The sequence below is a fragment of the Myodes glareolus genome, chromosome 4, assembly GCF_982192425.1.
Source record: "Myodes glareolus chromosome 4, mMyoGla1.1, whole genome shotgun sequence".
Taxonomy (NCBI): Eukaryota; Metazoa; Chordata; class Mammalia; order Rodentia; family Cricetidae; genus Myodes; species Myodes glareolus.
Window position 1 is genome coordinate 73,835,642 of NC_142029.1, and position 52,743 is coordinate 73,888,384.

Genomic DNA, 52,743 nt, shown 5'->3' on the forward strand with positions numbered 1-52,743 from the left:
AGGACCTGCAGTATGCTTGGCTCTGTTCACTTCTTTGCTTAGGGCCACTTCTACCCCAAGTTCTTCTACTTGTGCAAAGCCTATACTTTTCCCCTCCTCTGAAACAAGTTTCAAACATACAGCGAAGCCAAAAGAATGTACCTCCGACATCACCAAACATGTTTCCCCCTCTGGTGATGCCCAGGCCTGTTCTCTCATCTGTGTTCTTCATGGAATGTTTAAGAGTCTGTTCCAGCCATTGTCTCATTTCACCTGTAACTGTATCTCTTAACAGTTTGAAAGGGGAGAAGGGGTTCAAGACAAGGTTTATCTGTGTAGCCTGGAACTCACTCTATAGACCAGGCTGGCCTCAAACTCAGAGATCCACCTGCCTCTGCCTCCTGAGTGTTGGGATTAAAGACATACACCACCACTGCCCAGCAAAACCACGATACTGCAATTTTTATGATACCTGACAGCATTAGAAGTTATTTGTTGGGCTGGAGAGATGGCCTAGTGGTTAAGAGCACTGGCTGCTCTTCCAGAGGTCCTGAGTTCAATTCTTATGCAACCTCATGGTGGCTCACAACCATCTATAGTGGGATCTGATGCCCTCTTCTGTCATAAAGGTGTGCATGCAGATAGATAACAAATTTTTTAAAAAAGAAATTATTTTTTGTTGATATAGTCAACGTGCAATTTATATTTACTGCCCTTGTTGTCTCAAAAATATCCCTTTCCCATCGATTAGTTTGAGTCAAGGTCCCTCAAGGGTTCATGTCCTATTTCCTTGTCAAGTCTCTTAGGTGTCTGTGCACGAACCTTCTTTGATATGTTCTGTTTGCTGCTGAAATGCTAGAGCAACGAGAAAGTTCTACTTCTGGAGGGCCTCCTGCTCGCTTCCCTGAACCTTGCCCAAATAACACAAAACAATTCTTCCCTAGAGTGTGTACATGTGTGTACATGTGTGTGTACACGTGTGTGTGTGAGAGAGACAGAGAGACAGAGAGACATACAGACACACACACACACACACACACACACACACAGAGAGAGAGAGAGAGAGAGAGAGCATGTGAACACATAGGTGCCACTGCAGGTGTGTTGAGGTCAGAGGGCGACTTGCAGCTCTCTCCTTCCACCAGGTGCATTCCAGAGATCCATTTCGGGTCATTAGGCTTGGCCTGGCTGCAAGCACCTTCAGCCTCTGAATCATCTCCCTGGCCTTGGGGTGTTTCTAAGTGATAAAAAGGACTTCCTTACAACCCTTTGAAATAGGTGGATGGTTCCAACAGTCTTCCTTCCTTTCATTTTATTTTCTTCCCCACCTCCTTCCTTCGGTCCCTCCCTCCCCCTCTTCTCTTGAAAGAGTCTTGCTATGAAGCCTAGGCTAGGTTAGAACTCATGGCAACCCTGCCTCTGCTTCCCTGCTGCTAGGATTACAGGCATGTACCTCTCACAAATTTCAAAATCTAAAAATCATTTCAAGTGCAGTAGAAGGGCAAGATTTGATTTAGTTCTGAGTTTAGAGGGTAAAAATTTCTGGCAACTGAATTTCTTCCAGGAATATCTTTTTATGCCCTCCCACCTGCGTTTTGAAATCCACCAACCACAATATTTACTCCAGTCCCCTTTTTTCTCCCTTTCCCTTACACACCACCCCCCTCTCTTTTTAGCAGCCACACACAAGTCGGCCATATTAGAGAGATGGAAATAAAGCTTCCTTAATGTTGTATATGTCTTTGAAGTACATCCGTGCATTTTCTTTCTTAGCTTCTAACCATTCCTCCCTTGTGGTCCTTGGTCCCTCAATCACCCTCTCCCATAGCCCACCCGCCTAACATCACTGTCTCTGAAAATGCACAGGGATGCCTGGCTACCTCGCCCTGCCTTCAGTCTCACGGGGCTCAGTCTGTTTTTCACTTTGGGTAAGTTAGAACCACATCTGCATGCTCCTAAGGGTCAGAAGTGCAGCTGCAGCTGAAAGAGGAGGGGGCAGGGGGCAGGAGGGAAGGAGGAGTGTGAGCGGTTCCCTCTGTGTCCTTGGGACCGGGCGTGCTGGGGACCTGGGACTTAGCTGGGATTCAGGATGCTGGGCTACTCGGTCACGGAAATGTTGACTAGCGGATGAGTGTTGCTTGGGATGGAAATGGTCAAAATAATCAGGAGGTGTTTTTTCCTTCGGATTTCCCCCTAAGTGGACCTGTGTGGGGGTGGGGCAGAGCTGGGCTGCTCTGCATTCTCTTCGGGAATTTTCCTCTTCGTTTTGTTGTTATTATTCATTATTAGTGTAATTTTCATTTTCAGCTACTTCTGATGAGAGCTCTTAGGAGTTGCTGGTTTATTTAAAACGTCTCTTGTGTGAGTCTTGTTCCCTGGAATCCGGTGGATTTAAAGGGTTAGGAGAGTGTCTTCTGGAGAGTTGGGGGCAGAAAGTTGAGTCTGTCCCACCAGTTTGCTGGGATATGTGTGGGAGGAATTGAGGATGAGGTGTGAGGATGGGTTCCAGGATGGGGGAGACACCAGAAAAGCTGCTGTTGGGCCAGGTACCCCGGGCATGAACCGGATGGAATGGAAGAGAGGTCAGGTATCCAGGATTCAGGAAAAAGAAGAATAATAGAAATGGAATCTATGGATGAACAAGGTGTGGTACTTCAACACCAGTCTCAGAACAGAGATCCCTTGTCTTATGGTCTTAAAGTCAGTTTCATATTTGAACACCCAGAGGCTTCATACTAGGCAGGTAGGTGGGCTAGGCTATTTGGACCCCCCCCCATGAGAAAAGGTCTCACTATGTAGCCCTGGCGGTCCTCCACTCAATCTTTGGGTGATTCTCCTGCTTCTGTCTCCTCCTGGGAGTATAGACAAGTGCACCATGCTGGGCTCTAAACCTGCTTCTTTTTTTTTTTTTTTTTTTTTAGTTTTTCAAGACAGGGTTTCTCTGTGCAGCCCTGGCCGTTCTGAAACTTGCTCTGTAGACCAGGCTGTGGCCTTGTACTCACAAAGATCCACCTGCCTCTGCCTCCCGAGTGCTGGGATTAAAGGCATGCATCACTACCACCTGACTTAAACCTGCCTTATAGACAGTTTTATTCTTATTCTTTTATTCTTATTCTTAAAATTCCCTCAGCAGGAGCTGGAGAGATGGCTCAGAGGTTAAGAGCACTGACTGCTCTTTCAGAGGTCCGGAGTTCAATTCCCAGCAACCATATGGTGGTTACATACAACCATCTGTAATTCGATTAGGTTCCCTCTTCTGGCATTCAGACAGAACTCTGTATACATAATAAATAAATAAATTAAAAAGAAAAAAGAAACAACACCTATAAAATTTCCTCAGCAGTACCTGAGGGTCCAGTCCAAGGATTGTAGGTGGACATCCTCCCCATCACAAATGTCTCCCTCTGGTAGCCTGCAAGATAAGGATCTAGCATCTTCCTTCTTGTGAAACTGGACCTAAGTTTAAAGTTATCTTTGTTCTTTGCCTCACAACCATGGGCAAGATGTTACCCACCCTGAGCATCACTATCCTGTGCAGACTGTTTCATGCTGAACTTGTGACCTGACACATAGCAGGGTCCCACAGCAACGGATCTTTCTAGATGTTTCCTCTGAGCCATGGCATGATGTGTCTTCCTTAGCTCTCAAGCAGTTATCTGAGGTAGACACTGATTCTATTCATATTTCAAGACGGAAACAGAGGCACGGAGAAGTTAAGTAACTCATCCAATCAGGTCATGTGACTGGCATAAGGGAGCTGAGATTTGAACTCCCACATGACTGACTTAGCACATTCTCTTTAACACTGAGTTCTACTGCCCCCAACATTCAGGAAACAATACTGCTCTGTTAGCATTAATTGGTGGGAGAATCTCATGTGCAGGCTAAAAGAGGTGGGGAAGTGAGTGATCTAAACACACACACATACACACACACACACACACAGCCACAGCTGGAGGCCAGAGTCTCCTCTCAGGAGTTAGCCACAGCCTGCTGCTGGATGGAGTCTGTCTACCACAGCCACATCTAAGTCAATGAGTCCAGGGGCCCTGGCAACAGGACCAGCTGACCTGGGCTGGAGGGAAATGCACGGATGGAGCGGTCTGTGCATCAAGGCTGTAAGGGGCAGTGGGAAGAAGTGGGTATTTCAACAGGCTTATGAGAGTGGAGACCTTGATCTTGAAGCTGTGGGGAGGCATGCCTCTGCCAGCTCGTGCTCTGGGCAAGGGACCCTGGGTGGCTGTGGTAGCACGGATTACTACCATCCATTACCGGGATGGAGGGATGTCACAGATGTTAGGAAAGGCGGTGCATCAGAGGAGAAACACGCAGGGATGACTTTAAAGGTGGCAAGCAGTGTTTCTCAAGACCGTCAGTTCACCAGTCACTGGCCTGGCCATCAAGAGTCTGGATTATATTAGAGCAGCTAAAGGTGAGACCTAGGTGTGGAGGCGAATGTCTCTTTCCTATCCGCCACCCCACAATAACACCTAACTGAGCACTATGTGTGCTATATGCCTTTCTGGATGCAGGGATGCCAACATGAGTCAGGGGTTCCTCAGGGCCTCTTGAGAGTCACAGGCACACAAACAACAGCAACTCAGCATTGCATGTGTTGGAAGAGTGTCAGGCCTAATAATAATGCTAGGAGTCACCTCTCGCTAACAGCTGTGTACCGGGCGCTGTGCCGAGCTTTGCACATAGAGCACGTCAGAACTGCCACAATAGCTTCAGTAGTGTTGGTGTCCCCCTGCATTACAGACGAGGACATTGCAGCACTGGAAGGTTGATGGTCTTGCCGAAGCTCCTATCAACATCTCTAGAGTCCCAGTCTTGATCACTCTACCGCTCGGCCTCCAAGTCACTGGGAGAAATAGGAACCTGGCTGGGGAGAGGACCAGACACCAGGGAGGATGTCACCCGAGCTGGGCCTTGTGAATAGGGCTTGGGGTTTATGTGGAAGAGCTCCAGGGAGGGGGATGAACGAACTTCCCAACCTAAAGCAAAAACGTGGACAGGGGCCTCGTGGCGGGGAAGGAAGAGTAAAGTCAGAGTGCTGGGGTCACTGGGTCACATGGAGGGATGGGATCTGGCAGGAGAGGTGCTGCCGTGTGCAGCTGGGGCCATCTGGGAGCTGCACCCCATGCCAGAACTCAGCCCTAAAAGCAGCAAGAGGTAGGGAACATGAGTACAGCTGATGCTGGCTGCCTGGGGAGGAGACCTGGGCAGGAGAGTAAGCACAAAGGCAGGAGAGGACGCGGGGCTCCATGTCACAGTTGTCTGGGAGGCAGGGCTGCCCCACAGGACAATTCATTCCTCCTCCTTTTCCTCTTTCTTCTTGGCTCCCTCCCTTCTCTCCTTCCCTCTCTTTTCCTTTTTTCCCCTCAAGAATAAAACTTATAGACTGCTTTAGAGCTAGAAGGAGGAGTAACGGGAGTTTACTTCCAGATTTTAGAAGTGACAGTGTTTGGCAGAAGAGCCCAGTTTCAGGGTCTCTGCAGGATGTGCCAGGGAGGACAGTTGATGGTCAGGGCCTGAAGGACCCAGTTGGGTCAGTCCTGGGTTGTCACACCCTTCCATGTCCCTTTTCCCATCACCCTCTTCCTGTGAGTTGGAAATCACAAGTCCTAGACCTCAGACCTGGTCCCTAATAGGAATCAGGAAAGTCGTGGATTCCCACTATGGAGTGAGTTCCTTAATCGAACACTGGCTGCTGGGGTCCAGCCTGGAGCTTAGGGCTGGAGCTTCCGTGTACACAGTAGAACGCCTTGGAATGATAATAACGTCCTTACCCAGCTCGACTCACCTCAGCCCTTTCTGGAACCAGGCAGCATGGATTCAGGTTCTAGTTTCATAACCTCCTGGCAGTGAACTAGGGCTAGCCACTTGATCTCTCTGTGCCCCATTTCTTCATCTGAAAGCGACCGGGGATAGATACCGCTTGCCAGTTGTGGCGTACTGGGCCAGGTAGCTATGGAAAGCCTAGCCGATGGCAGCGCTGCGGGCGCTTATGATGAAAGGGTCTTTCAGTGGACCTGGATCCGTCTACTTTCCAGAAGCACCGGGCTCTACTGAGCTCTGACCTTGCCCACAGCTTTCCTGAACATAGTGAGAGCCTTAACTGATGGGAGATGGGAACCCATGAGAGTCTTGTGAGGTCTTGGGCTGAATCTTGGACCAGCAGGTGAGAGACATCCTAGATTCAGCTTGTTCTTGTTCTCAGAGTGTCTCATAGACCCCTCTCCTCACAGTAAAAGATGGCAGTTGATCTACAATTCTGCAGATTCCCCTAGTTCTGACTTTCTTTAGTTTGGGGCCGGCTCCGGGGTTTCTTCTCTGCTGGTGGGACTTGGTAATTGACCTCTCCGGCCACTAGAGGGCACACGAATTCCATCTCGTGCCTCTTGCAGGGCACATACAGGGGGAATCCGCATTGCACCTTTCTCTGTCTCCTGGCACCAGCCTGGAAAACGCCTCTGACTCCCTGTAACTTTGCCGCCTGCCACAGTGGCATGGTGGCTCCTTCTAGAAGAGACGATGAAGGGAGATGTCAGTCAGACATCCAAGTTCAACTGCTGGGGCGGGACAGGTTGGAGAGGGCAGACATGGCCGAGCCAGATCGTTTCAGCGCCTTTGAGGGGGACGGGAAGCCCTTTTCGAGGGAGGGACTGGGAAGGTTGGGATGTCCAGCATGGGTCAACTCAGGACAAACCTCCATCAGTTCTTTCCCTCAGATTTCCCAGCCTCTGCAGAGTCGGGGCGGTGTTAATATTTTCTGCACACCTCCTCCTCGCCTGGCACTGAGCCAGGTACTTTTAGGCTGGATATGAAAGTGCAAGAGCCGCGGGAGCTGGGCTCCGTCCCTCCTGGGAGGGACCCCCATTAGCCTCCCCAACTGATGTTCCCCTTGTGAGCATTTCAATGCTCAGCTAGAGTCATTGGCCCTGCAGGTGAGGTCCATAGGTCTGCCCCTATCCGGGCTTCGGAGGAGCCTTCCCAGCCAGCAGTCCAGAACCTCCTGTCCTTAAGGTCTGAGCTTTGCAGGGTCAGCCTGAGTGAGCAGAAGAATGCTCTCGGCAGGCTTGGCTTCACAGCCTGAGGGCTGTGATACTTGTGTCTGGGAGTAAGGCCTGGTTCCTTTGCTAGATCTGAAGGAAATCCAAGGAGGTCTGTCTCCAAGTTACTCTCAGGTCTAGAGATCTCTCCCCCACCCCCATGCCCTGTCCTCTTTCTGTCCCCCAAGCAGAACTTGAGGAGAATGAGGTTAATAGCAGCCGCCATTTGCTGAGCCACCAGGCGACTGTCCTGTCCTGAGTTAGGTTTTCTGGAGGAGGGGGCTGAGGCATGGGGAGGTGAAGGAGTCTGCCTAAGTTTCTTACAGTTGGTTGAGGTTAGAGCTGGGATAGAATCCAAGTGGAATCAAGGTGTGTGTGGGGGGTGGTGGTGGGGGTATGCTTCTGTCAGAATCTGTAGCTGTAATTTTCACTCAGCTGGCCACACCCCACCCTTAAACTCCCCAGAATCATCCCAACTCCTGTGTTCTGGCCCCTTGGCCCGGTCTTCGCTCAACTCTGATGTCAGATCTTACCATGCCCTGGTTTGGTTTGTCTCAGATGTGTGAAGGTCCATCCCCACCATGAGTATGTGGCGCTTGATAGTCCTAAATGGCTCATCCCTTCTCTTGAGTTAGATGCTTCCTGAATGTCCCGCTCTCAGAACCTTGTTCCCTGACCTCCCTGAATAAAACAACTGCCCTCTGCCATACTTTAGTCCACGTCATGTAATGCTCCAGACAACCACATTCCTATTTTTGTTGTTGTTGCTATATGCTCCCTCACCAGAATACAAGTCCCACAGTGTAGTGCCTCTGCCTCCTACTAGCAACTCTCAGGGCCTGAGACTATACTCCTGGAACACAGTAGATTTGCCAGCACGAATGAGGGCTGGGAATGTGGCTCAGTCAGTAAAGTGCCTGCTGACCACACATGAAGTCTTGTATTTGATCTCCAGCAGGAAATAAACTGGGTGGGTCTTACAGGTCTGGCCCACCCCTGTAAGGCAAGCACTCAGGAACTGGAGGTAGGCAAGTCAGAAGTTCAAGGCCATCCTTAGCTACACAGTCAGTTCTAGGCCAGCCTGGACTACAGGAGCCAGACCCTGCAAACCCCACACACACAAAAAATCAATCAATCAATCAGTCAATAAAGCAACACAACAATAACAGCAAATCCAGAACAAACAAAGAGTAAAACAAAAACAAAAAAAATAACATTACAAATGACAATGATGGTGGTTGCCACTGCTGGGTCTGACCTGGGCAACTGCTCTACCTCTGAGCAACCCCCAGCCCTGTTAATACTAAATCAATTTTTCAGAGTGAAGTTTTAGCAGTCTTGGATGAGGATCTTGGAATTAAGGTCAGGGCTAATCTGAGGCAGTCTGAGTCCGCCTGAGGAGGTATTTTCAGCCCGTGAAAGTACAAGTCTCAGTGACTCCGGGGCCCTAGGCAGCTCACCTGTCTTCCTAAGCTCTGCTTTGCTCAGAGAACCCTACCTAGCGGCACTTTTCTGACTAGCAGCACCCACACAGGACCTCAAAGAAACTTCTGTTTCTACCCTGCCACCTGCCAACTTGAGCGGGCTTTTTGCTGTGGTGTTTCCAGGCCGACATTTTCCAAAGGCGAGCTCATCCCCTAGGCCAATCAATGGGCCCTTAGAGGAGTGACACCTCTTCTCCTGGGACTCCTCTTCCCTCCTGTATACCCTCTTTCTTGTCTGGGGATGATCAGATGCCTGCTGAGCTAGGTGAGAGGGAGGCTTTCATGGCCTTCACTAAGCTTTAGCTGACTGCCCCACGGGGACAATGATGCTTCCCCTGGCAGGGGTCTCTGACACAGTCAAGATGACCAGAAGTATCTGGAGAACAAGGGGAAACCAAGGCAGGGAAATGGCATGAGGATAGGTAGAGGCAAGTACGGAGTCTGCTCACAGTGCCTTAGAAAAGGTTGAGACCATTTGGCTGTCCATGGCCTGGCAGACAATTCGATGGCTCTCCTCTGCACCTGTTCTGCCCCCTCTCCTCCTGGTGACCACATCTGGTGTCCCTCATGGGCTTTGCCTTCCCAACAGCAGCTGTCTGCCCTGCCCGTGCCCCCTAACTCCACTGCTCTGCCCCCTCCATCTACCCCCCACTGATTACAGAGGGGTTGCGACCCTCCAGCCCCGTCTCCCAGCATCCTCATGAGATTATTTTGTCTGCAGTACCCCCAGGACGGAGCATGGAAGTCACAGTCCCCACCACTCTCAGTGTCCTCAATGGGTCTGACACCCGCCTGCCCTGTACCTTCAACTCCTGCTACACCGTGAACCACAAGCAGTTCTCTCTAAACTGGACTTACCAGGAATGTAGCAATTGCTCAGAGGAGATGGTAAGTCCCAGTGGAGGAGGAAGTAGGGGGAAGCAAGAGCCCTAAAGCATGAAGCCCAACACTCCCATCCCTACGTCTGCCCTAGACCAGGGCCCCGGAAGACTCTGGGTAGGACGTCTGACACAGAGGGTATGATGTCACCACAACTTTGAGGCTAAACCCCCTTTCTGCATGGGAGTCCCATGTGTCCCTATGATCCTCACAGCCTCTTGCTCAATCAGATGCCCATGCTATTCTCCCCCGCCCCCCGCAATACCCCAGTTCCTCCAGTTCCGAATGAAGATCATTAACCTGAAGCTGGAGCGGTTTGGAGACCGTGTGGAGTTCTCCGGAAACCCAAGTAAGTATGACGTGTCGGTGACACTGAAGAATGTGCAGCTGGAAGATGAAGGCATCTACAACTGCTACATCACCAACCCACCGGACCGCCACCGTGGCCATGGCAAGATCTACCTGCAGGTCCTTCTGGAAGGTAAGGGGGACCGGGCTACTGAAAGACACTGACCCTTCTCCTCAGCCTAGGCACTTCAGGGAGAGACTGGCAGCCCGTCTCATCTCCAGGTGCTTGTGCTGGTGAAAGATATCCATGCCTAGGCATCCACGCCTTCTCTCTGGCCCTGAGGGAACAAGCCAACCACAATCATAACCCTTAGTAACAACAGCAGCTTTCATAGGCTTTACCTCTTTTCCTCCACAGAACCCATGGAGAGAGGAGCTATTATGCCCATTGTATGAGTGAGAAAACTGGGGTTCAAGCATATCATATAACCCCTAACTCCTACAATCAAATTTGGGTCTGATCTGAAAGTCCATGATCCTAAATACTCCATTCTGGGGATGGAGGTGCTTATTGGGGAAGCTTGGTGGGGATGCTTAGCGGTCAGTGGTCTAGGTTGCTTTGATTTTGACTAATGCCCTGTCCATGAAGATGAGTCAAATCAGAGTCCCTCATATTTTGGAGAGCAGGGGAGACATCTTCTCCCCAGCTCTATGGCTCTGCTTCTTTTCCCCAGTGCCCCCAGAGCGAGACTCCACAGTGGCAGTCATCGTGGGTGCCTCAGTGGGGGGCTTCTTGGCTGTGGTCATTTTGGTGCTGATGGTAGTCAAGTGCGTGAGGAGGAAAAAAGAACAGAAGCTGAGCACGGATGACCTGAAGACCGAGGAGGAGGGCAAGACTGACGGCGAGGGCAACGCAGAAGACGGTGCCAAGTAACCGCAGCCCGCCCCGACGCCCCTCCCTGTGTCCTGTCTCCTCTCACTCTCTGCCCTGTACAGTGTAACCCTGCCTGCTCTCTCTTGGTGTGCTTCTCTCAAATAGGACCCCAGATTGACCTGGGGCCTCACTTCCCATCCCCCTACCCACCCATACCAAGGGTGACCTCCCTCCCTTCATCCAAAAACTGCCTTGGTATCTGAGATATGCGAACCCTGGGGGGAGCAGAGAAGGGCTCTAGCCTGTTCTGTTAGTCTTTGAGGAAGAAAGAGCATGTGTGTGGTCCCAAAGATGGGATGGGGCAGGAAGGCAGTGGGAGAAGAGGCTGGTTGCCCATCTTGTCTAGGGTTTGGTCTGGTGGTGGTTTAAACTGTGGGGGTAGCAGTGTGTGTGTATACGGGGAGGGTGTCCTGTGCTGACCAGAGGCACCATGGGAATGACTGTGCCCCCATGGCTACTCCCAGCACAGAACAACCATCAGGCTGGGGATGAAGGTGGGGTCCTGCCATTTGTGGGGGCACTTTTAAAAATGCATTTAAAGTCAAGTGCATTTCGAGGGCGCTCAAGGAAAGCTGGGGCTGAGGCATTCCTGGACACGAGCCTTGGCCCAGAGAACTCTGTTCTGGCCTCATTTCCATCACTAGCTGCTCCCAGGGAGCCTCTGGTTCGCTGTTGACTACTGTTCTCTTGGGGATGCCGGCAGAAGCGGTGCTGAAAAAGCAGCATCAGGCAAGATCATGGCCCACCCTAGGGACCCCCAGCAGGATCATTCCCCACCTTAGGGACACCCCCAGTAGGATCATGGCCCACCCTAAGGACCTCCCCAGTAGGATCATGCCCCACCCTAGGGACTCAGAGCAGGATCATTCACCACCTTAGGAACCCCCAAGCAGGATCATGCCCTACCCTAGGGACCCCCAGCAGGATAATACCCACCCTATTGATCCCCCAGCAGAGTCACGCCCCACCCTAGGGACCCTCAGCAGGAGACCTGTGTTGGAATCTGCTAGGGGACCAAGGGGTGCTGACTTCATTACAAACACGTTTAGCTGCCTTCTCTAACAAGATGATCACCTAGATCTCAGCCACTAGCAGCCAAGGCTCAGAACTCGTGTGTGTGTGTGTGTGTGCGTGTGTGCATGTGTGCGTGTGTGTATGTGTGTGTGTGTGCAGTGTGTGTGTGTGCGTGTGTGTGCGCGCGTGTGTATGTGTAGTGTGCGCGTGTGTGCGTGTGTGCGTGTGTGTGTGCGTGTGTGCGTGTGTGTGTGTGTGTAGTGTGTGTGTGCGCGCGTGTGTGTGTGTGTGTGTGTGTGTGTGTAGTGTGTGTATAGAGGACAACTTCCTGCAGGACTTCAGTTGGGGGTTTCTAGTTGCCTTTGGCAGGGTTTCCATCTGGCTTTTGGCAAAAGAAAGAGAAGGCTGGAGGGCAATGTGAGAGGACTCCATAGAGCCTCTGAGCACTCACTGCCCCAGAACTCCCTTTGCAGGGGAGAGAGCTGCTCTCTTGTGGGAAGCCAACTTTCACTGCCGTTTTAATATCATTATAAGGAACTTGTCTAAGTCTAGAGCCGGGGAGAAAGGCGGGGTAGAAACCGCTCACTGGAGAGCATGGTGTTGGGAGATGCCCAGAGCCTCCTACAGATCAGGAGACTGAAGTGACCAACAGAAGCTGAAGGAAGGTCTTGCCCAATTCTGGCTCCCTGGTCCCCACTTAGAACAAATAGAGCTTCCTGGTGGGAGGACCTGAAGTCTAGAAGGTGTTTGTGTGTGGTGGTGGTGGGGTTCACCTAGCCCTGCTCCCCTCCCAGAAACTCAGCCCTTATACGCTCAGGGAGTTAGCTGTCCAGGGTAAGGAGTGAGTGTGGTGGAGACAGGACCACGACAGTCTCAGGGACCAATCCTTGCCTCTGCTTATCAGATAGCCATCTAGAAGAGACAATGAGAGCAGATGGGCGGTTCCGTTTAATTCACTTCCATTCAACAACCATTTCTTGAGCGTCTGCTCTATGCCAGGCACTGTGCTGGGTGCCAGGAGAATTACAAAGCCATAACAGGGTTAGGGACTGCCAGATCTGCACTGTAGGACCAAGATTAATATTTTGGTGCATCTACTTCCACCTCTGTAGCCGCTGCTTCCACAAGAGAGTCAGGGGAGAAGGAAGAAGGCTTTGGAATGTGGAGCTTGGGAAAGCAAGAGGGCAAGGGAAGAGGGAAGGTACCACTGGGAGGGGTCAGGGAGGTTGGGCATGGAGTAGGGGATGGATAACCAGCCAGAGAACTCTCCCGGTAAGATGAGTCTAGCCCTTCTGAAAGTTCTACACTCTTTGGCTCAGTACCTAACTGCCAGGCAACACACCGCCAAAGGGAGTAGGCTAAGCCACCAGAATGTCTGGAACAGGTAGGCACTGCGTATCCTTCAAGCCAGCCAGCTAAGGGTGGAGAGATGAGTGGTGGGCACCTCAAAGCAGCCAGAACCAGATGTGGTGGTATATACTTTGGCGGCTTGGAATAGTGGGTTCTCATCGCCTTGCAAAGGCCCTCTTCTCTCAGGATGCACTGACTTTGTTCACATTATGTGGGCTACTTGTGAGCCCCCCTGAGGGTTGTTTTTAAGAAGGTCTGTCTCTTTAAGAAGTTGGAATCTCTTGGGGTCTTTTTCTTTTCTGCCCTGATGGAGTGGGGTCCAGGAAGAGCAAGGGAAAACAATGCTGTCTCTGGACCCCACCGGCTGGGCCAGGAGCTGTTTCTGCCCCAGGTGCTTGCCCTCATATTTGCTTTCTTCTGGAGCGGCTTTAGACCCTCCTCCAGGGCTTCTGGGCTGTGAGGTTGGGAACAAAGCCAGGCTTCTGTGAGGTGAGGTGGGAAACCGTGAGATGTTTCCACCGGAGACTTGCTCAACCTTGCTTCCCAGCTTATGCCTGCAGACTGCTCTCTCGCTGCCGCGTGGGCTCCGGCCTCCACTTCTGGCTGCATGCTCCCACCACTGTGCTCTCAATCACTCCCGCCTTTCCTGCCCTCCCAGAACCCCCACCACACATCCCATCTGCCTCTTCCTCCTAATTAAGGGCCACTGCAAAGAAAGATGGACTGGCTAACCCATGGGATTTAGCTTATGAGAACAAAGCACAATTTTTCAGGACTGAAAATGCCTTGAGGTGCCTTGGAACTGGCTTTGGAAATAGCTTTCTGCCCCTCCAGCGATGAATTCATCAGTTATTCCCAGTTTATAAAAAGGAAAAGCTGATTGGGTCCACGTTTGCCTGCGAGTCTCCTTGGGAAAGTTGGGCTGCTAAATATTTACAAGATCAGGTTAAGGAGGCAGACGGGTGGATATACTGGCCAGGTCCAAAGAAGTTAGTCCCAGGTCATAGGAATGGCTTGGTGCAGTTGGAACGGGTGATAAACCAAGAAAACTTTCTTCCTACATATGTCTTAAGGATAGACGGCCTTGTTGTGCCTCTTGCTGATGTCTTCCTCTATTGACGCTTGCTGATGCGATTGTACATAGCCTTTCTATATAGGTATAGATATATTATATATGCATAGATAAAACATCTCACTATGCCCACCCCAACAGTTATGCTATTGGGGCAAGGGCATAACCATGTCTCAGTGTTTCCTAGTAGATTCACCAAAGGTTCCTTATGGAATGTTCTTTATGCTTTTTGGGGAGAGCTGCATAGCAAGCGCTTATGCACATCTAGGTTCTACGTGCTGTTTGGTGGTTGAAAGGAGTGGTTGGGAGGGGAGAGAAGCTTAAACAAATGGTCTTCTGAGACCCGACTGCTGGGAGCAGGCTGAGTTTCTTTAGCAGTTTGTCTGGTTGCTTGGATCTGTTGGCTGCAATAAACACACTGTCTCCCCTGAATATCTCTCCAGTGTGGCGTTTTTTGTTTTGTTTTGTTTGTTTATTTGTTTGTTTGTTTTCCAGGGTAGGGGAAGGAGAAGACTGGGGGAGGAGGAGGTTTTTCTGGGAGTCTGATGAGAAACCCTGATGCTCTTTCACAGCCCGGACACCATGCATCCTGCTGAATCTGAGGGCCTCAAATCACTCACCTTGCAAGAAAAAAAATGAAGTCTACCTGCCCCACTCTTGTTTTTTCAACCTGCTTGCTTTCCTGGACCCCAGAGGACTCTGTGGAGGGCCGCAACCACATTCTCCATTACAAAATGGCGCTGGCATCGAGCGCAGTGAGAGGTTGGGTGCGCGCAAGAAAAGGACAGTCCCTGATAAGAAAAAAGGACCCCCCGGTGGTTCTAAGAAAATAAAAACGGGGGAGAAGACTGACCTACAAGGTCAAAAGCTTTCTGACACCTCCTGCTTAAAACCCAAAAGGTCAGAAGGATCGTGAGGCCCCGCTTTCACGGTAATTTGCAGAGCTTCGAGCTCCTGCAGAGGATATAAACTGCTGTTCTTTCCTTTTTTCTTGTTGTTGGTATCAGAAAGCTTTTGGCCCTCCACAGGACTCCATCCTCCACAGTGCTTACTTTGAGACAGGAGACTGAGTATCCACTTCTGGGTTACTTCTGGGATGGAGATGACCCTTATGCACCCAAAGCTGGCTGCTCTGCCGATGCCGCCTGCTCTTCCCATAGACAGATGGACCATCCTTCCCGCTCCCGGTTTCTTAGCAGTGTCTGACGAGGTAGTCAGCTCTCGGGCTTGCTCTGGAATCCAGGAAGAGAGGATGGAAGCTGGTCAGAGAGCCCCAGTGCAGCTTCAGTGGAGAGGGTGGCTGCTGGGAAGTCTCTGTCTGGCAGCCTATGGCTCATCTGCATTTGTAACATTGTATCCTATTTACATAGTGCTGACTCAGCCTTCAGATATTCAAGGACCAGAGAGATGGCTCAATGACTAAAGGTACAAGTATCTTCCATGCCTGGGACTCACATAACAGAAGGAGAGAACCAACTCCTGCATATAAACACACACACACACACACACACACACACACACACACATGCTAAAAGTGTAAACAATAACAATGTTCAAGACAAAGATCATCCTTCTGTCTAGGGACTTAAACTTTCTGAATGTCAAGAAAAGTCTGTAAGTAATAGGTCATTTTTCTCTAACATTTCTGCCTGTTCTCTGGCTACCTGGAGACCCTCCTTAGTGGTTAGTGGTCAGGAATACTCTAGGAAGATCTCAGGACTAGTAGCCCTAATACTTGTAATGGCCACAGATGTGACCTGAGTGAGACATCAGGAAGGAAGCAGTGTTAAGCAAAGGTGGCTGGTGTGGCTGGCATTAGGAGAATCAGAGGATCTTGGTTTAGGAAGGTGCTTATTCCCTGGAACCCTTGAGTCCTCCTGAAAGCAGTATGTCAGACAGGGTGTCTTTGTACTCAACAGAAAGAGAAACTGAGGCAAGAGACTAAGTAGAAGGGACACTAGGGAGTGTGTCTGGTTCCTTCAGGGTGAACATAGGCACCTGATGCTTGGCCAAGTCACCATCAGTCATTCTCTCTCTCTCTCTCTCTCTCTCTCTCTCTCTCTCTCTCTCATAACATTTGGAAGGTTTGAACTGGGCCTGACTTCCAGGAGGTGGGGATTCAGGCATTAGCCTTAGTTTGATATCTTTGACCTGCTTGAGCTCAGATGGGTTAGTTTTGATTGCAGTTCCTTGCCTTGGGGGAGCAGACTTCCCCTCATCCCACCTCCTTCTCTAATTGGTCAGGTCACTGGCTTCCTGAGTTCCTCAGCCTGCTGAGAGAACCAAGCCAAGCTATTCCTTCACTATCCTGATGGGAAGCCACTTGTGGGATAGGAATCTGGACCATAGGAATGGAGCAAGCAAAAAGATATTTCCAATCCTCAGGGGCTGGAGGGCCCCCACAGAATTCACAGCCAAGTCTTCTCAGTGTCCTAAAGGGGAAACTGAGACCTGGAATTTGCTTAAGGCTACATGTTGAATCAAGAACAGAGAGTGTCTTGTAGTGGGTTCAAAAATTACCACTCTCCCTTCCTACAAGCCCTATCTAGTGTGGGGCCTAGCTCAGCACAGCAACCCATGACCGCCCAGCTCCTGCTCTGTCCCTTTCTAGCGACTTGGATGGGTATAGGAGAGGCTCATGCTTCCTGAAAGGCTCAGTTTTCAAAGCTGAAGTTCAGAGATGAGAAGTCACAGGGTTGGCTGACAGCAGAAGCGGGACTAGAGCCCAGGTCTTTCTTCCCCAAGCTGACCTGATACGCACGGACAAGAAGACCACTTTCCCTTAGTTCTAAGTCTGAGTCCCCTTTCACACTCATTGCCTGGCTTGCTTTACATTGGTTTGCACGCCTGCTCTTTTTAGGTTACGGGTCTCCCACCCATCTTGCAGGGGAAGGGTGGCACCCATACACACAGTTAGCTGAGAGGAGAGTAGGACAGGGCTTGGAGGGGTGCACACTGGACATCTAGATGTATGGCAGCTGGACCAGCTCCAATGAGGTCTCCTGACCTTCACACCTTCATTACTGTCACCTCTGGGACCCAGAACGTCCCCGCTGCTGGAACCTCTACAGGAGGGACCCTTTCCTCCTTCTCACCGAGTCTCATTCGGAATCACCCCAGGTTCTAGCTATTTCTCATACCCAAGGTGCCAGCTACTTGTCAAGAGAGGCTCCAGCCAGCGGGTGAGAGTTCCAGGGACCCAGCAGCAGAGCGCCCAGCCTGGGACCTACATCTTGAATTCTAACATAACATATAGAGGAATCAGTCAAGGACCCTACTCTCTGACAGGACAGAAAAGACCCCAGACTAAGATGGAGGAGAAAGGTTTGGGGTGGAGGAGGGAGAACTGAGGGCCCGAGAGTCAATAAATAGAAAGAAGGGAGTAGATGGTGTGTTGACGCAGTTTCTCTTTCTCTGGCAATGATGCCCTTAAAAGTCCAGGAGGTGTTATGGAAAGAGACTGAATAGACCCCGGACACTGAGTTTGGCTGCTTGGGATTCTATGGAAGAGAATCCTAACCTGTATCCTAACCCCAGCTTCCTCTGTTTCTTAATTGTGTCTATAAGCCATTTATCCCAACAGGCTGAGCGGTCTTCCCACCTCTGCATGGGCACAAAGGCAGAGGGAAGAGGGTACACTTAGCCAGGAAGGGAAGTGTACATCCCAGCTGTTGGCAAACACAGTGGGGCAGGCTGTGGTCAGGCGGGGTCAGACTGCTCTCCTTCCGCCCAAGGCAAAACACGAGGCCTGGCTGGCAGAGGCGGCTATTGATCCAGTGGAGGTCAGCTGTGCAGGCGACGAATTTCCCAAGGTAATAAGATCTCCACTCCGGAAGATATTCAAGCACAGCTTGGAGGTGTTGTCAAGAACGCTCAAGTATCGGGTAGTACCTTTAGGGCTGCTGACAACGGTCCTCCCAGTCCTTATTTTAGGACTCTCATGAGAGAAGCAGGATTAACCCTTGCTTGCTGGGAGATAAATAAGACTGATGTTGCTCCCTTCGTCATTCTATTTAGTCATGAACTTCCCTGGGCCTCCTTTGTACCCCACTTTCTTACACTGACTTATTTTTTGTTCATTTGCACGTGTGTGTGCATGTGGAGGTCAGAGGATTATTTTCAGGAGTCGATTCTCTCCGTCCACCATGTGGGTCCTGGGGACTGAACTCAGACTGTCAGGCTTGGCCACAGGTACCCATGGAGCCCTCTCACCCGCCCTACTCCTTGCTCACATCTTCTTCACATAAAGTGGCGGGGGGGGGGGAGGGGGTTAGGGGGTGGGAGTGTTGGCAAATCCCGTGTAGATTGAGAAAACAGGCTGGAAGATGGGGAGAAATGTGAGACCCGGCGCCCTGTGGAGTGTCTTTCCAAAGACAGAGCCAAGTTTAACTTGCTTCCTTTGGCCTGCCCGCCAGGGCTGTGGATTCCCCTGTCTTTACAGATAAGACCACACATCAAAGATGAAAGTCCTCTCCCCTCCCCTGGGGTCCTTTCTTTACTTCTTACCTCTCCGGCTCTGCCAGTCTGCCACCTCCCTACTGCTGTCCTTCTCCACTGCAGCTGGCCCTGTTGGTAGGACAAGGGATAGCTTTCATGTCCTACCTGACTGGGCTTGAATGACAGTGGGCTAGACCTTAGGGGCAACCACTATTTATAAGTAGCTGTCGTGTCTGGCACCAGGTGAGGCGCTCTGTGTCAGTCTAGCTAAGCATAAAGGCGCATCCCAAATGCTCATTCCTTTCGTATATCTGCAGGTGGGGACACAAAGTTCTGCTGCAGCGGGCATATGTACAAACGAGGCGATACAGCTAGGAAAGTGCAGAGCTGACTTAAAGACCAGGGCCACGCGAAGCCAAGGCCATCACTACATCCCTGAGGACAGTGGGTGACTTTCCGTAGTCCAAAGGCTTAGGGGCAGGTGGAAGGAGGGTGAGTGGAGCCGACTCCAAGATGAACCTAGGTGATGTAGGGGTCTAACGGAGCAGAAGCAAAGCTCTCCTAGAGCCTTCTGATGTCCCATTGGGTCTGGCGCTCTGACTCCCTGGCTCTGTGTGTACAGTGGTGGCCTCTGCTGGCCACCTTCTCCCCCTGGCGGCTAGCTCCTCCAGTCACTACTGCAAGCCTGTGAGCCTCCTTACCCTCCCAGCCTGAACTCTCTCAGTCCTATGGCTTCTCCTCTGCCGGTCACACTCTAACTGCCTGAAGCTGCCTTCCACCCAGGAACGGGTTCCGCCCCTCCCATGTGTCCTTTCCGATTCTCTCCTCCCCGTTCCCTCCTCTCCACACCGTCCTCTCTTCCTCCCTGGCATACTTCCTCTCCTAGCTGCCCCCACTTACATGTCAGGATTGGAATATTTAGGGAGTCCAGCCTGGCACGCTACACAGTTTGGTATTTTGGCATTTGGTGCCCATTTGAGGGGCAGGAGAGGGTTCTGTTTCAGGAGCACGTGTAGCCACTTAGCTAATAGGATAGTTTCCCAACAAAAGCAGCTGTAATGGATAACAAACCTTCCCCAAACCTCTGGATCGCATGCCTCTTGAGCCCCAATCCTCCACGGATAAGAGAGAAGGGAGCAGAATTCAACATAGCTCTGGGGTGTTGGTTAGGGTGGCTAAGATTCTGCCCAGGGGCTTCAGTTCCCACCCCAGTGCAGATCCCAAGAAAGAGATGCCCAGGACTCACCCATCTCTGAACTGCTTCTAGAAGTGGGCACACACCCCTCTCCAGCTTGGGACTGTCCGGCCAGGAGAGACAAGCTCATGAGGTTCGCCTCCCTCCTCCCTTTGCCCTCCTCCTTCCAATGAGCTCATCCGTCTGGGGCTCCCCATCCCCCTTTGCCTGAGAGGGTGTTTGGACAGAACCTGGCAGAAAGTGAGGAAAGAAGGGATGGAGGGAGTGTCTGCTTACCTGCCTATGCCCTGAGCCTCTAGGAAGTGGAGGCAGAGAGAAGAAAGAGAGAACTCTCCTCAAGAGGGGAGACTGAGAGTTTAGCTTTCTACCAACTCACTGATGCCCGGGGAGCCCTGAACTGAGGTGGCTGAGCAGCATCTTTTGCTGGACCGATCAGCCACGTGCCTGCAGGCTGGTTTGGTGCATGCTGTCTTGTTAACTCTCTCAGCACCTGCCAAACTTCTGTGCGTGCTGAGGGAGTGGCTGAATGAGGCAGCCACTGAGCCAAGGGAGTGGGTGACTGGGGAGGGGCTGAACGTATACTCAGATACTCTAGAAAGAAGCCCCAGAACATTGGTCCAGACAGCATCAGCCAAAGCCCCCACCCATCCAAGAGGCAGAAGAACTTGCGGGCTTTTAACTTTAATGCAGAGTCTGATGCTTGTAGTTGGGCTGAGATGGGGGCCCTGTTTACAAGTTGAGAGGAACTGAGGATAAGCACGATGTAGAGGCAGCTCTTGGTAGGGATCCAGCGCCTGAAGGGAGCCAGAAGGTGAGGGTGTAGGGCGAGCTTCTGCAGAACCCTCAGTCAGTGGTACTGCGCTCACAATGCCTGCAGTTACCTGCAGTGTCCTGAGAAGAGTGTGCAAAGGCCTCTGGGGGAGGAGGCAGGAGAGGCAGTAGGCAGTGGAAAAGGGCAATGGGGAGCCCAAGGGAGAGGAAGTGACCTGCCAGACTTCTGCAGTTTAGGAAGACTGCCTCTTGAAACAGTTCTGGAGACCTCATCCTGTGCCTGATTTCCTTTCCTCTCACACAGAGTCCTGGCCCATTTGCTGGGAACCGATGGGAAGGAAGTCTGCTATCCACTGGTCAGAGTCACCTGTAGAAGGTGATCCTGTTGAACAAGTAAGCATCTTCTGGTGTCAGAACCACTCTGAGGTCTCCATTTCTATGGTCCTGCCCCCACTTCAGTGAGTTCTCTAGATGCCCCCCTGTTCCAGAAATAGCCCCCTCCTCCCTAACTCTATTCTAGCCCCTCAAGAGGCTTAGGAAAATGGGTTTTCTGCTGAGTCAGTTGTCTGATCTGATAGGATTTGGGGGTGCTAAGCTACCTGAATTCCCAAGAAAGGATCTCCTTCCACTTAAGCCTGGGCTATCTCTGCCAGCTGTTTGTCTCTGGCCCAACCCATCTCAACGCCCCTGCAAACGTCAAGGGATTTCTGAGCCAAGCCACCCAGACCAGGGTGTGTCACCCATTCCCAAGAATCAGGATGGCTAGGGGCACCAATGGGGCTGTGGCATCAGACCCCCAGCTTCCTGAAAGGAGCTGTGCATTTCATTTGCTCTCCCATGACTGGAGGCTTCTGATAGAAAGGAGTGGCTATGGTTGGCCTCCTTAAGAGTTTTTCAAGGGTGGGGAGAAGGAATGGACCTTCCACCCCCTGTCCCTTGGCCTCCTCAGGAGGAACCTCTTAGCTCTGTTGCTGCACTGGCTTTCGGCAGTGTCTGGAGGGAGATGCTCTATGAATGTGAAACCCTCTCAGGCCACTACAGCTTAGTGTTTCTCAAATCCTTGTTCTGCTCCTCCAGGGGGCCCTGCTACTGTTCAGAGAACTGTCAGGTGTGTGAAGTGTAGAAACCAAATAGCAGAGAGGCACCAGTCCTGGACTGAAGATGATTTTGTAGGTGGCCTTGACTCATTCATACTCTTTCTCTGGCCCACATCTTTATACGTGGCAGTGGGCAATAAGGGCCCTCTCAGCTAAAGAACCCAGGGAACAGCAAGAGATGTGGGGGGAGGGCACTCAGGGGAACTAGTCACCTTCCTCTGCCACCAGGGTCTAAAGATATCTCTGGAGTCCCACTCCCCCCCCCCCGGCCTGCCACCATTTTCCAGGCAGGGGTCACTTTCTTTCCCTTTGGCTTTACCTCCTCTCATCTCAGCCTACCGCTCTGAGAAACATGACCCTGCTGTAAAAATAACATGGGCAGTGTGGAACCTGGCCTTGTCTGCAGAGTGGAAGGCCCTCCTGGGGTAAGCAAAGGTCAAGCCTCTCCTGGACGTGGCTTTGCCCTTGAGGCCCCAGGCTGCTGTGAACTTGTTGTGTTCTGCAAACTTGATGTGTTTGTTGTGTGTTCATCCTGTGTGCCTAGATCTCTGCTAAGCATGCTACCATGTGTCTGTCTCTCCAGGTCTTCACATCCAGTCCCTCTTCTAATGTTGGCAAGGCCTGTGGCAAGATACAAGAGCAAAAGGCACATGGGTCTAAATGTAGGTTATAAACCAGGATAATCAGTTAGGCATGGCGACTCACACCTTTAATCCCAGCACTCAGGAGGCAGAGGCAGGTAGTTCTCTGAGTTGGGAGCCCAGCCTAGTCTATGTTGCTGGTCTATAGGGCTACACAGAGAAATCCTGTCTCAAAATAAACAAATAAGTAAAAACAAAACATGTACAAAAAAAATCAAACCCCAAACAAGAAACAAAACAACAGAAACAACAACAAAAAATCAGGACAGTAAGTTTATTTCCTATCCTCTGCCTTTGACTGTTTTTCCTTGATGATGTAGAAGGTCCGGCCCAAAACGGGAATTTTCAGACCTTTCCCTAGTTGTCTTGCTCCGGTGACTGCTCCTTCATCAACGGGGACTCTAGTGCATACACAGGAACCATCTGCCTGCTCATCAAGCTTGCCTTAGGCCACCTCTCAGGTCTGTGGACACACTCCTCATTTCAGAGGGCAGACTGGAGAGGAGCCCAATTCAGATACCCTGAAGAGGAAATTCCAGACCCCTGGACACCCCCAAACTGTTCAGAACTGAGAGGAGGTGTGTTTTCTGTTATGGTCCCCTGGAGTCACGGACCAGCATGAGGTCCTCTAAAACTAGGAGCCTAGGGCTGTCCTCCCTGTTATCCTGGGTTGAGGATGATGCTGTTTTTCATGACCTCAGGAGGTAAATATGAGGTCGCCATCCGGCAGAGGAGCGGAGATGTCTCCATAAAGTTGTGAGCCTTGTTCCAAGTTCTCCAGCAGCAAATGCAGGAATCAGAGTTGATCAACTAACTACCTTGACAACGACAACGACGAGGCTAAAGAAGAAAACATCAGGGTTCTCCCCGCAGACATTTAACATTCTGCACACAACCTCAAGGGTCTCTTATGGCGCTGAAGCAAGCCTACCAGGACTCCAGTTTTGAAGATGGGTGGCGGGTGTGGTGCTATGCCTACAGAAGAGAAGGAGGATGTGTTTCCAAGGTTTAACTGATCTCCAGGTAGTGAAGAAGATTTATCCTGGAGGTTTGAGTAGTTGACTGGGGATCTTCAGGGGCATCCCTGGTGGTTACGATTACACTCCCCTCCTCCGCCTGCTCAGCACTGGGGGAAAGCACACTCTCTCCAAATGTCTGTTTCTAGCCCGCTAACATGCATAGAGTCTGCAGAAATGGGTGTGCAGGGGCATTTTCAGGTGAAACTCGGTTTCCCACAGCCTAAAAGCCACCCACAGAGCGAATGAGCGGCGTGGCGGGAGGCGACGCGTGCGGGTCCAGGTCTGCACCCTGTAGTCCCGCAGCTGGCAAGCCGGCACACGCCCACCGGCTGCGGCAGCGCCCACTGCGGACGTCCTCCCCGCGATCCCGGGAGAGGCAGCCGCTGCCCTTACTCGTGTTCTCTGAACGGAACAAAACAGCCTTCCAACAAACCTAAAAGCTCCACCTCTACTCCCCCGTGAACTCTTCTCCTAATTGGCAGCTCGGCGCATGGGATGATGCGGGCGGCTGCGGGCCGGCCCTGCAGTGCCAAACCGCAACATTCCTATCCGACTGGAGAGGGAGAGGGCTGCCCAGGCTGGACCCCACGATCTTGATCCGTCACCGTGAGAAACCGGCGGGGACGCCGCCCCTCCTGCGGCTGGAGCGCTTCCAGAGCAGAGGCGCATCGCAGTGCCGCTCGCCCCGGCGTCCTCCCTCCAGCTCCGGCTCCTCCTCCTCCCCTCCAGCCCCGGCGCCCGCAGCGGGCTCCAAGAGGCGGGCGGGTGCGCCTCCCCCTCTTCGTCCTCCCCCTCGTCTCGCTCTCTCGCGGCTAACTTTCCCGAGCCCCGACCCGCTGCGCGGAGCACCCCGGCCAGTTTGCCGGACCCAGAGCCGACCTCGGGCGGAGAGTGCGGGGGTGCCCAGTATCTCATCTCAAGCCCTCGGAGCGCTCCGAAGAGAACAGGACCATGTTCTGGGATGGGGACCGAGGCATAACCCTGGCGAGATGGCTGGGCACTGGGCTTTTGGGTAAGACAGCTCCAGCTTTGTCTTTTCTCTTGCCTCTTTCTTAACCCCACCCCACCCCGAAGGAGGGGACACTGGAGAAGAGGGGTGCCTTAGACAAGGTGGCACCAAATGAGTGGATGACCGTCTTCCTGCTGGGCGCTTGGCTTTGATACTACGTTCCCTGGGAACCCTGTGCACCCCCCTCCCCCACAGTCATCCTAGCAGAGTTTCCTGCTAGGTGCCTTTTGGAGCCGGGTCTTGGGGCTGCTGCAGGGAAATCCTTCTAAGTTCCGGAGTTCAGGCATGCTGGCGAAGGGGTCTACTGCCTGGAGTATGGGGGTTTCAGGGGGTTTGCCACTCTCGCCTGGAGCTGTTGGCTTGCTTTCCTGGCAGCAGGGATGCACCACTGGGGGACAAGGGTCTTGCATCTTCTGTCTTCTCCGGCGCCACTGTAACTCTGTGTTAAATGCTGGAAGGGCTTGGAAGGAACTAGAGGACCCTTCAAAAGCCACCTTTTCAGAAGGGCCTCGTCCCTCTTCCTGTAAAGAAATTCTATGAGGAAGACCTGTTTGGCCTGCTCCTGGGTCTTTGTTTTGGGGAAGCCTGTGCAGAGAGAGGAGTCAGGTCCAGAGGATGCAGAGGGTATAGACTATTATGGCTGTCTATTAATATTCACATGATGGTTTTGAGTGTCAAACTCCAAGAGATTAGGCAATGGTATTTATTAGTTCAGAATGTAAATCACAGCCTGGCTTCCAATGTGAGCCGGCTCCATCTCTGGGACCTGCGCCTCTTCTTGTTTATAAATGTCAGATTTGGGCTTGGACAGCTAGCCCCCACCCCCCTTGGGTCAGGTGCATGGTGGAGGTATTTGTGGTGAAAGCACATGGTGAAAGCCATGTGCAGACCTGTCTTAGGTGTTAGGGGTGGTGGTGGGGCAGCATTCTTTTGTTCCTGAGCTCCGGTTTACTCACCTCCCTAAGGCCAGATGTAAGACATTGGTGCTTTGTCCCATAGCCATTGGCACAGATGTGATATGGGTTTCACGGTGACTCCTTAAAGTTCAGGACTCCTCTTCGTGGGATGGGTATAGTGTCATTCCATGGGAGTTCTCACTTGGATCATCCTAGGACTCCCCTGTGGCCATGGCAGGGGTGAGAGGCCACTGTGGCACCAAAACTCCAGTCGTGAACCCAGCCACTGTATGTTATGGGTTTCCTTACCCCGTGGCTGGTTGGCCAATGAAGTGCCAGGCCTTGCACTACTAGAATATTCGTAGAACCAGACTTCTGTAGACAACCAAGAGGGCTCTAGGAACTGGGGCTGGGGTGTGGTGAGCAGAGAGCAGGGCAGAGTTTTGGTATGAGCAGGCAGGGACTTTGAAAACCACAGCATGGAGCTTTTCAAAAAGTGAGGGAGGTGTGGTCCAGAGAGGGATGGTAACATGCCCAAGGGTACACAACCAGTTGATGGTCAAGTGGGACAGAGTCCAGGCCATCTGGTAAGGGGGAAGGTCAGTGGGGCTTGTGTAGGACTTGGGAAGGAGTGAAGCCCTGGGTCCTGGCATGGAAGCTATGGGCTTGATCAGTGCTTAGACCTTTGTTGGCACAGCTGGGGAGACTGTTCAGGAGTCCTCCCCAATCTCTCCCATATTAACTCAGTATCATGGACTGAGCCCCCAGTGGTTTTTGATAACACAAGCTAGCCTTTTCTAACTCAAGTATTAGCTCTCAAGGCCTCATCGCTGCCACTGGGTTTCTATGGGTTCCAGTCTTTTCCTAAGTATGTAGCTGGTGGTGTGTTGTTCTGCCCACCCCTTCCTTGCTCCGTGATTTGCTTAATTGCCATGATCTGTGTTTAATTATCACTGTGAGGGCTCTGTGTTGCACAACCCTCTCTCCCCTGGTATGTATTTATTAAGGGCTTGTTTAATGAGTGCACAATTAAAGAGAGGGTGTTGAGTCCCATTCAGAGGGAGAAACCAGAAAGGCTAAACTGGGCGATCCTGGGGAAGAGGAGAAGAGGGGCAGGGGCGGTCTGCATCCGGAAAAAAATGATTAACCCTTGGAATCGACAGAAGGCGGGCTTTGGGGAGCAGGCAATGCTGGGTCCCTAAACCCTGTGGCTGGCTACCTCCAGGAGGAATCGCCTTTGCCCTGTGGCTGTTCGCTGGGGGGTGGGGTGTAGGCACATCCTCATAAGCCCTCGATGTGGTGGACTCACACCACTGCCCAGTGGCCTCTGAGGAAAAGAACAGACTACTGTTTGGGCGGACTTGTTTGTGAGATCATTTCCCTGATCCAGTGCTGTCTCAGGGGCATGCCTCTATCCTGGCAAAGCTCCTGGGGGTGGGCAGGAAGCAGGCAGGTAGGTTGCCTAGGGTGAGGGAGCAGAAATCTTTCCTCTGCCATAGGGCCCAGGAGCCTTGCAGGGCTCAGCCCTGTTTCCCCAGGCCCCAGAGGCCTCTTTCCCAGGAGGGGTCCTTGTCTCGCTGCCCTCCACCGACCCACTTTCTTCCTTTAAGCTCTAACTCTGAGCCATTCTCCTTCCCTGGGGCCAGAGAGTCTCCGCGGAGCTTCCGCTCGCCGCCGTGCCCCGCAAGTCCTTGGAGCTAAACTTAGAGCAGGCACTATCCTGCCCTCCTTTTGCCCCCTACCCTACCTGGGTGTGACTGATCTCTGGGTATGGGCAAAGCTTATGTTTCCGGCCTGGCATTGACCTTACAGTGGGTGGCAATAGCCGTCAGGTTCCTGCTGGTGTGAATATTCAATAGGATAGCCATGTGTATGTACATGTGTGTGCAGGTATGTGTGTGTGTGTGTGTGTCATCGATCAGGTGACACAGGTTCTGTCATTTGACCTGGAGCTTCTGTATGAATAGCAAGGCTGTCTGGCCAGTGAGACCAAGACATGCTTCCGTCTCTGTCCTCTTGGCTCTGGGATTACAAACCCATACCACCATACCCATTTTTTTTTTCTTTGACAAGATTTCAGGTAATTGAACTCATGTTTGCTAGTAAGCACTTTTCTTACTAAGTCATGCCCACAGCCCTAAATACTTGTCAAAAACTTTGGTACAACTTGTGAATTCTGAGTCTGTCTGCCTCCCTGGATGAAGTCCCATTGGGGTGGCAGGAGCTAGGGTCCTCTGAAGATGGCTCCTGAGAGGGGCTAAATGACTTAGGAAAAGCCAGGCTGTGAGAATCCACAGGACTCTGACAGAGGAGACTTCATTGGTCCCACAGTACCAGAAGGGCCAGAAAGAGGCCCAACTGGCAGACATAACCACACACCTGTGCTGGTATTCCAAAGAGGGAACTTTTGGGCAAAGCAAGAAAGTCCTTTACTTAGGGAAATAGCCACATGGAAATTATCCAAGATGTGGTAGAGGGTAAAGAAATAAATCAATGTATGAGTAGCCTGGAGACAGTCTTGGTTGATGGTAGTGGTCTTAAAAAACAAACAAACAAACAAAAACTAGTGACGTCCTGGTTATATCCAGTGCTGGTATGGAGACAGCCCTGTCCCCCTCGCCCCTTTTAAACAATGTCTTCTACCTGGGATGCTCTCTTCCTGAAATCCTTGTGTTTTACAGTCTCATATTTTGGCTTCCCACCAAGCTTGGGAGGTAGACAGGTTTATAGCCCTCCCTGCACTGCTCTGGGGTTGCGCCTGCAGGATGCAGGATGTGTGGCATCTCTGACTTTGTCAAGGTCAGCAGGCAGACTGGGCCTGCTTGAGGACTGCTGACCAGTCCATTCTAGCTTTGGCCAACCTGCTTAAGGAGCCCTCCAGGGGCCTGTTAGTGAATCCTGACCCATGCTCCTCCCCCAAGCTCAGTATCACGGGAGTTCGTGCACCGACTTCCTAGACACAGCTGGCAGGACTTCCTCGCCCCTGGCTGGGTGGGCAGTGTATTGCAGAAGTAGCCAGGTTTCCACGCCAGCAGGGATGCCTCTGTGGAAGCCATCTCTACCGGTTTCTTTTATCCGCTCTAGCCTGGTGAGGATGTGACAGTGCTTCACTCAGAGTCCTGAGTGTATTGGATACAGTTAAGTCATCCGCGTCAGGCAGAAATGCGTACTATGCGGTGAGCCAGAACTTAAATAGTGTTCTTCCTTCTGAACTTTTCATTTGTTCTGTTCTGCTTCTGTTTATTTACAGCATTTTCTTAAACCAGGCATGGGGGCACTTGCTTGTAATCACAGCATCTCAGGAGGCAGAGGTGGATGAGAAGTTCAAGGTCATTCTTGGTTGCAGAACAAGTTCTAGTCTGGCCTATTTAAGACGCTTTCTCTACAGCAAACAAATGATCATGTCCCTTTGATGTGTTCCTATGCTCTGCAATTTTTCATTTGAACTGGAGTTAGAAGGAGGAATTTGGTCCTTGAGATGAGTCTCTTGTCATCATCAGGACCTGATTCCTGGGCTCAGGTGTTAGCTCGGAACCAGAATCTAGGAATTTCCAGCGAGCTTGCTTCCTCCCTGCTTGCCTCCCTTCGTTTTTCACAATTCCTTCCCACCCTCCATTCCTTTTATCTTTCTGAGACAGAGTCTTCAGCTTCAGCAGAAGCTGGTCACAGAACCGCAGTGACCCTCCTGCCTCTGCTGAGCGCTGGGAGTGAGTCCGGGTGTGAGCCATCACCTCCAGTTTAGGAAGCTTCTTTTTTCTTTATAAATGTAAGGACATGTTTATGTTTTCATGTGTGACTGCGGGCATTCAGTAGTGCATACACGGAGGTCAGAGGACACTCTTGATCCTCGCCTTCCACCTCATTTGAGACAGGATCTCTCTGTTGTTTTCTGACCACATACACCAGGCTAGCAGGCTCACAACCTTCCGGAACTCCTCCTGTTCCTGTCACCAATCTCCCTGTGCTAACACTGGAATTACTGATGCTTTATACTACACACCGGCTTGTACCTGGGTTCTGGGGATTTGAACTCAGGTCCTCATGCTTATGTGGCAATCACTGTTACTCACTGAGCCATCTCCCCAGCTGAGAAGCTGCCTTTCTTCAGCGCTTCCTTGTCTTCTGCTCTACATCCTGGTTCTGGGTTTAGGGGACTCTGGGAGGCCCTGAAAGCAGAGCTCCAGGCTCCCATCCTCTTGTGCTGGTTCTAGGCTAGACAGTGGACAAATATGGCTGCTCCTGTTCCTAGACCTCGGGAGAGAGTTGGGGTAGAGGACAGCAGAGATAAAACAAGAACCAGCCCCCCTCGGGAGCACTGAGCCCCATCAGAATGGCTCTTTCAGATGGGAGAAAGCAGATCTGTTTCTGAGCTGCCTACTTACTTTCTGGTTATGTGGCTTTTTATAGGTTTATTTCTTTGAGGCGTTTATTGGGAATAAGAGGTATAACAACTTCCCAGGACAAGAATGAAATGTGCACCCATCCTGTCACACAGTAGGTTCCAAGCACCAAAGAGGACCTTCAGTGTGTGGTTGCTGGGAAAATTACTTTACCTCTCTGAGCCTCAGTTTTATCATTTGTAAAATGAGAACAAGTGTACCTGCCATTTAGATCCTATTAGAAGTGGGGGTGACTGTGTGGGAGCCCTCTAGCACAGTCATTTTCATTTTGTGGTCTGCACCCACACTGTTCCCTGGGAGCTACAGAGAGAGGCCAGCTCCGAAGACTCAGATAGTCAGTAGCTCCAGGGGCCGACCCACAGCTGCCTATGCCTGTCCCCAGTTGATACTAATGCCTCTCAGCATGGAAAGCCATTGCAATAGTTCTCGATGCATTATATATGTGTGTGCACGCACACAGACAGAAAGACAGACAGATAGACAGACAGACAGACAGACACACACACACACACACACACACACACACACACACACACACAGAGTTACTGATCGAAGTCATCTAGCAAGAGTTGGAGCCGCAGTGGGCAAATGTACCTATTTTAGGATGTGTGGAGGGGTTTTCCTGGCTTTTGGGAGCATGAGATGCTGGAACCATTCTCCTCCTTGACCTTAATGGAATCGCCGACTTCTCTAGGCTTAGCTTCCTCTCTGGTGTGATCTATAATCCTAGACATGACAGGGTAGTGGAAGGCTGAAAGGCGCCAGGCACACCGTAAATGCTTCATGAATATCTGCTCTGTTGTCATCACTGGCCATGGCAGGAGTCAGGATTGGGTTACTGGGGCCATAGGGTGCAATTTCTGACTCGGTGTGTGTGTGTGTGTGTGTGTGTGTGTGTGTGTGTGTGTGTGTGTGTGTGTGTGTGTTGGGGGGCACAGCCAGAAGCAAAGGGGAAACAAGGAAGGTGAAGGGACCCTTGAGAGCTGGAGCAGGGCCACCAGCACTCCTCTGAGCTTCACTGTTATTTAATAGCGTGGTCATTATTGTGGACAAAGCAAGAGGAAACTGACTTAGGATGTAGCATGAGGGAATTAAGTTAGAAAACAGAGGGCTTTCCTGAGAATTAAGACAGGAATGAGGGCTCATTTCTCCTAGGGGCAAGGAAAGGTGAGGGTTCAGTTGCGATCTTCTACCCTGAACCGACCTTGAGGGAGTAGTGTTTCCTGGAGGAATGTGCCGGAAGAAGGATTAGATTCTTTAAGAGCCCTCCTAGGAGGGCAACTGTCTTCTGGGGCAGAAGGACGTCCTGCTGTGGGGGTGTGGGGGGCAGAGGTGTGTCCTGCGGTGGGGGTGTAGGGGCAGAGGGATGTCCTGCGGTGGGGTTGTGGGGGCAGCGGTGGGGGTGTGGGGGCAGAGGTGTGTCCTGCGGTGGGGGTGTGCGGGTCAGAGGGATGTCCTGCGGTGGGAGAGTGGGGGTGGGGCAGAGGGATGTCCTGTGGTGGGGGTGTGCGGGGGGTGGGGAAGTGGGGGCAGAGGGACGTCCTGCGGTGGGAGAGTGGGGGTGCCGCAGAGGGACGTCCTGCGGTGGGGGTGTGCGGGGGGGGGCAGAGGGATGTCCTGCGGTGGGAAGAGTGGGGGTGCCGCAGAGGAATTTCCTGCGATGGGGATGTGGGGGACAGAGGGTTGTAGTGCGGAGGATGTATGGGGAACAGAGAGATGTCCTGTGGAGCGTGTGTGTGCGCGCGCGTGCGTGCGTGCGTGTGTCTGTGTTGGGGGGTGGCAGAGTGTGGAGGGTGTGTGCGAGTTAGGGGAATGTCCTGTGGAGGGTGTTGGGACACCGCGGGGTTGTCATTGTGGTTCTTAGGGTGAGGGTGCGGAGAGTGGCTGCCGGGTGATGGGGAGGACCCGCGCTTCACGGGATCAGGAGGGGTCTGTGCCCCTGCTGCATGCCCTCAATAGGTTCGAATGACCTCTGCAGAGTTGCGCTCTGCCTGCTCCATCCTGCGTCCTGGCGCTAGCAGTCTGTGTCCACCCGCGGCCACATTTCCGTCATAGCAGGCCGGTCGTCGCCCTTCTCTCTTCGGGATCCCCTTGCGTGGTCGGAGGCGCTGGACTCACTAGCCAAGCAATCTCCATCGCTAAAGTGTCTCTCTGCTCGTAGTTCCAGTGAGGGGACTGCGGCGGTCACGCCTTTCCACCTGACGACGTTCTGACCCTCACCCGCAACTCCCAAACGCCACCAGGGGTGCGCTCCGATCTAGAGAAGGTTTCCCGTCGTCCCACCCCCCACCCCCCACCCCCCCACCTTGTAGGTGATGGGAGTTCCAGAGCTGTCCTTACTAGCCTCCGTGCCCATGCGAAGGGGTGGAGTCACAGGTTCCAGTACAAGGGGAAAAAAAAAATCCACCAGATCCTCCTTTTCTTGGGTTGGGGTGACCCCTCGTGGTCATTCTGAGTACCACAAGGCCACCAAGAAAGATTCAGAATTCAGTGCTAATCAAGCCAAGAGGATATTGAAATGAATGGCCCAGGCCGGGTAGATATTCTATAGAGAACCACCTTCCCTTCTGAGGATGCCAAAGACCTCTTTACCTGGCAAAGCCATTCTACCCTGCCTGAGAGTGCCCTTAAAGAACTTCCCGTGAGGTTGTGTTAAGGGAGGCCGTGTCCCTTGTACAGGTCTCTTCCTGCTCCCTGTGTCCTGGTCATTGGAGGTGTCTGTGGGAAAGGCCACCACCATCTACGCTATCAATGGCTCAGCGATCCTGCTGCCTTGCACCTTCTCCAGCTGTTTTGGCTTCGAGAATCTCTACTTCAGGTGGTCCTACAATGGCACCGATACCTACAAGATCGTAAGTGGCGTACTCATGTCCTCCCCTGCCTGTTTGTCACGGGCGGATGCCTTCAAGCCCAGGCTCCAGTCCCTTCTGCGATAAACTCCGCCATGACGATCCCAAGAACCCACAATTTGTTACTCTTTCTCTCAGAGTCCAGGCAGGAGGACTGTTCCCATGGTGATGCAAGAATTTGGGGTTTGTTGGTAATTTTGGCTAGACTTTGTTGTCCTGTCCTGAGGAAAACCTGCCACTTGTATATTTGCAGAGGAAATAAAAGTTTAGCAATCAGGAGAAAGAAACAGTGGGCTGAGGGCAGTGTTTGGAAGGGCAGGAAAGGGAGCCAGAGAGGGTGAGCCAATCACAGATGTGGATGGAGTTCTTTGCAGCCTGGCAGGGGTTGTTCTCCCAGAGTAAATGGGGAAGCCCCAAGAGTGCAGCCTTAGAGGGTGCTGATGGAGAGAACTGTGGCATCAATCCAGGTCCTGATTGAAAGAGAAGATTCAGTGAGGTAGAGGGTACAGTGTAAGTGAAGGCTGGGTGGGATGTGCAGAGAGAAGTGAGTGTGTGTGTGTGCATGTGTGTGCGTGTGTGTGTGTGAGTGCGTGTGTGCATGTGTGTGCGTGTGTGTGTGTGAGTGCATGTGTATGAGTGTGTGTGTGTGCATGCATGTGTGTGCGTGTATGAGAGTATGTGTGAGTGCATGTGTGTGAGTGTGTATGTGAGTGTGCATGCATGTGTGTGCGCGTGTGTGAGAGTATGTGTGAGTGCATGTGTATGAGTGTGTATGTGAATGTGCATGCATGTGTGTGCGTGTGTGAGAGTATGTTTGAGTGCATGTGTGTGAGTGTGCATGCATGTGTGTGAGAGTGTGTGTGAGTGTATGTCTGTGAGTGTGTGTGTGCTTGCACGCGTGTGCACACGCTACTTGCAGAGGCACTGTGGGGGAAAAAGACTTTTATGAAAACAGCAGCCGGTGTGCTGTTTTCCAGGAAGTCCTTGAGGACACGGGTTTAGTTTGAAACAGGCAGAATTCAGGTCAGGCAGAGCTATAGCCACTGGCAGAGAGAACGGAGGAAAATGAAGGGTCTTTCTGGGCATGGACAGGGTTGGCGCTCAAGGGAGGCTGCTGTGACTTTTGACAACTCAGATCTTTTCCCGTCCCAGCTCATAGACGGCATTGTGAAGAACGAGAAGTCTGACCCCAAGGTGAGGACGAAGGATGATGACCGCATCACCCTGGAGGGCTCCACTAAGGAGAAGATGAACAACATCTCCATCCTGCTGAGTGACCTGGAGTTCAGCGACACCGGCAAATACACCTGCTTCGTGAGGAACCCCAAAGAGAAGGACCTGAACAACTCGGCCACCATCTTCCTCCAAGTGGTTGACAAGTGTATGTAATGGGGCGCAGGTGGGGGTGGCAGGGTAGGAAGGACCTGGGGTGCCCATCTCAGGGTAGCATTGAAATGGCAAAGTAGACCATGCTGGTGATTTCTTTCTCTTTACACTTGCAAGAGTGAGTTACATATGGAAGCTAAAAAAAAGTCGGCTATGGGAATAGCACTGAGTATCTTTGAACCTTGATTTCTAGTCCATAGAATGGACACATGGCTGCTTTCTGCCAGAGTGACTGTGAAGGCCAGGGGAGCTAGCTGCGAGTGTTTGGTGGCATTAGACTCTCTGCATGTAGGTGGTCTTTGCTCCTTTGTGCACAGCATTAGCGAGTACTGGATGGCTGTCAGGTGTTGTCGTAAAAGATGTTGTGACTGGTACACAGAATCATTCTTTGTGGAGTGTGTCGTTCAGAGTAAGACAAGCAGATAGATAGCCCCAAGCAGACAGCAGTGGTACAGATGCTTCCCAAAGAGATAGAATGAGTTGTAGTCCTTCCCCTACGGAATTGGATACAGGTAGGTCAATTAAGCAGTGAAGGTATTGAAGACAAGAGCCAGGTAGTCACATGCCTCTACTCCATGGAGGTGGTCAGAGAAGCAAAAGGGGATAAATAGGTGAGAAGTTAGGTAGGGCACCTTGCAGCCGAGGATGCCAGAAGATAATGCCTTCTGCATGACCCCATCCCAAAGCCCAATCAAGAAACCCTGGAGATGGGACAGCAGGAATTGAACTTGGATTCTTCCAAGGGCAGAGCCCAAGGTCATCGAGGCAATCTTTCCTGAGTCTGGGTTACATCTGCAAATAGTGTCACTTCTTCTATAGGTTTAGATTCCTGTTGCTCTGCTCTGTGCTTGGCCTTTGCAGGAGGAGAAGGGAAGGGGCCCGGCACTGATAGAGTGTTTGTGGGTGCCAGGCTCTGAGTTAGAGTTCTTGTTTTAGCTCTGTGGCTCTTGTCTCTGTATAGAGTTTTTCAGCCATTCTTTTACATGGTGGAGGTGATTCAGAGTGTTGCGGGTCCAGTGTGAGCAGGATGAGAGCTTTGCTCCCCGGACTCCTACCGAAGGGAATAATGCAATTAAACCAAGAGTGGGTGCTGTGTAGATAAGATAAAATCACAGGGGAAGCCGCAGGGGTTCACAGGGTGGCTAGGGAGGCTCTGCTGGGAAAGGTGACAGAGCGGGGATGTCTAAAGACAGCGGAGAGGAAGCAGAGATAGCTGAGAAATAAGTTTGTGACTTATAACTGGGATCTGTGAGTCTCATTCTGACTTAACCCCTAACTTGTGTGTGTGTGTGTGTGTGTGTGTGTGTGTGTGTGTGTGTGTGTGTGTGAAGAGCTCCTGGGAAGGGTGCAGGGAAGCGGCCCTCTGGTGTGTATGCTTAGCCAGAAAGGTACCGTGCTCAGGCCTCTCCTGTCCTGGTTCACCTGAGAGGGCTATGGCCTGGAGGTGGGGCTGCCAGTTTTGGATTGTGTGTGGTGGCTTTACACGATTCACCCCCGCCTACTCTTCCCTCTTCCAGTGGAAGAAGTGGACAATACGGTGACACTCATCATCCTGGCTGTGGTGGGCGGGGTCATTGGTCTTCTGGTCTGCATTCTGCTGCTGAAGAAGCTCATCACCTTCATCCTCAAGAAGACCCGAGAAAAGAAGTGAGTTCACTCCCCATCACTCCAGGGCTCCATCAACTGGTGGCCCTCGCCCTCCACCTCCACCTCCATCCACCCCTGCCGGTGGCGGTATCTCCACTCCTGATGCCACTGTCCCTACAGCCCTTGCCCCAACTCTCTCTCAGCCTCTCTCCGCCTGCTCTTCCCTCTCCAGCCCTCTCCCCGCATCCCTCCAGTCTTTCTCTTCCCATTTGTACCACCTGCCCCAAAGCTCACCATAAGATTTAGGAAGTCTACTTATTTTCCGAGTTATACTTCTCATTTTGGCTCTCTTTTATCAGAGAGAATGTGAATTCATGTATAGAAACCCTAGAATGGAAAGACTTTTTTAGGGAGATGAAAAATTCGGAGAATTCAAATGGGAGGAGGCAGAAACAAGGTCTGACACATGAACACAGTAGCTCATGCCTGCAACCCAGTAGTTGAGAGTCAGGCTTAGAAGAAGCCTTTTGAGTTCAAGGCCAGTCTAGTCTATGCTGTGAGGCCCTGTTTCAAAAGCCAAAGCTAAACTAAACTAAACTCCGCTAAAATCTGAAATGGTGACACGGCCTCCCAGGAAGTCCTGGAGTAAGTTCAGTTATAAAAATAGACATCTAGGGTCAGGAATGTAGCTAAGTAGTGTTGTTCTTGTTCTTGCTATATGTGTGAGGTCTTGGGTTCAATATGTTTTTTTCTGGAGGAAAATGGGCAAGTATAGAGGTTGTGAGCCCAGGCCCAGAGTTTTCTGGAACAGTGTCAGGCTAGCTTTAAAGCAGCAAGTGAGGGATCTTGCAAACCAGAGCAAGGAGAAGGCATTAGAAAACTGTTCTAGGGAAGATGGTGATGAGGTGGGCTGCCCTGGGACAGAATAAAAAGAAAAGGCTAGGGGGAGGGCACAGGGCTGGGTGCAGGGAGCAGGGTGCAGGGTGCAGGGAGCCACCCACCCACCCCTAATCCCTCCTGCCTCTTACCAGTGTCTCCTCTCTCCCTCTCCTCTCCAGGAAGGAGTGTCTTGTGAGTTCCTCTGGGAATGACAACACAGAGAACGGGCTTCCTGGCTCCAAGGCAGAAGAGAAGCCACCCACAAAAGTGTGAGGCCCTGCTCGGGCCAAGCAGTGCAGGGAGCCTCACTTTCCGATGGTGACACGGATGCCTGGGTTCTGTCTGTAGACACCCACTGAGATGTGTGCTGCTTGGCCCAAACTGTAGTCTCTCTGAGCAGAAGGACCTGATCCTGTCCTGTCCAGCCTGCGCTACCATTCTCCCCCTAGCCAGGGCTTCCCAGGGCAAGGGCTGTTTAGGGGAGGAAGCCTATAGGAGATCGAAGAAAGGGAAAGGCAGGGCTGGAGCCCTGTGGAAGGGTTGGTCCCTGGCACCTGGGAAAATGGGGTCCCCTTTAGACTTCCCACCTCCGTGAACCCTCACTTTCCCCTCACTTTTCCTACTCATCTTTCACCAGGAAATCGGGGTGACCAGAAGGCTGCTCCCAAAGCTGGGGTTCAGAGATGAGCTCTTGAGATGCTGGGAATGTGCTAGAACTCTGGGGTGTAGTCTGCTGGAAGTGGGGCCAGTTCAGAGATGCTGGCTGGGCTTTGAAGGATATCAGGCTTCCAGAAATTCCTTCAGAGGAGACTTCTCTTCCCCCACCCCAGAACACCTGCACACACTGTTCTGGCTCCCTGTCCAGCCTTCTGCTCTGAATTTGTAGGATCCCCACCCCCAGGTCGGCCTGGATGCCCTGAACTTCAAGTGTCCCAGTCTACCCTAGCCTGTCTTTGCTCTCGATTGCAGCAGCTGAGGAGGCTTGTGGGGAGGTCCTCCATCCTCCCTGGAGCACTGGGATGCTATATGCATCTTTTCTCACTTTGCTTTTCGGGTTTCAGAGGTGGGAGAACAGCGTCTCCAACCTCCCAGCGTTTGGAATGTCTATCCCAGCCCTACAGGACTGACAACCCTTATCCTTGGCATGGCAGGACCATGCCACCCTGGCACTCCCAGAGCACAGTTTTCCCCACTTCTGCCCTTCTCTTGAAACAGCTGATGTTGCCACCTTACCCGAGGAATGGTTTGCTAGAACCTTCCATCCTTTCCCTTTGCTCCTCCTATGTCCCTCCAGCATGTCTGGCCTTTCCCTGCCCCCAAATCCATCCTTTTCCCAGCCCTGGGTCTGCCTTTGCCTCAGGGACCCTTGTTTCCAGAGAAGGCCCTTGGCTTTTCCAGCTGCTTTCTGCCCAGCTGGGTCAGCTCCTCTCCCAGCCTGAGGTTGAGGAGGAGCAGAGAGCGGGTTCTTATGCTTTCTCGCTCCTTCCTGCAGAGCCGGTTTGCACACCCCTCGAGTGTGGGGCTAGATTGTGCCTTAGCTCCCTGAGTCCTGGTTCTTACCCCATTTCCTTTGGCTCACACTCCCTGACTTAATTCCATAGTCTGGTGTGACAATGGTGGGGTTCCCCAGCTCCCCTCCCCAAGGTCGTAGGGGAGGCCTTGCAGCTGGAGCTGTGTTGACAATGGCCCTTTGGCTGGTGGTAGTCTTGAAGACACCTGTGAGGTGTCTCATCCTTGTCCTTATTGTGAACATGGGATGACATCGGATGTGGGACCTCCAGGTGAGTTTGATTGTGGGGGGTCACTATGGGATATGAGATGTGATAACGGGGTACCTCCAACTCCTTCATCAGGTTTATGATACTCTTGGGTCCCCAGAAGATGAAGACCATTCCTCTTCCTAGGGAGTCTAAGGCCTGTTGCAGGCTCTGCCCGGGCGTAGCTGAAGGCTTACCCCAAAGTAGAAGTGAGGGTCTAAGGAGCAATAGGGCCTGTAGGGGCCTGAGGCTATGGCTTGCGTCTCTTGTCCAAGCCCAGGAGCTCACAGGTCCTTACCTCCTCTCCTCCTGTCCTTCACATGGAACCCGTTGTGGGCTGGGGTAAAAGCTGCCCTTCTCCCGCTTTATATTTCATTTGAGACAGAGTCTCAGGTAGCCCAGGCTGGCCTCCAACTTCCTACATAGCCAAGGCTGGCCTTGAACTCCCGACCTTCTGCCTCCACCACCCCAGTGCTGGGATGACGGGCGTGACCCCACACCCTGCTCGGAGCAACCTGGCTCTGAGAGCAAACATGGCACCCGAGCCTCCAGCCAGCCATTCAGGAAACTTCCAGCTGCCTTCACATAAACTGCTTTCTTCCCCAACACAGGAAGGGGCCAAGTGCTGTGGGCAATTCTTGCTTTCTTGAGAGGAAGCTGAGGCGTGTTACCCTGCCCCTCTTCCCGTCACTGTCGGCTTACAGGCAACCCTTGCAGCTTCTCCCGTCTACCCAGAGGGTGAAGTCGTACCTACCTCACAGGACTGTTGTGAGGCTTGGCGATTGGTTTTGCTTTGTTCTTGCTTGGCTTGGAAAGGCATTGGGAAACAAGGCTTTTAACTGGAGAGAGTGTTCCACGGCTGTCCTGTCCTCATCCCTATAACCCACATATGCCTCACACTCTTCCTCTTCCCTTTGGAACCATAGGAACCATAACTCTGATTGATGCTTAAAGTATCTTGTCCATGGCACTTTTTTTTTTAAAATGAAGATGAATGAGACTATGGGGGTCATTTTCTTATTGTTGTCCCAATGCCTGTGATACTATTGGCGTTTAATGGATAGGGAGTAAGAGCACAAAACTTAGTCCTCTTGACAGAGAATGTCCGGTCCTAGTACTAGCTTCACGCCTGTGCAGACATTGCCACGGACTGCATTACAATGTATACTCACAAAGCCATTTCCCCCAGCCAGACCCTCTGGCAGGCAAGTTTTCAGTAGTGATCTCAGGGTTGCTAAGGGTGCTCCCTGCACCACTGGGCTACAGAACCTCTTATACGGTTGACTTTGGAAAACCTGGGCCCATGCAGTTGTGCTGACAGTGATGTCAGTGAGACCAAAGATGAAGCACAAGTCCCTCATCCTTGACCTCCGAATAGACATCTGCCTTGGAGGGCCCAGATCGCTCTATGGAGAAACTGAGGAGCAGAAGGCAACTGGAACCAGCCTGCAGGGCTGGAGGGCCCGAGAGCGGGATGGACAAGGGGGCAGAATGTCACACCTCTGACTGACCAGCTTTTGTGGAGTCTGGGAGACAAGAGCATCCTTTAAACGGTGGGACTCGAAGGTGCTCTGGTGTGAAGTGGGTGTGGCAGGGTGTGCCTGAAGAGGGTGCACTGTGCACGCAAAGAGCCATGTGAGATGGGGGGAGGGGCTCTGCCTTTGCAGTAGCCTGAGCTGGAGACTGAGGAAGGGTCAGAGACAGAAATGAACAGCCACACTCCTGGATTCCACTGGGTGACTCCATGGACAGAAAACGGTCATTGGAAGGCTGGGGCAGGGATGCCGAAAAGAAGGATTTGTGGGGAAATCCTCTAGCTTGCTGCACTTTGTTTTGTCCCGGATTGGAGTCCCTGCTCTCCTCCCTCCTACCGGATACGCAGTGCTTTTGACTATCTTATGCATGGTTTACTCATCTGGCTTGGATGGCTGTACCCATAGTCAGTTTTCCTATATACCTTTATAGATCAAACAGGATAGTGATGGGCTGTGGGAGCCTCAGGTCCACGGGGCCTCTGGGAGGCCCTGATGTGCACACACCCACCACTGACTTGTGTTTAAGCACAGACTGAATGCGATTAGGTTGTCTTGTCTCTACAACACATTTTGCACTGTAGGATTGAATTTAGCTTCGCTTTGGATGAAATAAAAATTATTTTTTAATAACTTGGGACTTGAGCTTTTTACTTTGGGTTGCTCGGGAGTTGAGCTCCAGCTTCATTTCCCACATTGACAAGTTTACCTTCTCTGACCTTTTGTCCACTTGTGTTGAAAATGTCACTGGCTCAGGTGAGATAGTACATGTCAAGTGCCTCAGGGTTTCTGACACATCCGAGACGTTTGTGTTGTTTTAATTTTGGTCCTTTGAAAAACAGGTCCTTTCACACAGGAATTGATACTAGACTGTGTGAGCTGATGCCCTTAGAAACAACTCTGGAGCTACGAGATAGCATCCATCTGAAGGAGATTTTTACCTGACTACAAAGCTAACCCGGGAGTGGAGATCCTGAAGAAGGGATGTGCTAACTTGTTGGTCCTGCAAGCATAAGGAGCCCACTTAGAGTCCTGGAACACTCATCAATAAAAGACACCAAGTGTGGCGGTGTGCTCTTACAATCACAGCCCCCAAGAGTTAGAGACAAGTAGACCCCTGGGGCTCACGGTTGAATCAGAGTAGTCTACTTGGTGAGCTCTAGGCCAGTGACAGACCCTGTATAAAAAAAAACGGACAAATGGCACCCGAGGAAGTACACAGGTTTGTCCTTTGACCTCCACATGTGTACTTGCATCCACAAACACATGTGCATCGGCACACACATGTACTTACATGTATGCATGTATGCACACAGGATTAACCATCATGAGAGTACCTGTCTGGTATGTGCAAGGCCCAGATTCAAGCCCCACCCCACCCAAAGAAGTTAACTGTCACAACTGTTACAGGTTAGATAGAAAGTGTCACCATAAATGTATATTGGGTGCAATGTTGGTGGGGGCAGGGAAAGAGGCTTTTGTGAAGGAACTGGATCATGAGGGCTCTGACCCCATCAATGGATTAATACCTTTATTAATCCATTCATGTTTTAATGGAATTAAACCATGGTTCATGGTTTAATGGAATTATTGGAAGGGGGTGAAAACCAGGAGGTGAGACCCAGAGAAGGCAGCCAGTGGGGATGTGTCCTTGAAGGCCATACCTCATCTTTGTTTTTTCCCTTCCTGGCCGCCATGAGGTATGCAGCTTTCCTATCATGCCCTTCTATGGTGATGTTTCTACCTTGCCATGGGCCTAAGAGGAGGGGAACCGGCCAGTCACGGCCTGAAGTCTCCAACACTCTGAGCCAAAGCAAATCCTTCTGCCCTTAAGCTGATTGGCTCAAATATTTTTGTTACCGAAGCAAGAACTGAGCAACACAGGCAACCACCAGTGAGATGTCCCGGACAAGCCAGCTCAGCTCTCTGTGCCTCAGTTTCCTTGCCTGCCAAGAGGGAGGAGTTATGTCTATTTTGTGAGGAACCTGTGAGATGTTGAATAGGGCAACATGTGTGAAACACTTCTAAAGCTGCAAAGAGTTGGCTATAGAAATCTAAGGAATTTTGGAGCCAGGGGACAACTCTACAGGTGTCCAGCAAGAGCCTAAAGCTAAGATCCCGTTGAGAACACACCAGCCGGAAGGGAGGCAGTGGCTGAACTTACACCTCTTGCTCTTGTTTGGAAGGGGATGTCAGTTGCATGAGGCAGAGCTGGGACAGTAGTGGTTCATGTCAGAAAGTGGCATGTAGTTGCTGTGGCTATGACAGTTGTCCAAAACCAAGCTCATGGTCTTACCTCATTCTGAGTGTTCCCCAGTGTTTCCCACTCACTCGGTCCTCTAGGATAAAATATCCGACTCTACCATGACACACATTTTTCTGTCATTAACTCTTTAACTGTTCCCCCTGCCCCTTTAGCAAATCCCCTCAGCTCTACGCCAGAATCCATTAGGGGCTTAGCTTCCTTTGGCTTTACCAATCTTACAGCTACAGCCCAGGCAGCAGCCCTTCTGTGTTTCCCCTCATCTCCTCTGAATGTCCACATATTGCCATTCTAGTTGTGGATAATGTGAACAAGCTTTTTCTGGTCCCGTGCCAGCTCCCCTAATACCCTCTAATTTGAAGTTGCTTCATACATGCTGCCTCATATGATCCTCATGGGATTCTCATGATACAGACACAACTACCCCCACCTTACTGGCAATGGAGGTGAGGGAGTCAAGGCACAGAGGGCTGAGCTGTCTTCTCAAGTTGGTTTTCTCAGCTTCAGGCAACCTTTCCAGGTAGCCAAGGACTCTGATGGGTCCCTTCCAGACCTATGGAGCTCTCTTTCCGTGATGCTCTCTCATGGCTCTCTGCTTGCTGGATCTTCTCTATTTTGGCTTTGCTGATCTCCAGCGCTACCTCTGAGGTAGTTTAGATGAAAATGGTCCCCATAGGCTCACGTGTTTGAATATTTGGTCCCTGGCTGGTGGAACTGTTTGGGAAGGATTAGGAGGTGTGGCCTTGTTGGAGGTAGTGTGTCAATAGGAGTTGGCTTTGAAGTTTCAAAAGCCCAGGCAGCTCTCTCTGCCTCCAACTTTTGGATCAAGATATAAGATCTCAACTATTGCTCCAATGCCTGCCAGCCTGCCTGCCTGCCGCCATGTTCCCCGCCATGCTCCCTGCCATGATGGTCAGAGACTCACCCTCTGAAGCAATAAACCCTAACACACGATTTCTTCTCTAAGTTATGGTGCTTTGTCACAGCAACTGGAAAGTGACGACGACAGAAGTTCTTCTCGTTTCCAGGAGGCTGTGGGATTCAGCTGTGTGCCACAGGACATTCCCTGAACGTGGCAATTGTAAAGCTCCCTTCCTCTGCTTCTCCTCTCTCAGGCATCACTGACTTAGGCTGCCCACTTCCTGTGTGTTAAAGATGTTGGAGGTGTTCTCACCAAGTGTTTTGGTTGTTTCAGGTGGGGAAGTAGAGCCAGTCCTTTCTTGCCACTCTGCTCTTGTTGGAAGAAACTCACAAAAAATGTACATTCTTGTAAGAACTCATTTGAGATGTGTTTAGACATTTTTATTTTGCTTTCATTCAAAGCAAGAAGTAATGTAAGTGTCTTTGGACTGGTAAGTAGATGTAATATGTTGTCTTGTGTTTCTCTAACAAAACACCAGATGCTGACGACTAGAGGAAGAGAGCTTTATTTAGCTCACAGTTCTGGAAGTCAGAGAGCGTGTGCTGGGTTCTGGCCAAGTCCTTCTTGTAGACGGCATCACAGGGGTTAAAGTGTGTGTTGCAGAGATAAGCAGTGTGTGAGGGGGGATTCAAGGGAGAAGCTAGTCTGCTTTAGAACAACCAACTCTTAAGGCACTCCCAAGTAGGAGCATTAATCCATTTATAAGGATGGAGCCTCTACGGCCTAATTACCTCCCATGAGGCCCAACCAAAGTTCTATCACACTCCAACACTACAACGCTAGGGATGAAGTTTCCAGAACATGGGCCTCTGGGGAGTAAGTCAGCATTGAGTAAACATACTGTCACAGATACCTACAACGAATATCCTGCAGTGATAAACAGTTACAGGCACTGACAAGGGTTGATCTAAAAAGAAACCATTAAGCTAAGAGAAGGAATTCAGATTCAAAAAGGGTCTCTACTTCATCGGTTGTGACCACTGTCTCTCTCTGGTGAGGGACATGGATGTCTATGGAGACTGTGTGTGTGGAAGGTTATATGGGAAGTCATTTGACCCACGGTTCAGTTTTTCTGTTGATCTAAAATTTCCCTAAAAACTAAAGTTTTAAACACCAACAACAAATATGTTGTATCAGCCACTTTCTCCTTGGTGGCACAAAATACCTGACAAAAGTGACTTAGGAAGGGAGGAAAGGAGGGAGGGAGAGAGTGAGGGAGGAAAGAAGGAAGGAAGGAAGGGAAAGGAGGGAGGGAAAAGGAAGGGAGGGAAGGAAGGAGGGATGGAGAAAGTGAGGGAGGGAAGAAGGAAGGAAGTAAAAGGAGGGAGAGAAAAGGAAGGGAGGGAGGGAAGAAGGGAGGAAGAGAGAGGGGGAGGGAAGAAGGAAGGAAGGAAGGAAGGAAGGAAGGAAGGAAGGAAGGAAGGAAGGAAGGATATCTTGGCCTAGAGTTCTAAGGGATACAGACCCCTGTGTCAGGAAGGCATGGAGGCAGAAGCAGGAGACGGCCGGCTACACTGCATCCACAGTCAGAGTGTGATGGATGCTTGCATTTAGCTTCCTTTTTCCTTTTCATTCAGTCGTAGGCCCCATGCCATGGGATGATGTTACCCACAGTTAGCATGGCTCTTTCTCTTTCCAGGAACCTAATCTAGATAACCAGTCAGAGACATTCCCAAGGACTTGTTTCCCTGGTGATCCTTAATACCATCAAACTGACGATAAAGTTTAACCACCACCTATTACACAGTTCTTTCTGTTTCTATAATATTCTAGAAAAAGCAAACTACAGGGACAGATGGCTAACGGAACAGTGAGTGCCATGGGCTATGGCTAGGGGAAGGACTGGCACAGAGACATTTTGGAGAGGATGGAGCCACTGTGGTGGCTGCTTGCCCATATGTGTTTGTCAACACTGGCAGTAGTATACATTGAAATGGTGAATATCATTGTAAGCGGATTATTACTTTGGGAAATCTATGAGGAATTCAATGACATCCCTCTTTGACTCAGAACCTTTCAGTCTAACTACCAGCCTACCTCTGGCCCCAGTGCCTCTGATATTTTCCTTTTCTGAAGCTATCTTCCTGACCCACTCTTTTTAGCCTACCTGGGATACACACCTTTTTTTTTCTCTACTGGAATGTGCAAAAAGATGATGCTGGTTTGAGGTCTTTGGGCCATTATGGGAATGCCCTCAAAGGGGATCAAGGACCCTCTGCATCCTCCTTTTCCTGCTATGTGTTTCTACTGTGATACGCTGACTTACCATAGGCCCAAAGCAAAAACTGATCAAGAACTTCCAAAACTGTGGGCCAAAAGCTCCTTTCCTCTTTATAAGTTAATTATCTCAGATATTATAATATAGCAACAGGAAACTGACCGATGTAGTTGGTGTATCGGTAGTATTACCTTCTACTACCCAGCTCATTTACTTTCTCATTATTTTTATTAAAGAATTAAAATTACAGCTGCGTGCGTGTGTGTGAGGGAGAGAGAGAGAGAGAGAGAGAGAGAGAGAGAGAGAGAGAGAGAGAGAACACACAATTGTACTTATGTTTAGAAGTCAGAGAACAATTTGTTTTCTCTCATTATACCATATGGATCCTGTTTTATGTTAAAATAGCAAAATATCTGAAGTTGGATATTTTATAAAACAAAGTGGTTCATTTCAGTCATTATTTTTGTGCCTGGATGGTCTAATGGCATGATGCCAGTGTCTTATCCAGGGACCCCGGCTTCCTTAGGACATGGCAAGAATTAGGAAGGGGGACAATTTTGTCCAAAGCGAGAGGCCATGTGGTGAGACCGGAAGCCAAAGAGATTCAGAGGCTGAGCTCATTCCTTTTATACAAACTCCTTCTTGCGGGAACTGAGATGCCTTGAGAGCTTCATCCTTAAGGGTGGGATTGCATGTGCCCTCCACGGACCTGCCCTCCATGGCCTAACTTCCTTCTACGAGGCTCCACCTTCTAAAGGTCCTATGTGCTCCCAACAGCATCACAGACCAGGACCAAGTCTATAACACAGGGACATTCAAGATTAAATTTATAGCTACTTCCCTCCAGGTTGATTATCCCATTATAAATGGGTGAGGTTAATATTTATTATGATTATTGGCAATTTTCCAGCCACCTTTTCAGTGAACAACACATCCACACTCTTCTTAGTAACCCTTCTTCCTTGTTTTGAGATTGATTGATTTTTTTTTATTTTAAAAAAGCTATTTCTTCCTTTATTGTGTTGGAAGTAAAAGACTTTATTTCCATTCTTTTGATAATTAACTTCTGACCACGTAGAGTGCACACATTTTACAGACCGTAACTGGAGTCAATATTTAAGTTATACGAATAACTTAAGAATGTTAGAGTATCTTAACTTCAGCTATCCCTTCTGACGGACACACTATTGCTATCTTGCAGTTCAGTCTGGCATTTGGAAACTGACCTCTGACCTTCCTACATTCCTGGGGATCCTGTCTCTTGGTGCAGACCCAGGATCCCCCTACGTCTTTTCCAGCATCCCTTCTATGAGCAGAGAGCGAGAGACTTTAGAGCACTCAGGCCTAAACGGATGTCCCCAGGCTCAGATCTATGCAGAAGAAGAGACAGAGAGATTGTAAGAGTCAGAGGTGATGGATGACCCCAAGGACAGTGTCCTCCAGATGCAACAGGACCGATGCACATGAATTCAGAGACTGTGGCGGCACACACAAGACCTGCACAGGTTCAAGACAGATGGAGTCCCAGCACTGAGAAGAGGATGTGCAAATGAGGTCCCACCCCTAACCCAGAAACTATCTGCAATTGATAGCCATTGGCAAAGGGAAAATCAGTTTCCTATAATGGAGAGTCACGGGGTAGATCAACTTTAATCTAGGGCAGTTCCATGCCCAGGAATAGTTGGCCAATTCAATATAAAGCAAACTCCGTTTTTTTTTTTTTTGAGGGGGGTGTTCTATTTTGGCATTTTTATTGTTTTTTTTTTCTTACTTTGAGTTTTGGTTTTGTGTATTTTTTTTTAAGAGAGAGAAAACACATAAAGTTGGGTTGGTAAAGAGGTGGGAGGGACCGGGAGGAGTTAGGGGGAAGGAAAAACATGATAAATATATTTTATGAAATTTTTTTCAATAATAATTGTGGTGTTTTGAATGAAAATGCCCCCCATAGGCTCATAGGGAGTGGTATTATTTGAAAGGATTAGGATGTGTGACCTTGTTGGAGGAAGTGTGTCACTGGGGATGGGCTTTGAGATTTCAGATGCTCAAGCCAGGCCCAATGTCACTCTCTCTTCCTACTGCTGCTTGCCAATCTAGATGTGGAACTCTCCTTGACTCCTTACCATGTCTGCCTGTGAACTACCATGTTTCTCCACATGACGCCATGGACTAAATCTCCATGCCTATAAGGCAGCCCTAATAAATGTTTTCCTTTATAAGAGTTGCTGGGGTCATGACGTCTCTTCATAGCAACAGAAACCATAAGATAATAATACTTAGAATGTATACTTCTCTGTGACAGATCCTACTCTAAGTGTCTTGATTCATTTAACACTCACATACCCCTACAAGACATGTCTTATCCTCATGTTATGGATATAGAAAAGGAAACCATTTAGGCACAATAAATTAAGAACCGTACCTGAGGTTAGACTGGTAACATGAGCTCACTCTATCAGCTACCACACTCATAACACCAATACAGTCAATAAAGCTTTGCTGGTACCAAGGATTGAACCTAGGGCTCATGCAGGCTGGGCACGCTCCATCATGTAAACATCTCTAGCTCTCCTTTCTTCAACTTTTGTTTTCAGACAAGGTCTCTCTACGCTTTTTAGGATAGCCTGCACAAGCTCACTCTGTAGCCCAAGCTAGCCTTGAACCTGTTATTCCCTTGCCTCTGTGTCCTAAGTAAGTAGGATAATAGGCCTGCAGCTTTTATGAGGTGTAGATTGCACACGTGGAATGATTGTCTCACCCATTTTTCAGATGTGTTATGCAGTGGTGTTAGGCACATTTGTGTTGTGTAGTCATCTCGCCCACAGAACTGTTTTATCTTGTAAAACTAAAACTTTGAGTCAGGTGTGGTGGCACACACCTTTAATTCCAGCATTCAGGAGGCAGAGGCAGGTAGATCGCTGAGTTTGAGGCCAACTTGGTCTCTGGAGCAAGTTCCAGAACAGCTAGGACTACACAGAAAAACCCTGTCTCAACAAACAAAACAAAACAAAACAAAACAAAACAAAAAAACCTACCACCACCACCACCAAACTAAAACTCTGTGCTCAGTAACTAATAACTTGTCATTGCTTCTTCCTTCCAGCTCCTGGAAGCCCATTAATTTGATCATCTATCTCACATAAGTGGAACCAAACAAGATTCATCTTATAGCAGGCTTATTTTACTCAACACAGTGTCCTTAGCTCAGCTGTGATATTTTTATCCCTGGCTGAAATCAGGCAGAGATGAAGGAAGGGAGGGCAATGGGACAGGCTTGTGTGGGAAGCACACTTACCCCACGCTGGCTTCCCCAGTCTGCAGCTCAGTTTCCCCACTCAGGTCAGGTTTCTATGTCTCTGTTTACTTCTGCCCACACTGAGAAGTAATTGCCTTTTAGGGTCTACTCATCCCAAGGTATGGTGTAGCTATTTCCTCCAAATCGAAATATCCCCTTCCAGAGAGAGGATGGGGCTGACAAGATCTCAGAAGTTAACAAAATATACCACCTTCAGGAAGTTCACAAAACAGCTTAGAAAGCTCTGGGACTGAAGAGTCCCCTTCCTGGGGTTACACAGGCAGTAAACAATTGTCAGGGGCTGACATGCACCGGGGTGGGGGATGGGGAGGTTGCTTTTTAGTGGAGCTGCCTGCAAGTTGTGCAGGAAAATTCAGTGATGCAGCTTCAGTGAGTTGACAGCCAGGTTGCCTGAATATTTTTCTGCCTTTAAGTCACCCATGTGGCCCCACTAAATTCCTTGTTAGAGTTTACCAAGCTAGACTTGGCGGAATCATTTCTTTGATCTATTTTTGTATACACACATATACGATATATTATTTTATATATAAATTATATAAAGTTACAAATTAATAATATAACACAACATAATATATATTACGAATAGATATTTGTTCACATCTCCCCTGAAAAACATAGTCAGCAAAATTGAAGAACAGACAGAATTAAAATGGGTTGGGTAGGAGCAGTTGCATGGATTCTGCAATTTCCTAGCCTTTCTGCCAAGACCGATGCACCTGAGAGTAGAGTATCTTTGGCTACCTTTCAGAGTGGTATGGGATGGTACGCCTCTGTGACATAGTGGCAATTGGGTGTCCCCTGCTGTGGGTGGTAAGACTTGCAATCAAGGCTGAGTTATCCTAGGGTGGAGCATCCTGGGGCTGAGGGCTGGGCGTGGGGATGGGGGTGGGGAAGATCAAGGGTGGTCATCTTTCTCTATGTAAATATCGTAAAACTCTGTCCTCTGGGCATGACATGACCATTGCTGTCTTGAAATCAGAAGGACTGTGATTACTTCCTCACAGCCTTGGGCTCGCTAATATTCCATCATAAAGAGGCAATAGGGCATGAGAAGTTTGAGACAGTACAGTAGATGCATGGGGCATGAACCCCTCCCTAAGGATATATGAGTTGTCAGTGGTTGTTGAAGGGAGACATTTCTTTAGTGCTATCCCTGCCCATAAGTTCCCCTTACTGCTGTGGGTAAGCCCTCACCTGGGGTAGACTAGGGTGGAATCATTCCTTTTGCTAACTGTTGATGCCCTATCTGAGCTCAATAAATGTTTGCTCTTGTGTTTCCAGGAAAAGTTAATGGGACAGGTAGCACGCCTCTTTGATGAATGGGAATGCCTCCCAAACAGTCGATGTACTAGACACTATATAGCAATCGCCTAGTGAAGTACTTTTGAGATAGGGTTCTGAATACATTGTGGCGACAGTTGTGTGGCTTCACTGTGGCTAATCAGACACATAATTGAGGGCGGGCTGTCTGTCCAGAAGAATCTGCCTGAATGAGAAGAATTGCGAGCAGAAGAGCTGAGGATGCTATCATCCTCACTAGCCTCTCATTTGGCAGAAAAAGTGGAAGAAAGAGAGGGTGATGTGGAGTCATCTGTTTTTAGAGCTGGTGGGGTGTAAAGAAAAGGTCACCCAGATTAGATATATGCTAAATAGCCCTTCCTGGAATCCCCAAACCAGAAACCCTTGGGAAGCATCGAACAGTCGGGGATGGGGACAGTGTGTGTGTGTGTGTGTGTGAGTGTGTGTGGAAGTGAAGTAGAAGTGACAGAAAACTCCCTATAGGCCCAATCCTTATACAGAGGAGGAGAAAGTTCACTGTTCAACATGCAGACAGGGACATTTATAATGGCCTCGTATGGGAAGCTGTGATGACGGGAGAAAGTGCTGCATCGGAGCTGTTTGGATTGGGAAAGACTTGTAGACAGGAAATGAAAGCGCCTTCACAGCAGAAATGAGTTTGTGGGACCCCGGGGTGCAGGAGGTCAGTCTGAGTGCTGAGGAAGCAGAAACAGTAATAGAACTACCCATCCCCCTCTTAGATAGAGGCTGAAGTAGCCGGGGCTAGTCTCTAATAAACTGCTTCTTGTGAGGGTTAGCACTAGCTGAGATCCCCATGAACAGCAAGGTCTGGAAGACAGCAAAGGAAAGATCGATGTTACTGAGGGGCCTTGGTGTGGATGAGGTGTTGTTGGACCCTAGTTCACTGAGCCAGAGAGAAGCGTTCAGAAAGAAGCTAAGCAGCAGGGATCTTAGGGCTGGCATGGGGCTTGAATTCGATCTTTACAACGTAGAAGAGGCTCTGACAGGTCAGCAATTTAGACTGGCACGTCGCTGAGTTTGTAAGGTAGAGCCATCAGGAACATATGAAGGAAAAGGGGAAGCAGACCACGGGGCCTGTCTGGGTTACTTGAATGCAAATGAGGCAAGATTTGTGTTGAGCCTGGGCAGGGGCTGGGGATGACAGAAAAGCTAAATGCTGCCCAGGTGAGCCCCAGAAGGGGTTTAAACCTTGAGCAATACTTCACCAAAGGTGTGCATGTGGTGGGTACTGAGTGGGGGCTGGGCAGGTGGCTCAGCAGTTTGGAACACTCGCTGCTCTTCCAGAGGACCCACATTCTGGTTTACAATCTCTTTGGCACCAGCCCCAGGGTATCCAGTGCCCTCTTCTGGCTTCTTTGGGTATCAGGCACCAAGTGATTCATACGTACAGACAAAATAGCCGTACAAAATTAAATAATTAAATTTCAAAAAAGAAATAGTGAATGACAAAAAATACGTGTGAAAATATTAAGCTTCTCCCAGGCATGCACAATTACTCTCCTAGCTATGCTGGGTTTGTTTCTCCCCTGCAAGAAGGCATATGAAGGGTGAAGTTTTGTTCAGCTTCTCCAGGAACCAGATGTGGGCGATGGAGAAGTAACAAGGTCTGAGAACCTGGCAGAAGTGGGGAGCCGGCACCAGTGACACCCAAGAACCTGGTTTTGTATACTCTGGCTCTAGACTGGGTCAAGTAGTGTAAGCCAGCCTTGCTAAGCCTGTTGGATGCAGGTGGATGCATAATGACCCCACAGTGTGGGGTAGGGGGGCAGCAGATGAGGAGATGGAATAATGTATTGAAAATTATGGTGGATTATTGTGAAGAGTTGGTTAAGAATGCCCCCCCCCCATAGGCTTATATATTTGAGTGCTTAGTGGTCAGGAAGTGGCTGTACTTGAGAAGGATTAGGAGGTGTGGCCTTCTTAGAATGGCTGGAGGAAATGTATCCCTGGGGGTGGGCTTTGGGGTTTCAAAACTCTGAGCCAGGCCTAGTCTCTCTCTCTCTCTTTTCCTCTTGCCTGCTGATCTGGATGTAGAACTTTCAGCTACTTCTCCAGCATCCTGCCTGCCTGTGTGCCATGTACTCCCTGCCATAACAGACTAAGCTTCTGAAACCGTAAGCAAGTCCCAGTTAAATGCTTTCTCCCATAAGAGTTGTTGTGGTCGTGGTGTCTCTGCACAGCAATAGAACGCTGACTAAGACCACTGCGGAGAGCTGGATGAGACAGCCGTCTCCCATCCAGCCTGCTGCACCTGACACTGCTTATTGATATAACAACTGATGCAGTGGTGGCATCTTTCATGTGGCACTGGAGCTTGCTAATGTTTTACTCTAACTGTGCCCTTGGCTGCTGACTCTCAAGACCAATCGGCACTTGTTTGGAACAGATGGTAGTGGGCCTTCAGAGAGGCTGTCTATCTTCTATAAAAAGTTTCCTTATATAATGCTAAACCTTGAATATCTTACAGATTTGGAAAGGCATCTGGAAGAACGGTAAAAAACAGCAATTAAAGAGCTTAAGTGAAGACTCTGTGGGTGGAGGAGGCACACCCAGGAGCCAGAAGGTTACCGAATAGAACCACAGTGCGAGACGTGGATTACCACCCTGTAAGTCATCGGCTGGGGAAGCCCTGAGGTCCCTTAAACCATAAATATTATTGCCACTGCTGTTGATTGCATTCCAGAACTAGATAGCAAGTTCTTCTTGTTGAAGACACCACACACTTTGACTGAAGGTCAGAGAGAAATGAGATTGTGGCTGACCTGGAAACGTATTCCCTGTCTGATGTCTTTGTTTTCAGCGCCAGAAATTGTTACCCTGACTCCCAGGGGAGAACAGTTGACAGTCCTGCTGTTATTGACCCTGTGGTAGTGTTGTTGACACTACCAGTGTAGTGATTGGTGAGATGTGGTCGTGGTGTAAGTGTGACACACTATCATGGGTGTGGCTAGCTGCTTTCCAGTTGGACTGAAGTCCTGCTGCAAGGACACAGAGAACTCATGTTTAGGATGATTAAGTCACAACAAAAACTGGTTGCCAGAGAAGTTTCTGGCTCCAAGGTCCCGGGAAGCTATTGCTGTTATTAAATGAATATGATATGCCTATCAAATTGCCTTGTAGACGTTGATGCTTGTATCCATAGATTACTATTGCTGTCAGCCTTAGTTATGGAAGGGGATTATTTTTTTTTCTTTTTC

General features: G+C 50.3%; 2 protein-coding genes across 3 annotated transcripts; both read left to right on the plus strand.

Moving 5' to 3' along the window:
- Positions 1-1,634: 1,634 nt before the first annotated feature.
- Scn2b (sodium voltage-gated channel beta subunit 2) lies at positions 1,635-14,487 on the plus strand. Its single transcript, XM_048417451.3, has 4 exons — positions 1,635-1,907; positions 9,240-9,406; positions 9,668-9,878; positions 10,420-14,487. The coding sequence occupies exons 1-4, from the start codon at positions 1,838-1,840 to the stop codon at positions 10,617-10,619; spliced, it is 648 nt and encodes a 215-aa protein (XP_048273408.1). The 5' UTR covers positions 1,635-1,837; the 3' UTR covers positions 10,620-14,487.
- Positions 14,488-23,693: 9,206 nt separating this feature from the next.
- Scn4b (sodium voltage-gated channel beta subunit 4) lies at positions 23,694-40,143 on the plus strand. Of its 2 annotated transcripts, XM_048417419.3 has the most exons (5): positions 23,694-24,227; positions 32,200-32,372; positions 33,522-33,750; positions 35,273-35,402; positions 36,401-40,143. In XM_048417419.3, the coding sequence occupies exons 1-5, from the start codon at positions 24,167-24,169 to the stop codon at positions 36,492-36,494; spliced, it is 687 nt and encodes a 228-aa protein (XP_048273376.1). In that variant the 5' UTR covers positions 23,694-24,166; the 3' UTR covers positions 36,495-40,143. The 2 variants fall into 2 exon arrangements, with proteins under 2 accessions (XP_048273376.1, XP_048273377.1); XM_048417420.3 differs by lacking the exons at positions 23,694-24,227; positions 32,200-32,372 and adding an exon at positions 32,760-32,879.
- Positions 40,144-52,743: the final 12,600 nt, after the last annotated feature.

What these genes read in the sequence shown, in the direction of transcription:
- Scn4b (XM_048417419.3), top strand. Translation starts at nt 24,167, where the DNA reads ATGTTCTGGGATGGGGACCGAGGCATAACCCTGGCGAGATGGCTGGGC. An exon ending in GCTGGGCACTGGGCTTTTGG is followed by an intron (nt 24,228 to 32,199) that starts GTAAGACAGCTC and finishes TCCCTTGTACAG; the next exon opens with GTCTCTTCCTGCTCCCTGTG. An exon ending in GCACCGATACCTACAAGATC is followed by an intron (nt 32,373 to 33,521) that starts GTAAGTGGCGTA and finishes TTCCCGTCCCAG; the next exon opens with CTCATAGACGGCATTGTGAA.
- Scn2b (XM_048417451.3), top strand. Translation starts at nt 1,838, where the DNA reads ATGCACAGGGATGCCTGGCTACCTCGCCCTGCCTTCAGTCTCACGGGG. An exon ending in CAGTCTGTTTTTCACTTTGG is followed by an intron (nt 1,908 to 9,239) that starts GTAAGTTAGAAC and finishes TTTTGTCTGCAG; the next exon opens with TACCCCCAGGACGGAGCATG. An exon ending in CCTGCAGGTCCTTCTGGAAG is followed by an intron (nt 9,879 to 10,419) that starts GTAAGGGGGACC and finishes TCTTTTCCCCAG; the next exon opens with TGCCCCCAGAGCGAGACTCC.